This window comes from Populus alba, chromosome 15 (assembly GCF_005239225.2).
Source record: "Populus alba chromosome 15, ASM523922v2, whole genome shotgun sequence".
NCBI lineage: Eukaryota > Viridiplantae > Streptophyta > Magnoliopsida > Malpighiales > Salicaceae > Populus > Populus alba.
In genome coordinates this window covers 8,818,496-8,879,443 of record NC_133298.1, presented here as the reverse complement: position 1 = coordinate 8,879,443, position 60,948 = coordinate 8,818,496, and the positions used below count along the sequence as shown (strand labels likewise).

Sequence of the window (60,948 nt, the reverse complement as noted above, 5' to 3'; positions counted from 1 at the left end):
GGAGCTATTATAATATAAAGCACTAAAGGTATATTTGAGAATATAATGTAAATTATGTTTTTTTAGGTTTTAAAATTTTTTTATTAAATTTTTTTTATATTATTTTGATGTGTTGATCTTAAAAATAAATTTTAAAAAATAAAAAAATATTATTTTAATATATTTTAAACATAAAGTATTTTAAAATGTAATAGTAAGCAGCTATAAAAGACCAGCATGTTGTGGTGGTCATTGCAACTATGCTATTTGACCTTTCAACATGAAAATAAAAAAAAAAGTTATGGTCTCAAACTCTATGACATAAGTTATATCTTATTATAAGCCTTAGCAAGCAACTGTCACTAGGATTACAGTAGTCATAAAAACACATAAACAAGCACTCAGATCCTGGGAGAGAGTGTTAGAAGAAACCCTTTTCTTGCCATGGAGGAGATAACTTTCCTCTCAAACAGCAATTCTAGCCTAACTATATGTATACACAATTACTATTTCCTTGGCAAGAATATATTGCAAGGCTGGATTTTAAATATTCCCAGCAGTGTATCTTGCAGTGAAGGTTGATCCCATACATGCTTTGATTAGAAATTAACTTAATTATAAGTATCCCAAGCACACGATATCCTGAAACCAGAAGCATTGGTATTTGATATTGCACCATTAGTTTTCATCGCTTGACTCCAGTTTTTTTTGAAGGAATGCTCAGAGTCAGATCAAGGTTTATGCCAGACGAACTCTTGTTGCTGGGCTCAGGCTTGCCACCATTGGAATCAGAGACAGCGACGAAGGTCTCCGGATCGTTAGCCTGGCTCTTTGACCTAGCAGCTGATGATATTTCTGCTCTCAATCTGGTGAATCCAATATTGCGATGGGATGATTCCAGCTTCTTCCTTATATGAGAGTTCCAATAGTTCTTCACCTCATTGTCTGTACGTCCGGGTAATCTTCCGGCTATCAAGGACCACCTGAATCAACGATATATGTTTCATCGGCATTATTTAACCTCTCACGACGCTTGGATCATGCAATCAATTGTATAAGTAAATATATAGTATCGAAATGTAATTCTACTTTATGTTACCCTTTAGAAAATATTGTGCTTTTTTTTTTTTTGTGGGATCAAAAGTTATTTTCATTTCATGAAATTATTACAAGTTTTATTTACAAAATACATTACCTTTTATCTTTAATATGAACTATTTATGGAGAGTACATGTTAATAATCTTGAAAGAATCATTTTTTTTCCTTGAGAATTTACTTTCTAAATATTAAAATTCAAAACTTATTAAAAACAAATATAAATATTTTCAAAATCTTAATTAATCTCTCATATTTCTTCTTAAATAAAATTTTTATTTCTAAATAATATTTGGAAACACAAAAATAAATCTTGAACAAAATAAAAAATAAACCATGACCAAAAACACTATTTTTCAAAGAAATTAAATACACTGATAAAAAGGTAAAATCTTGAAAGGAATACTCTCTCTCTCTCTCTCTCTCTATATATATATATATATATATATATATATTATATATATATGAAATACCAAAATTTGTGAAAATAAAATTAATTATCATCATTTATGAAAAAATTGAATAGAGGTATTTTGGATGATCAGTGACATAGCCAGGCATATTTCACTCGAGTGCACGCCAATTAGTTCTCTCATATACTTGTAAAACTTGTATGCATGGGATCTAGATGAGCTGCACAGAAATAGCATACTAATATTTAAAGAGCACATGATTTGATCATTACCGGTTGCCAAGCAGTGCATGGAGCCTGATGATCAAATCCTCTTCATCTTCTCCAAACCCATCTCTTTTCAGGTCAGGCCTCAGATAGTTTCTCCATCTCAGCCGACAACTTTTGCCACAACGAAGCAACCCTAATGAATCAACGAAGGAAAAAAGCCAAAACGAAGAGTCTATTAATCAATATTATTTTCCTTGAAAAAACAATGATAAATAGTCCCCTCTCATGGCATGCACGAGCTTCGGTAAGTTAACAGATTCCTAGTAAGAGAAGGGGAGCAAAACCCACCGGCAGCCTGAGGAAGCGAGCGCCAGCAACCTTCACCGTGCTTCTGTATGTAATCAATGAGTTTCTGGTCCTCCTGCTTGGACCATGCTCCCTTGTTTGTGTGTTGCTTGTCACAGCAAGGCTTCCTCATTGAGCTATGCCCTGGCTAGAACAGCTACAGATATGGATGACAAAATCATGAAATTAGCAGCAGATCAGTAATAAAAAGGGGCAAGGGGAGAGAGCGAAATGGAGTGCAGAGTTGAATAAGTAGTGCTCTCACTATTAGCTTGATCTGGTAGTGAACTAGTTGGACTGGTTGTTTATCCGCATGGTCTGTGTTTGACAAAAACTAGCATAGTTTGGTCAAGTGTGCATGACGTGTGTTAGTTGACACCGCCAACCACCAGCACAGTTCATCAGTTGATTGGATACCCACACAGACAGAGTTGCTTCTTAGTTCCAAAGCACTGTATTGTGTTCTTGTATATATAGAGTTAATCTGTGTATATATATATATATATATATATATATATAGAGAGAGAGAGAGAGATTAAAGTACTTTCATGAAGTCTATTGGTCATTATCAAATTAATCGGTGACAAGTAAGTTTTTTTTTTTAAATTTAAAATCACGGTAAAATAATCAAAATATCTTGAAAGAAAAAAAAAATTAAAATTATCATCAATAGGCATTTTTTATAATATTGTTTTTTGTTATTATCATATTAGTTGAGAGACAATTTAGTATTTGACCAGATGTAAAAAAAAAAAAAAAACACTGTCAAAATACATTCGAAAGTAAAAAAATAAAATAAAATTAAAACTAGCATCAAAGGGAATTTTTTGGCCTTTTCATAACATATTTTTTTATTATCAGGTCAACTGAGGAAATTTAGTATTTGATCAAATATTAAAAAAATTACAAAAAGCATAGTGAAATAACCAAAATACCTTTAAAATCATAAAATTTGAAATTTGTGTTAAGGGGATTTTTTAGTCTTTTCATATTAGTTTTTTTTTCTTTGTTATCAGATCAGCTTAAGAGCAATTTGATCTTTGAATAAATATAAAAAAAAAATATTAGCACTTGCTGCGCATGCACTACTGTCTGATACACACCTATGTCCTTCAGGTAGCACACATGATACCTCCTAGTTGCCACAATCCCCCTTTCACTATGTTATTAGAAGTGCTACTGTGTCCTCTTCCATATGAAATGACATGTTGTCATTGGTAGCATGATTTATTTATTGGCAACACTTTCCCCCTATTTTTCTCTCTCTTCCCCTTGAGATTCACATTGGCCATGTAAAATTTTGGAGTTGTCCCCTGATTTATAAAGATTTCCACTTCGATCTTTATTCTTTTGATTTTTGTTGTTAACTCTTTTGTAAATTCTAATTTGTTTTCAATTTCATCATTTAATCCCAATTTGGGATATCATGTTTTTTTTTTTTTTTAATTTGACCCTTATTCGTTTGATAGTTTTTTTTGGGTTTTTAGTTAAATTGATTTTTCTTTTCAGTTTCACACTTCAATAAAAAAAAATATTTGTATTTTGTTAAATTTTTTCCTCATTCTTTTGGGTTTTTTGGGGTCCTTTTATTAAATTGATTTTCTTTTTTAATTTCACCCTTTTAATAAAAAATAAAATTTATTTTATGTTTTGAATTTGATCTTCATTCTTTTAATTGCTAATTTTTTTCTTGAATCCTTTTGTAAAATTAAAGTTCTTTTATTGTCTTTCTTTGCATATTTCAAAACATTCATTTAATTCCATATAGATACTTGTTCAAACTTAAGAGAAAAGTAAAAAAAAAAACAAGGTTTATATTGAAGCTTCGATATACAAGATCTATATTGTTAAAGAGATCTCAATATTTGTCTCATATTATTTTGAGTCTCAATTGAGAATATGAATCAATTGCGTTCTAAAGGCATGACAATGGTGGGGAAGTGCCTTTGAGTAAGAACTTGTTAATATTCTCTTATCATGTACGACCCATACAAAAAAAAAAATAGCGAAAGGGGGATATTTGTTAGAAATAAAATTCAGACAAGTACATAATTATATGTTATTTAACTGTGATAAACCGATACCTTTTATTAAGTAAATATACTACTTAACATGTTATTTTTTAATAATTTATCTCTTATAATATCATAAACTGATGCATTGTTGAATTTCTCACAGGCAATATCATCAATTTTTACTATCATAAAACTCACAAGTGGCCGAATTCTAAATCTTTCGATTATATGATGAACAATTTTGTAAGTACTGTTTAATTACTCTTTTCTCTTGAGATTCTTAATTTTATTACACATTTCTTGTTAATTGTTCATAGTTATACTTCATGTACCAAGTTTATTCATCAAGAATGCTAGTGTTACTTTATCTTTACTTAGTCTAGTCTTGAAAGAAAGGTAAAATGCTGCAACGACTATTTCCTTAATGGACATGTGTTTTATACTAAAGAATATGAGCAATGTGCAAAGACATAACAATAGGGTTTGTGCTAAGGGATTGAAATTCAAAGGATAGACTCTACAATGTCGAAATTAATCATAGGCTAAATTAACAGTTTAATTTTGTTTAAGAATTAATTTGAATCAAATTAAAGGATTTAATTAAGTGCGAGAACTTAATTATACTTTAAAGGGGTCAAATTGATTTTATTAGGGACTTAATTGGTGAAAAATTAAGTTTGGGAGCCCAATTAGGCATGATTGAGAATATTGGAATTTTAAAAGACCGAACTTAATTTTTATGAAGTCAATTAGCTTAAATCAAGGGTAAAATAGTAAGAAAATCCAAGTTTTAGAGTCAATTAGAGGCTAAACTAAAAAAATTCACAATTAAGGACTTTTTTGAAAAAGATGTCGAACTTTAATGACTCAAATGATTGAAATTATAGGTGCAATTGAAGAACTTTGAAAATTTAAGGGTCAATTTGCATAAATTCAAAACCAATGAACAAAATAATAAAAAAAAACAATTTGGTCAATTAAAGGAGTAATTGAAAGAAAGTAAAAGTCGGAGGACCAAATTGAACTTTAGCCAAATACCTATAAAACGTTCAAAACGGTCCCATTTTGAACATAAAAAAGGTTACTATTCATCATCCTTTTATTTTTTGCTAGAAAAGTTGTTCAGGTGACTACCTTTTAGGAGTATTTAATGCTTCATCTCTTAACCAAACTAGACAAACCAGATACCACCATGATGGCTAGGCATTTGATAACACCCCAATATGATTTTTTCTGACTAATTGACACTATAGTTGTCGCGGTGATGCCTCAAAGAGGCCAACTCATCGCATTTAACTATCATAATTTGATAGGTCATGATGGTCACTTTGAGTTAATGGTTGAGATTGTTTCGAGCTAAATTAAGGGCCAAGATTTGTCTTTTAAAAAAAAAAAAACAAATATTTCTGCTATTCAATGTGCTTGATATATGCTCAAAACCTAATCGAATCCAGTTTATTTTATACTCAATCAACTATATCTGGTCAGTTAAAGCGTATCTCAGCTTATGCGTAGGCTGAAAAATCTATCCCGTTAGCTCGGTCTTTTTAAGATATTGTTAGTTGCAAAATATATATATATATATATATATATATATGTATTAACAACGTACAGCTAGTTACAGGGAAGTAGATTAGTATGAATGCCAGTGAGCTTCTTCTTCTTCTTTTTTTCCCCCTTATTTGAATATGAATTTCAAAAGCTTATAGCATAAAAAAATATTTTGTGCTTCCAAGTTATGCATGGCATTCGATAGTGGTTTCCTATTCCAATGCTGAATACATATTTTTTTTAATCTTTTACATCATTCCTACAATATATTCGGATTTATTCTCATTAACAAAAAAAAAAAAAAACTAAAAGAAATCAATGCTGGGTTGTGTACATAGAGTGATTTTGTTGTGGATTATAATACTGTGGTGATAATTTTAATTAATATAAATGTAATATGATAATTTTAATCAATGTAAATGGAATTGATGGTGATGAATAATTAGCTTAAAAATTATTTACTTTTGATTGTGTCAAAAACAATATATGAATGACGAGAAAGTATGTACAAACACTACTAGATTTAAAAGTTTTATTGATGAGATTTTCTATTGGTATTTACAAGAACAAATAAAAATTAAATGAAATTGATTTAATAATGAGAGAATCTTGAATGTATATGTGTAATTAATATTAAATAAAATAAATATTGGCTTTTGATTCAATATGAGGTATTTAAAATAAATTATCCTATAAGGATATCATGCAACGAATGGAAGCAATTGCGAAATGTTGGGAGGACTCGAGAACCATGTAAACTAGCAAGGGAAATTGATGAAGAAATGCTTGTAAATCTGATGCGGTTAACCAAAGAAATTGGGAAAAATGAACATGAATGAGTGAGTTTAAATCCACCTTAACAATAATGAATATAATTAAATGATGTTGATAATGATGCAATAAATGAGGAATGTAATGCTAGCATGCAATTGTGGAATGTTTACAACAAATCAAAAAGACGATGTTAAACGATATGATAGTAATTGATTCAGCCAGAAGAGGAAATTAATTTGGAAGGAAAATTAGAATGTTGTGATATACAAAAAAAAAAAAAAATTAAAAATGTGATTTGAATAAAAATATCTACAAATTTCAAGAGAGAAAGTTAAAGAGATATTTTAGCAAGCTAAAATATAAGGAATTATAAGAAATATTTTAATGCATATAATTGAGTAGGAGTGAATGAATTAAAATTACGAATGAGAATATAATGTTCGAATATATTAGAAAAAATAGTATGAAGAAACCAATAAAAGATTAACCGAGTGATGAGTAGGTGAAAGCATGTATATGTGCATATATATTCTCTCTATGTTTAGAGAAATGTGTAATGAGGAGACTAAATTATAAACCAATTTAGGGTCTCTTAGAGGAGTAAGAAGATGCTCAATAACCTAAACTAACTTAACAAACTTGTAATTTAGATTATGAAATTGTGACAAGATCATAAAAAGGAAATCGAATAAAATGACAAATCTCAATTCCAAATCAACTTAGAGACCGTTTGTTTACGTGTTAAAAATCACGTTTAATATAAAACGCAGGAGGCAAGTGTTTGGTAAAGAAAAAAACCATTGATTACTGTTTATGGGCCCCATTAATTTTTGTGTTCGGAACGCAGGGTTGAAAGAAGCAGCTGAATGCTGTTTTTTCCTGCACTGTTCACATAATTGCACTGTTCAATGAACAGTGCAATTACATGAACAGTGTGCATCAACACGCTGTTCATTTGCACTGCGTTGATTTTTTTTTTTTTTTTTTTTTTTTATTTTAGTGTGTTAGGTTTTTTTAAAAAAAAAAAATTAGTTTAGAGTGAATTTTATACTTGATAATATTTTATCTAATTTTATTATACACTAAAAAAATTATGAAAACTGTAGTTCTTATCGGATGTATTTTATACGTAATGGAATTGTAGATGGTTTTATAGAATAACAAAAAATATTTTATAGTAAGTATGATTTATTTCATGATGTAATAACAATAGTTAAATCCATAAATTTAAATTAAAAATCATCAATATTAATATATATTTTTTAAAATTATTTTATAACCTCAATTTCAAAAGCATTTTTAACCAAACACATTAAACTACTTTTTGTTCAACCTCAATTTTAACCACAGTTTTAATCAAACACCTATTTTTTCAAACCAACCTCAACTAAAATCACTTTTTATAAAACAACTTTTTTCAAACCACAACCACAACAGCTACCGCAGTACCAAACACACTCATATTGAATGTTGAAAATGACATAAACTAAACTCAAGTAACTCAAGCAAGCCTTCCAAACCCACAATTCGGGTCATGAAATAGAGATTATCTCATATAAGGTAAATTGAAATCAATAACAAAGTCTAATTACCAATAAAACAATTATTTAAGGATAAAATTAAAAAAAAAAAAGTTGGTAAATCACAATAAAAAATTGAGTATCAAAATAAAGTTTGACAAGCCACTTTGGTTTTTTAAGAATGCTAGATGTGAAAATTGAGGTGATGAGAGAGAAAAAAAATGTCTTGTTGGAGTCGATTCAAACGTCATCCATTCACACATGATTTATGTGGTGTAGACTACAATGAGACAATTCAAAATGATATCAAGAAACATCAAAAGAAGACGTTAGAAGTTGTCGCACGCACCGCCAAATCAGACGTCATCCATCCAGCACAAAATAAACTATTTCTTGAAGGCTAAGATGATTGGCATGTATTGTTTGTTATGATCTTGATTTTTTACCTATTTTCTCCTATATTTACCTTTATATATCCGATTTTTACAGTTTAAATTATTAATTTGAACAGTTAATTCATTATTTATTTCTTATTCTTTTATTTTACATGAGATTAAGGAGTCATGAAAAAATTATGATTGATATTTAGTAAGTTAATAACATGAGATTAGAAGAAAATATATATGCCATGAGATCTTCTATAAAGGAAATAAATGACAGGATCTGATAATTTATCCTAAATTCTTACAATTTTATTTAATTTTATGCATTTCATTTCTTTGTTATTCAAAGCACTTATCATTGTTTTCTTCTTGTCTACTTCCAGAAACAAAACAATTCTCATCATTGTGTTAATTTAGTGAAATTGATGGAAATTCTAATTTTTTTCATTGATGGATTAGTTTAAATTAAGTGCATAATGTTTTAATTTAATATATTAGTCTCTTTGCAAAATTTCACAGGATGTTGTGATTTTTTTAAAACCTATAAATTTATTATACATAAACCCCTGTTTCAAGGTTTTTGTTTGGTGAATTAAAAAAAAAATATTGATTAGAGTTGTAAATCCACTTGGTATTTTCTTAGACAGGCTAAAGTCAAGTGTCTAAACTAAGATGCTAATATATATATATATATATATATATATAATTTGTCATTATCTATGATCCTTAAAATATCCATATCCAACTTAAAGGTAACCTTTGATGGGCAGTATTTTACACGTGATAAGTTAAACAATTAATTTTTTTTCTTTTAATTACGTGGAGTTTTAATATTGATATTTCAAATTAATTACAGAGGTTAACGTCTCTTAGTGTTCTTATAATGAACAAAACCTCATATTTTATTTTAAAACTTGTAATTTGGAATAATTAATGGAGTTTTCTCTATTTACTTAAGAATTTATCTTTCTTGTTATCTATTCAATATTAAGTAGAGTCTCAAACTAATATATTGTTTATCATTTTTTGCAGCTACACAATTATTTTTATTTTTATTGTTTATAAGATTATACGAGTCATCCTACTTAATTTTGCATGCTTTTGAATTGTAATTAGAGATCCTGTACCGTCTTTGATGTAATTTGATTTCTTTATTTCTTTGTGGATGAATATCCATAGGTATATTATACTATGAAACTTTACCAACATGGGTAGAAAAACTTTTGCTTTTTTTTTCAAACTAATTATTGCCCATTTGAATTGTGTTCAAATATTGAACTACCTTATGAGGTTTTATTACTAAAAAAGTTGAAAGAACATTGTAATGAGTATTAAGTTTGATTTTTTTTTTTATAAGTCGAGATAAATTAATATTATTCAAGTTTAAGTGAGATAAACTTATAAAGAAAGAAACAAAATGATCTAGTGTGTAAAGCCATTCATAACCCAAGGCTAACATGACAACTAGGAATGAAAACGAATATCACTATTTAGGGTTTTGCAATATCATATTCAAACTAAATTTTTTTTTTCCAAAACCCAACTCCTCCGAGTTTTGAGTATTTATAGAATATTTGTTGGGCATTCCAAACTAGAATTATTTTCTACCAATTCAACAATAAACAAAAACAAAGAATTTTCCACTATAAAAAATCAAAATACATCCAAAACCACATTTTAAATCTAGTCCAATCAATTACACCAAATAACTTATATCAACATTAAAAAAAAAAACAAAGAAAGAATAGGCATGCTAAAGAAAAGAAAGTAAAATTACACTAAATAATTCATCTCAACCTCAAAACAACACAAGATACACTAAAAAAACAAATAAAGATTACCCCTTGCAGACCATTTCCTTACAACGATTTTTTCAACTTTCAAACTCTTAGCTCTTTTAAATAAATCAACTTCTTTCAAAAGATCAAGCTCCTCCCTTTTTTCTTCAACTCCTCGACACAATTAGTCAACGAGCGACCATCTCCTTCTTTCTCTCTAACACTTATCTGAAGGGCATTCAACATCTTTTTTTTATAACTAATAACCATAATAATTCCCAAAGAACACAATAAAGGGATCCATGATCTCTTGCAAGATTCCAATCCTTTAGCTTCAAAAAGGTCATTAGAAGATGAGTTAAAGAGATGAAGCAAAGAAATGAAGTGGAAAAAAAAAGTGAAAAGAGAAGATGTGGCTAGAGATCATGAAAGATGGTCAAATGGGAAACAAACCCTAAATTTTTTAATTTTTATATACTTTGTAAAAATATATAATTTTTTCAAACTCTCAAGATATTTTGTATCAATATGGTTCATGTAAAGTTTCAAGTTACGTAGAATAGTATCCATATCTTACATGGACTTGATCCCTTGATTTTAAAATACAATCTGAATATAAATAAATAAAAATATCTTTTATATATTTAAATTAGATAAGTATTAGGTCTGAGTTCGAGTAAAATTATCATCTTTAATAAAAACATCCAAATACTCCACGCTACTTACAACACACAAGCATGAACTCCGTCCGCACACCTCGCCTTCACCTTTTACCATTTATTAAGGGTTTGTTTGGGATTGTGGTAATGGTGACGGTTCAAAGTGTTTTCGCTTAAAAATACATCAAAATAAAGTTTTTTTTTATTTTAAAAAAATATTTTTGACATCAACAAATCAAGATGATCTGAAAACACAAAGATTTTTTTTTAAAAAAAGTTAAACAAAAATTTAAAATTTTTAAAAACACAATTTACAAAATGTTATTGAATATGCTCTAAATTCTCCTCCATCAATCTTATAAATTTATAACAGTATCCATGTCTGATATCAAGCACCTACAAAACTCACCACCATTGCCAGCACAATCCTTATCTTATTCCCTTATTTCTGCGTTTTAAAAGTGTTTTTGAAAAAAAATTAAATTTTTTTTATTTTTTATTAACTTTAAATTAATATGTTTTTAGTGTTTTCAAATCATTTTGATATGTTAATATAAAAAATAATTTTTAAAAAATAAAAATACATCATTAACATATATTTTAGCACAAAAAATTATTTGAAAAACAATTGCAACCACATTGCCAAACAAAAGCTATAAAGTGAGAAAGGGGGGAGGAAAGAGAGCTAGCAAATAACATCTAGATTAAGATTTATTTATTTATTTATTTATTTTTGTTCTTACAACAAGTTTGAAAAAGCAAAGATCGAATTTCAAAGCATGACTAGAAAATGAAAACGGTCAAAGCGATTTGTCCCGAGCTACTGCCTAATATTATTAATTTCAAATGAGGCGGCAATATGAGGTGACTGTAGCAGAAATTATGCAAAAATAATCTATTCTCTTCAATAAAATAATATGCATATGTTGAAATAGAGAAGAAGATTTTTAAAAGGGATGCTCATAAGCTAATTAGATCACAATTGCAGGAGATGCATTGAAGTTTTTTAAGATATGAAAAATATCTTTTTTCTTTTCTTCTCTCCCTTTTTTTTAGTCACTGACTTAATATCTAATTAATTTTATGATTTATATCATAATTTTTTTTTTCTTTCTGAAAAGGATGTTAGCTCAAATTTTTGCACGGAAAATTATGCCCTTATTGAGGGGTTATTTTTTAAAACTTCTAATCCCTTTATAATAACTTCCTTGTAAAACTTTTTGGATGAACATTAATACATTTAAGAATGATAACATATAAAATAACGATGTCAATATTTTTTTTTAATAATATAAAAATCAATTCAAAATTCAATTTTGATAATTAAAAATGAATTCACAATCTAATAACCAATTATTATTTTAAAAAATGTAATGATACGTCAAAATATTAAATAAATAAAATGAACCAAATTCACAACAATTACATGGTACCCAACTAATTATCTATCTTTTGTTTAATTCAAACTTAATCAATCTATACTAATAAAATTTAATTGTTATCAATTCCATGAAAAATTAATATTCCTAAAATTTACAACATAACAATAAAATTGATAAAATATGATTGTTACTTAACATATAACTCATAATTTTTTTCAGTATAGCACCCTAAGTCAAAAAATAAAAATAAAAATCAATTTTATCAAATTAAAAACAAATTCAAATTTCCCAAACTACAATCAAGCCATAACATATATAAATCAAACTTAAATTCTATATGAAAAGGTTGTAAAACACTTAAATATATAAGTAAACTACACTGCAAATACTGAAAAAATAATATGAATACATTATCTTAAAACATTAATGAGTAGGTTCGCTTACTTGTAGGGAATATTTAGAAACAAATTTTACTAAGACAATAATCCTAACATTGCATAGTGTTGGGTAGTTGAATTTGTAATGATGAGGTCTAGATTTATAGCAAAATAGGTGGGAGGGGTTGCTGTTTTGATTTGAAGTTCAAGAGAAAGATAAAGAAAGAAAAAAATATATATAGTTGATGTGGGTTATAGCACTTTTAAATTTATTGATATTTTTAAAAGAATTTTACAACGGAAAATATCATCGGTCAATCTGTTCTAATGACATGTAATCTTAATGATATAATTATTGAAAGAATATTTCTTCATTTCTTAATTATTTCTATTTTGTTGATGGTTTTTATTAGTAATTACCAACAAAATATTTTATCACTATTATAATCAGACATCGCTAACGGATAATATTTTGTAGGTAATTTTTGTTGCTATTTGACAATTTTTTGGTGGTGCATGTAAAATAATTTTTTTATAAGTTTCACCAAATTGATATAAAAATAAATCTTTCAAATAAAAAAAAAACTCTCTTTATTGATGCATAAATTGATACAAAAATATCCCTTATTTTTATATATGCTTAAATTTAAATAGTATATAGTTAATCAAGTCTAGTCCGTTGGACCAAATTGATCACATAGTGCAAGTTTTATTAAATTAATTATTCATAAGGTTTTTGTTAACATATACTTTTTAAAGCTTAGTAGCCCAATTTATCATTTTGTAATTTTATATAGCAAACCCAATAAGTAGTTAAAATGTAGTCATTTTTATTATATAATAAAACCAGATCCATTTTGAATTTAATAGTAAAAATTTAATGAATGTGACAAAATAGGAAAATATAAAACGACAGAATTCGGTATGATAACAGGCCGTTTTCAAGTTGTGTTGTTTTCACTGAGAAAATAATCAACGTAACGGGATAATTTTATCTCTTTCCCACTTTTACTCAAAACCTTCAAACATGTCATTGTCACTCTGGCATTTCATTTGCTGTCAAGCAACCATTGGTCACTGAATGCCCGTTAAAGGTCAAAAATTAAAAGGAGGCTATGCTGTAGTGCTTTCGGGTCCACTTTAACCATACTGCACCTAACCCCAAAACCACTGTTCTATCATGCTCCTCAACAGAGTGATGCCTTTTCGCTTGCTGATGTACATTTGTAAGGCGGTAACACAATTCAACGGCGGTGATTAAACCACTTGTTAGACAAAGAAACAAAAATGGTGGTGGTTTTGTTTCAGAGGTCTGCTATCCATGTGGCAGTCTCTGCTTCTATTAACTTTATGTTGCCCTATGCATGGCTAGTAGGTCACACTAATCCACGAGGCCAATTCACCTGTTACGCTTCTATATAAGCTAGGCACTGGAAACTCTTTGAGTCACACAGCAAACCATCTTAGGAGGGTTTCTCTCCTCTTGTTCTTACTCTTCTCTTGCTGTTGTTCTTTAGCTTCGATCTTGCTTTTGTTTTCCATGGCCGCCTCTGTTGATCCTCTTGTTGTTGGTCGTGTGATTGGCGATGTGGTTGATATGTTTGTCCCTGCTGTAAAAATGTCTGTTTATTATGGATCAAAGCATGTTAGCAATGGGTGCGATATTAAGCCTTCTTTGTCCGTGGACCCTCCCAAAGTGACCATTTCTGGCCACTCTGACGAGCTTTACACTCTGGTTAGATTTTTAGCTGCTTGTGTGTTTTTTATGTTCTTGCATGCAGGTGTCTTTTATGATAAAATAATATGTACTGTGTTATTTTACTCATTGTTTGTGCATGTCGATCTGCTGGGATGCTGTGTTCGATTCCTGCAGATGATTATACATATATCTAACAAGTTGATGATATGGTTCTTGCAGGTGATGACTGATCCTGATGCACCCAGCCCTAGTGAACCCAGAATGCGAGAGTGGGTTCATTGGTATGTACTTTTGCAGGGGGAAAAAAACACGTTGGATGATTCTTGTGATCTATATAGTTAAGAAAAAACATAAAACTTAACGTTTTGCTTCTTATTGTAGGATCGTTGCGGACATTCCTGGGGGCACAAACCCTACTCGAGGTGAAAATATATGAAACCTTACCTCTCTCTCTCTCTCTGTTTTGTTTTTTCGAAAAAATCATTTGTTTCTTTAGAAACTAATTTCGATCCTTTTATGATCTCTTTAATTTTCTCTGGTTTAACTTGTTCAAGATAAGAAAGAAAAACTTGAAATCTCTTTTCATCACCATATGCAAGTTGCATGCACGCAGAATCTTTGAGCTTATCTTCTACATTTTTCTTCGTTGTTGTTCATGTTACAAATTAATCTCAAGAAGAAATTTATTGTATTTGTTTTTTTAATTAGTAGAAGGAAGATCATCGTATTCGTAGAAAGCCAAAAGTTCTTATATCATTGCAAGAATTATTGCTAGAAAATCAGTGGTCATGAATGGTAGGTAGTCAGTAGAAGCAGCACTGACAAAACCTACTGTGTCTCCTCCCTGCTTCCATAGCTAGTCATGCCTCTTCACTGCCTAAACTTCCACTTCTTTGTTTTTCTTTAAAACGACATAGTTTATAGTATTTGAAACAAAATCTAGGCAGCAGGAAACACCATCCCCACAGCTTCATTTATGAGAATTAACATCTGTGTGAGTGAAAGAAGGCAGGAATATTTTTCATTTTTTCCTCACTGGCAGACATGACCCCAGGGTGGCATATTGGCAGTAATTTCTCTTCTCTTGCCACGTGTGCATTTGGTAACGTATGCATTTTTTCCCGGCTCCCCGTCATTGCATGCACACTCCTATTGACAAGTGGTTGTCTGCATTGGCTACAAGTATCACCCCCAACGTTGCCACTGGAGTTACACGTCTCATGCCACCTGTCACTTCCACCTCTAAAGCCTGGTGGAAGCTAATTTCTTACTGATACGTGGCATATTATAAGCTATCCACGTGGCAAGCATGTGCTACTGCCGAAAATTGTGTCAATGCAGCTAGTGCATTCTCTTATATAAATAATTTGCATGTGTTAATTATCATTAGCTAGTGAAACATAGATTTTTGAAAATTTATTTCTTATTAATATCAGAGAAAGAAAGAGATAATCTTTTAGTTAGATCACCAATCCTCTCAGAGTATATCTAGCTATACGCGAATTCAAAAAAAATACGAATATCACTTTTTATACTGTGTAAATGTTGCAAATAAGCTTTGATATCTATACATGTTGGACGAGCATTAAACTTGGACAATTCAATACGAATTCAGAGAGCACAAGTACTGTGAGGTAAATGGTATAACTAATGCTTGCAGGGAAAGAGATCCTTTCCTATGTTGGGCCTCGTCCGCCGGTGGGGATTCATCGCTACATACTGGTGCTTTTCCAGCAGAAGATGCCGCTGGGGAGCATGGTGGAACCACCGCAGAACCGCTCTCATTTCAACACTCGACTCTATGCTGCGCATTTGGACCTGGGCCTGCCTGTCGCCACCGTCTACTTCAATGCTCAGAAGGAGCCAGCCAATAAGAGGCGCTAAGTTATTAAATACTCTGTGCTTAATCGTTCGGGGGCTAATATAATAGCTATAGTATGCAATGGGGTCTAGAAAAATAATGAAACTTGTTTCATTCGTCTTTTTATATGTTTTTATTTACAAGGATATTAATTAGTCTTCGGTTTTCAAGCTTGTGAGTTTAGCTGTGTCGTGCTTTCTCTAAGGGTATTGCGGTCGGTGGATCCATTTTTCTCGTTATTTTCATACATTTGATAATGTGAAAAGAGGACCTGACTTCCATGTAAAATAAGTGAAGAAAGTGCATTTAATTCAAGGGTGCTCGTTTATTTTCTGTTTCCTTAAAAAATCCTATTTTTCCCAGATATATAATATGGATTAACTTGCTCATGTAAGCTTATTTTAACATGTAAACACAGCAAAAAATCAACAATCAGGATTAATTAGAGGCCATCAACCAAAAAAAGAAAAAACAAAGCCTAGGAATGAGCTCTAGTTATCCATAGTCCTAAAAGCCCTTAAACATCTTTTAAGCCTATAAATATTATTTTCTTTTATAACCAAGAGCAAAGTCTCATGAAAAAAACCTTTCTAATCAAAAGAAAATAATTTGGGTTGGTAAGCAATGGTCTCTAGTGTAAAATGAGATCTTCAACCAATTATGATTATGCTTTATTATTTATATAAATAAAATGAATGCTTGATAAATTTTCTTTTCTCTGAATCTCTTGAGTTGAAATTCAAGCTTTTTAAACGACAGATCATATAAATAGAAGTTCATCTTATATTTTTATGAAGGGAAAAACCTGCACCAAAATCTAAAATTCAACCTTTATAAGCCCCTATCCATGGGAATTGTTTGAATCTAAAATGGTTTTTGTGTTTGGAAATAGTTTTAAAATTCCAAAGATTTTTCTATGATATTGCTCTCTTATAAGAACCAAACATCTTATGTATAACATCATCCTTAATAAAACCCAAGTAAAGAAAACAAAATAAAGTACTTGGGGCATAATTAGAATAAGGACAATTTAAGAAACCAACATCATTGGCTACATAACTCCTTTTCTAAGAAGATTAAAAATGAAAAGCAAGTTGTTTGAACCCTCTAATGTTTTTTGTAGAATGTAAGATATAACTAGAAAAGCTATCATAAAGAAGGTATACTGAATATTGATTGGTGATCATAATACCTAGCAATGGTAATCATAATTACAGTGATAAACATAAGAGCTTTGAAAGTTCATAATTGATGAGAAAAAAGTTCTCAGATAACAAGATAGGGAAAGATCATCTTACCTCATCAAATGACAATGAGCATCCCTTTTTTTTTTTCCAAAGATCAATTGCACAAGTTGTTGCTTGAGTAGTTCAAAGTAGAGGTGCCATGAAAAATTGCTACATAGATTGAAGCTTCGAGAGATATGGTCTATAAAGAAAAGGGACCTATATTTCTCATGTAATAATACATACATATTAACCCCAAAACATTGCATTTTGATCCTTGATGGATTCATATTTTTTCCAATCAAAGAAGATCCATTGAAGGTTCGATTCCTTCTAATATCATAGTTTGCTAGACCTTCTATGTCAAGTATGTGAACCTTCATACTAAGGTCCTTTTTTAAAGTATATCCTCATGTTTTTCTTCTTCTTTTTCCCTTTTGATTTATAGAGGCATTTATAGGGGGTTTTCTAGATTTTTTTTGTGGATTCCCTCAAAGATTGATCAAAGCACAGTCTTTTAATCAAAATGAAAGAGCTTTGGACAAATGTTAATAGTTGGAACCTTTATCCTTCAATGGTCTTTGAGGATAGTGGTTTTGCCTTGGTGGTTCTCTTTTTTAGAGACAAATGCATGCATTTCTCACATTTTGATCTCAAATCAAAGATTTATGGCCCTTTATAAAAATCTTCTAGGGGTTCTTAAGTGTGAACACAGATTACGTGGTTTTGCAAAACTAGGTATCTCAGTCAAGGTTGCCTGACGTGACCACTTTCAAAGCTTCATTGGAGAAACTCTGATCTAACCGTCATTAAAGACCATTTGAACTTGGTAGAGAAAATGGACACCTTTTGTTTGGATCCAATTTTTCTCCATTTAAAGTTTTGTAGCTCCACATTCATTTACTTGAAGGTGTCAACTCGATCAGCCAAGAATGCGAAAATGCAGTTATGGTTGATCAGAGACAAGATGATAAAGATTTCTATAGAAAAATTGAAAGAATTGGGATCTAAACATCCAATTCATAGAAAAGGAGATGTAGAAGGGATGTTCTTCCATTTGCAAAACACCTCGTGTCATTTACAAGTATAAAACTCCACAATGAGATCTTGGAAGGTGTCAACCCAATCATCTAAAATTATCAATGAAAAAGATGAACAGTGGGTGAATGATGTGTCATCTAAGTTAAAACCCTAGAAATTAGAGTTTTTAATTTGAGAACTAACAGATTTCATTTTAGTCCATATCCTACCAATTGCTTTTAATTTCATTTGCAATTGCCTCTCAAACTCTTAATTTCATTTAATTTCACTCTTGCCATCCTCAATCATCAGTCTCAAAGTTTAGCGTAATTTTCATCTTGGTCCCTTAGTTTTTTTTTTTTTTTTTGTGCACTTGGACCTTTAATTATCTATCAAACTTTTAATTTTCTTCAGTTTAGCCCTTGATGTGGTCAATTTCAGCTTTAAAGTCTCACACCTTTTACAATTTGGTTTTTGGTTCTGAATTTTTTCAACAATCAAGCCCCTGATTGACTATCAAACTTTAATTTTTTTCACAACTAAGCCACTAATTTAACCAATTTTTAACTTTTCAAAGTCCAATTTTAGTCTCCAAACTTCAATTTCTTCCAATTAACATCCAAATTGACTCCAAAAAACTTATTTTCCTTCAAAATTAAGTCCTCAATAAAATTAATTAAGCCTTACAAAATACTCATTGAGTCCTTACTCATCCATTTGTATTTCTTTACCCCAAATAAAAATATTTTCAATGAATGGATCTTTTGTCAATCCAAATTAGGATGAATCTTCAATGAAAAATTTTATTGGGATGAATCTGACAACGCTATTTGATGCGAACCTCGTGATCACGTGGTCACGCAACCCAAACGCAAAGACACCAATTCCAGAAAAACCAAGTAAATCAGGTTTGATAGGAGTGTGACATAAAGATAACTTGTATCTAGGCACCAGCACTATTGGAAACGGAGACCCCCACCCAACGAATATTGATTCGCGAACAAGAAGTATAAGAATGACATCATGAAGACAGTTGTTCCTCGATAAGTCATTTTTTAGTTTTTTAGAGAACCATGGAAGGGAGATTATCTCACCAACACACACATAAAGTGTGGCAAACAAGAAGTTTTATTAATCTCAATTGTCTCCCTTACATCTCTGATCATGCCCTTATTTATAGTGACTCCAAACTAAAGTAAATCCTAATGGACCCCTTATGTGGACTTATATGATGCCCACTTACAATTAAACCCAAATAATATAAATAAACCAAAAACTAAGAAGAAAATAATAATAAAATAAATAAATCCGAATTTAAAATCCTAAATATGATAGGATCAGATTTATTGCCCTTTAGAAGTCCCATATAAGCTAGGAGAATCAAATCTGAAGGTGGAATTAATTCTAAAATCTTCTTTCTTTTTTTGTAGGTAGAATGAATAAGGAATCCTTGTAAGAAAAGGATTCTGAAACACTTATGAATCCTTGCCACACTTGGAAACTATGTTGCAGCCCATTAAAAATCTTTGTATAATTAGAAGATTCCCAAAATAAGCTGCTACATCCCTTTAGAAAAAAAATCCTAGCCAAAGAGGAAGTCCACAAGTCAAAAGGAAATAAATAACAAAACTCGTACAGCCTATGTTGACCCGTGTTTGGATGCCTTGCCAAACTCCGATTGTCATGATATTTTAACCCAAGGTAGGAAAACATGTCAGGAGACTCCACGTAAAATTTCAGCCCGATCCAATGGTAGGATTGAGAATTATAAACTATTTGCCGTAAACTGGGTAGTTGCACATTTTACGTCAAAATCCGAAGTTTAACCTTGCTTAAATCGTATCACTATTGTTAAAAGGGTGTTGGAGAATCAAAATGTCATTAGGTAAGATTGAATTAAAAACGTTCTCTTTTTTTTATGTTTAAACTTTATTTTTCATTATTTAGCCGATAATTTATTTCTACCTACCAAGTTGCATGATTTCTAGTACAAGACGTAGAAAAAATCAAAGAAATATGTAAAAGAAAGAGGTCTTCCAGGCTGGGAAGACGTGGCCGAGTGGAGGGATTTCAAACCTCCACACGTTTTAGAGGCTATATAGGAAGCTTATATTCAGCACATGATGTTTGAGCATTTCATCTGATGCAGAGAGCCGGAATAAGGAAATTTATAGTTCAATTATAACTCACATCGGCGAATCTATTTTGTTTGTTTTGCATGCAAAGCGGATAGGGGTGATCATTTTCGGTTCGGTTCGGTTTTTCCCCAAAAAAAGCAACCAAACCGAGAAAAAAAAAAGACACCCGAAACCGAACCGAACCGGCCCAAATCGGTCGATTCCGGTTCGGTTCCGGTCTGGTTTTTAAGCCAAAAAACCGGACAAACCTATATGTATTTTTTAGGCTTTTTTTTGGGCTTTAACCAAGGATGGCTTGCAACTAGTTACTGGAATGATTCATAACATCAAATTGCGTAGGGGAGGAATTATGTACAGATTAATGTATCATTTTTTCTAGGTTTAAACCACAGTTTTATACTAGTATGGAACAGTTGAATTCTTAATATCTAGATATTTTCAAGATATTCTCATCGAAAATGACAGCATTGATATGCCATTTTAGATGGTTATGTACCTAACAGCGGAGTTCTTACTGTGGATGAAAGGCTTTTCCTTCCCTTTATCAGTCTAGCTTTTCAAAGTTTTGCCCCCTTCTTGAGGTTTGTTTGTGTAAAAAGGTTGATGTTAATTCTTCTCTTCTGTAGCAGTTTGTCGGTGTCGGTGAGAAGTGAGAGTGAGAGTCTGAGAGCTGAGACTGAGAGGAGAGAAAAAGAATCGAGACTCCGAGAGATTGAAAGTTTATTGTTCACTGTTTAGGGTTAGAATTAGCGGAGAGAAGAGAGCCAGAGCAGAGAGGGGCGCGGCGTGAACAAAATTTTCTATTTATAGCACGGCGGAGTGGATTCCTTTTTTTTAAACCGATCCGGTCCGGTCCGGTTACCCGGTTTTTTCACTGCAAAACCAAAAACCGAACCGAACCAGGGTTTTTTCTATATAATCTAATCAGTTTACTCGGTTTTATTATTCGGTTCGGTTTTTTCGATTAATTTTTTGTCGGTTTTATCGGTTTACTCGGTTTTTTCAGTTTTTTTGCACACCCCTAAAAGCGGATGGTAAGATTTTTTGTTTTATGACTATATTTTTTAATTGTTGTTTATATGAAAAATGTTTAAACTAACAGTAACTTTCTTTTACAAGCTATGGTTTGTGGACGTGATCCAAGACCGATGAAGCTTTTTATTGAAACTCACATGTGAAATGAGAACCGTCGGAAAAGGGTGCAATAACTTATGAATAGACAAGCTCAGAAGCTCGTGGTAAGTTGGATTTCAACAATTTTTTTTCTTAAGTTGTTATTTTTTAAAATTTGCTAATTTTGTTTCCAGGAAACATATAACACCCAATTGTATGAGAGATACAGGGATGGTCCTTCAACCCATCTGGAACTCGATCTGGATTTATTATTGGTGGTTAGATCATCTGGTGAACTCAATAAAGATCGAGTTTACAGTATCTCAAACTCTATGGCCGAGAATATGTGGATAGGCCATAGTATATCGATCGTTGCTTCCTCGCAATCAGGTTCAAGCTTCCAATCTCTAGTCATCTAAGGTGATTGTACGAGAACAAATTAAAGCTCAGATGGCCTGTGGTTTTATGGTGCTAAGATAACCCAACTTAGGTCCAAGATGGGCGAACTTAGGTGATTGTACAAGGATCTATTGTCAAACCTTACTGGTACATATGGTATACCTTGTCACCCATCTAATCTCAATGAAGATCCGCCTCCTCCTCCTCCTTTAACTTTTATTCACTAGATAAATTGTATTTAATAATATTTTTTTTAAGTTGATAATAAAATTTTGGTTTTTATTTTAGTTTTATTCTTTTTAAATTTTTTTTCTTGTTTTTGTTTATTTAACTTTTTTAATATAATACAATACTACATGAATTACTGACAGAATTTGAATCATAATGGAATGAGATTGATGGACTAAGTCCTCAAAGAGTTCCAAGAAGTGGAAAAATATTATAAGAACCTTACCACTGAAAATTACAAATGAAATTACTGATAAACTAAGTTTTCGAAAGTTCCGGAGAGTTTAAAAAAATTAAGGACTTGCCACTGATAATATGTTATTCTTCATTGGTAATATGAATTCGATCACCGAAGAAATGATGTCGGTAATTTTTTTTTATTTGACATTCTTCTTTATCTATAAATTCATTGGTGATTTTTATTACAAACAAATAAAAATCACCAACGATATGTTTTGACTATCAATTACCATCCATAATTTTTTTTTCTTATAGAATCAGTATTTAAATACCAACAAAATATTTCTTCAGTATTATACAATATCTTCTCTACGCCAATTAAATTAACCTCACGCCAATCAAGTTTTAGATATTATGTATCCATGACCATAGAACATTCTACCGAGTTTAAGATTTCAGAGAGCATTTTACTGTCTTTTTTTCCTGTAAAAACATGATCATTAGTAAATTGATTCCATGTTTAAAATTAAGCTCATTTGCTTCTCATAAATAAAGAAATAAGTTCATTCTTCGATAAGAAGCTATCAATTTTGGTGCATTTGTATTGATCTACAGCGATGCCTTTCAATTAATTTTTAGCAATTCAATATGAAAAACGTGATTTTCTATATGTAAAATTTCAAAAACCTAACTATATTTACCTTTTCCTCTCAAAACCCAATGATTACAATTAGAGACAATAACTAACACAAATTCCATAGATTTTTTGAGTGATCAAGGTCTGATTTTCTTAAATTTGCAAACACTGAAAATTAAAAAGAAAAAAGAAACACTTATTTTTGAGTTATAAATAAAATAAATTATGTTGTTTTAGTTGTGTATAATTACATATAGTCTATAGACATTTTAAATATCAAACACCCCACAACAAGAAGCAGACACCATATCAAACACCAACGCCCGGACTGGTTTGTTGATTTTCTCCCTAGACCTCCTCCGTCCATAGTTTTTTATTTCATATCCAGGTGGCTGTCATTTCCCCATCATTGATCTTCTGCATTGATGAACCAACGAAGACAAGAGACCATTGCTGTGAGATGTTGACTCTGCATAAATTTCTCGTGAAGAACTCAGGCGTCCCAAAATAATTCCACCAGACAAGTGAAGATGAACCACAAAATGTCTCCTCAGCTTAAAGCATAAGTTAAGGGCACATGTGAATGCTGGGGGCCTTCGGAGGAGACCCACTCTGCAATTATACCATAATCCATGGATGTTCAATTAAGAGGTTGATTCCAACAGTGTTTTTAATTAAATTAAATAAGATATTAACTTGAAAAAATTCTTTGAAATTGGCTAAATTAATCTGGTATCCCATGAGTTGACCTGATAATCTTGATGATCTAGACTCTTTTCTATATCAGTCGGATAATGATTATTGTAAAATAAAACAAAGAAAGATTGGTTTTTACTGTAATAATTAGTATGGAGCTAGACTCAGCCCCACTAGGGACCGCTACAGTGACGTTGGGTTTAGCCCCTCTTTTTCATTACTGCATTTCAATCACTATTTTTATTTTTTTTATTAATTTAGTTATCTTATATTATGTTTCAGATTTTAACTATGGTGATTTATCTGGTTTCACATGAAACATTGTATTCGTGGTGTAAAATAATTACCTATCATTTGAATTGCTAGTGAATTTTTCAAAATAGGGTTCGATTTTCGTGGATATGAAAAAAATAAAAAGGGATTGACATTGAAACAAGAAACAAAATGTAACCCTTTTTTGTTGAGGCACGAAAAACTACAATCTGGTCCCTATAGGTTTTAGTTTTTCTTTTTAGTTCCTATTATTTTTTTAGTTTCATATTTCAATACAAAACTTTATTGGTTTTATGTTTAAGTCCTAAAATTTGAAGGAAAAAAAAACAGAGAGAGAATCACAGGAAAATGAAGGAAAAAGAAAGTGATTGATCGACCACATCCTAATCACAAAAAAATACTGATTTTGATGTCTTTGGATTCCTCTAAACGAAAAGAGTGTCATGAAGATATTTTTTAGCTTCTATCTCACCAAAAATATGTAAATTAGGGTTTGAGAATAATGTTTTTTTCTGATTTGATTGTGTATTTTTTTTTTTTTTTAACCGATTTAAAAGTGTTTTGAGCTTATGGTGTTTATTAGGTGCTTATGTGAAAAGAGATTCAAAACCAGGTTCTAACCATAACAACCGACTCAAAGGTTGGTGGCAGCAGGCAAGCAACTACCTAGTAATAAACTAGGTTAGCTATGTCCAAACACGGCTCCTTTCTGTCAACAAACCAAGAAAGTGGAAAGAATGATGATAACGCTACTCCCCAAAAATCACAAGCAACAAGACAGCGCTTAAGGGCATTGCATAACACAAAAACAGCAGAGATCAACACATCATACCATGTCCCAGCTACAGATTCACTAAGCTGAAGAACCTATGCAGTTCTGTCTAAAAAATGGCGGATGGTACAAGGTGTAGAAGACTTAACAAGCAAATTACAGCAATGGTTACGTAGATGGGAGCTTGATGGGAGATTGACAAAGAATTGTTGGAGATTTCAGAAGAATCAACGGCTAGAGGCATTCCATCACTGTTAAGGGTGCACGACCTTGGATCAGAACCGTCTGTGCTCATCATCATAGCTCGTAAGACTGCAGTAACTGTGTGGATGTAAGCCGAGCGATTCTTCGCAAGTAGCCATGTGAGACCCATCAGCTGGCAATCCTTGTTGTGCATTTTTGTGGTCCTATCCTCTGATTTGCTTGAATTTAAAGCCTTCTTGTTGTTAAGCTGCACCAAATGATTATCAATTAGATAAGGCAAATAAGAAATTACTTACGATTTGAGAAGTACATGTTTTGATGCTTGAAGTTTAAACTACTTATTATTTGGTGCAACTTCTAACCAAAATCTACTGTAAGCTACACTCCTGTCTTCTGTCATCAGCAACCTTCCAAACGATGTAAGAGAATCCAACCAACATACAATAAGGAAAGTAAACCAAATAAAAAAGAGGGAAAAAAACACTTTCAAGAGTAATTGTGGGGAAAATTCTAAGATTGAATCAAGCATTGCTAAAGAAAGTTTCATAGAAAAATAGAGAGAAAATCACTGATACTTGAATGTCTTCCATCTATCTGCGTATTACCATTGTGAGTATACATTTGAGAAAAAAACAAATTTCTTATATCAAACAACACCAGTTCTGTGCTAGCAACACTCAACAGCAAAGAAAACAGTGAAACTTACAGGAAACTGCCTAATGAATGAACTCTTTAACACTTACTCCAGCCAGTGAAAGAGAGGACTCCTTTGTCAACAATTGTCTCAAATCTTCACCAACAGAAACTTTCTAAGCCCTCCAATGGCTCGCAATGCTAATTTTTACATATATATATTATCCTCTTAGATTTCTCACTGACAGCAACTTTCACTTGCTTCTTTGTTACCATATAATACTTACATTAGAGTCTAAGAGGGGGGGGAAACAATACGGAGAGTAAACCAAATAAAAAAGAGGGAAAAAAAAACTTTCAAAAGAGTAATTGTGGGGGAAATTCTAAGAGGGAATCAAGTGCTAAAGAATGTTTCATAGAAAAATAGAGAGAAAATCACTGATATTTGAATGTCTTCCATCTAATTGCATATTACCATAGTGAGTATACGTTGAGAAAAAAACAAATTTCTAATATCAAACAACACCAATTCTGTGCTTGCAACACTCAATAGCAACGAAAACGGTGAGACTTACAGGAAACTGCCTAATGAATGAACTCTTTAACACTTACTCGCACTCCAGCCAGTGAAAGAGACTACTCCTTTGTCAACAATTGTCTCAAATCTTCACCAACAGAAACTTTCTAAGCCCTCCAATGGCTCGCAATGTTTATTTTTTATATATATATTCTCCTCTTAGATTTCTCACTGACAGCAAGTTTCACTTGCTTCTTTGGGGGCGTTACCTTATAAAACTTACATTAGAGTCTAAAGTCAGAGTCCATTAATGTAGATAAAAGTAAACAAAAAATGAACACAGAGACAATCCCCATCAACTTCTTGATCTTCATTCTTTGACAACAACCATTTAAGGACAAACCAGAGAATTCAAGAAACAAGAAAAACATAATAATAATAATAATTAACAAAGGAACGAGTTTTTTTTAACTTACCAAATAAAGACTGTTTAAGCACTTAGAGCAGCCACCGAGACCAGGAAATCCATTCACATTATTGCTATTACTCAAGCAATTTCTTTCTAATTTCTCAACTCTCTTGTCACCAACAAGCTTTCCCTTTCGGTTCAAAGAAAAAGCTTCAGGACAACTCAAAGGATGCAGTCTGATACCACAATAACAATACACAACATCACAAGTCTCATTAGGCTTAACCAATTCTATGCCTTTCTCTTTCAACCCTTTTGAGAGCCCATCAACACAGGTCTCAGAATCATCAGGAAGCAACGGCATGTCATACGATGGTGAACGACCTGTATCTGTAGCTGGGATTACTTTGTTAGCTCTGCCGAGCGCGGTGGCAGAGTAAGCAGAGTAAAGCCAAGCAGCAAGAACAGGACAGCAGCGAGTCCGGTGGAGGTGCCCAGTTGCAGAGGAGCCACTGCCACAGGCTGAATTAATGCCATGAAAGAGCTCATTGGGAAGGTCCAATGGGCAACCAGCAAGGTTGGATTGTTCAGGGGATGCAGGGATTGTTGCTGGTGGTGATGGGTTCGGTTTAAATGGTTGAATTGTCGCCGCGTCCGGGTTGGGCAGACCCGGAAGGGGAAGAGGAAAGAGAGCGAGCAACAAGAGGAAAGTTATGTTGTTTAGGGACATTGGTGTTGGAAAGAAAAGATGGTGTGGAGTAGAGGGTGCTCTGCGCCTGCCTCTTTTAGAGGGTGTGGAAGAGTGTGTGATGAATAAAGGGTAAAGCTACTTCTCGGGGTTAGAGAAAAAAAAGCAAGAAAAAGAATGGTGGGGCTGTGGAAACCTTAGAGATCTGGCTGTATGCTAGCTAGGAGGATATTATATCCAATCCCACCATCCTATTTATGCAGAATGGCCCCTCCTCAATAATCACTCCTACCACTGCCATTCAATCCGATATCAAGATCATTAGCTAAAAATCTTGTTAAAAATCCGATATCAGCACCTCTTGACATTATTTTCACATGTACAGAATAAAAATACAATATTTATTCATCAAATATGCAATCATCCTGCTAGAAAATTGGTGTTTGAAGAATGATTTACGAGGCATCGCTAGTTTCTGTGCTCTGATATATCTATCTGTTAGCTTGCTGCTAGATTTGGTGATCTCGAGGAGGCTGGATATTGTAATCTTGTTTTGTTGTCTTATCTATTATGTAGGCCTAGAGATTAGTCCTAAACCCAGCTGTGGTCCACGATAAGTTTGTCATGGTAGTGATGAGCACTTCTTTCTTGATGATCAGAACCAAAGTATGATCTTCCCTGTAGTTTCTTTGCATCTTTAAATTTACCAAGCACGAGCTCCAGCTCAGAATGGCTTGTTTCTTTTCTTTTTTAACCAATCTGTTTGTGCTTTCTTTTGGTGGATTTTGTAATAGAATAAAAATGAAAAAAAAATATATAAATATTCTACGTGGAAAAGAAACACTTAAAAGATACTTATCCTGTGTTAAAAATAAATATTCTCTTTTAAATATTTATAAATATGGGTTTTTATTATAGAGTAAATTAACTTGAAGTCATGGTGAATTCGCCCATCTAGTAGGTTTTTCTAAGATTATTATATGATATTTATAATATTAAAAGATGATACTTGATATCTCAATAAAATTAATTTTTTTAATTAATTTTTTAATTTTTTCAATTAATTTTGATATTTATTATTATCGTAAAAATACTAAATAACAGCTATTTGTTTAATTTAAAATATAATTATTTCATGAATAGTTATATAGTTTCATTAACAATCATAATATTAAAAGACATATCACTACAAAGAAAACATATATATAATTAAAATATATTTTCTTTCCTCTATCTTTTTTTTTTAGAGGCTTAAAGAGCTTAATTATATTCTAGAGGTGTTGTCTTTATATAGGATAAATAAACACCTTAAAAAGATATTTACCCTACATTAAAAATAAACATTTTATTTTAAGTATTTATAAATGTAGGTTTTTATTATGTAGTAAAAATTAAGTGAAAGTCATGGTAAAGTGGCTTACCTAGTAGGCTTTCTAATGCTATTATATGATATTTATAATATCAAAAGATGATACTTGACCGTTGATATCTCAATAAGATTAATTTATTTTTTAATTAATTTTTTTTGATTTTTGTTATTAATTTTGATATTTATAATTTTTGTGAAAAAAACTGAATAGTAGCTATTTAAACTGAATAGCTCAAAAGCCAAAAGAAAAAAAAACAAGCTCTCCGCTCGCCCTGTTTTTTTCATTTTGGATAATGGGGAATCTTCCCCGCTCATTCTAGTATTATTTTTTTTCTAAATAAAAGAATGAAAATATATAAATTCCATGAGTTTAACTATTAATATACATACATATTGGATTATATATTATGATAATAATTAGCTAGCTAAAGTCGTTACTTTCTCCTTCGGTCTTTGTTGCAATCAATTTCATCCCACGGTTGTAATAGTATTCGAGTTAATTACTTGGGTACAAGAAACTCCTTCCCGGTTTATTATTAAAAAAAAAAGCTAAATAATATGGAAAAATTATTGTATTTTTTTATTATATAAAAATATTATGAATTGCTTTTGTAATTTTTTTATATTATTTTTTTTCCTTTTTTTTTCTCCCTCGTTAGTTTCTTTCTTTTCTTTGATTTTCAAGTTTGACCATTTAAAATTTCAAAACAATCCTTTAATTGTTTCCCTTTGGATTTGGTCTTTGTTTTTTAATTATTATTTATTTTATATGAAATTATTTATAAAATTGGGAGTTTGTTTCAATTTCATTCTCCTTTTAATTTTTTAATATGTCAAATTTGGTTTTTATTTTTTTTAATTGATATTTATTTTATTTTGAATTTTTTCTTAATTAAATTTATTTTTTAATTCAATCCCTTAATATTTAGTTTTATTTTATTTTTATGTCAAATTTAGTTCTTATTCTTTTGATTGCTATTTGTTTTATTTTGTCAAAAAATTTAAATTTAAATATATTTTTTAATTTAATCATTCAATATTAAATTGGTTATGAAATAAGTATCTTGGTTGAACCCAAGACTAAGATTTTAACAGATTACAAGTTTGGAAGATCAACTCAGATTTAGAAGATTTCGTTCGAGGTTGCTTTGTTTTTTTTTTCTTTTTTTTTTAAGCTTAAGCATTTTTAGTTTCATCTTTCAATATTTTTTTAATTCGAGATTAAGCCTTGTTACTTTTTTATGGTTTGCTTTCCAGGTCATTTCTCTGACGATGTGTGTGGTCTCTTTTAGTATCAGAATGCAGTTTTTTGTAGTGATATTAAAATTGTCTCAGTGTTTTTTTTTTTTTTTTCTAGTTATAGGGTGGTGTCCATGGTGGAACAACAATAAATCTCCAACAATTTTTTATTTATTTTGGTAATTTATATTTTGTAGTTAATTATTGCCATTTGTTTTTACATTATTTACTATCTATTTTTTTTTAATCATATTATTAAATTAATTAAATTTAATTGAGTAAATAAGTCGTGTTTTAATTATTTTTAAAATATTGGTGTTATCTAAATATTGTTTTATATTTAAAAAGTTCACTTTGACCGTGATGCATAGCTGACACTAACCTAGTGAAGGTACTAATTATATAGTTTTGTTTTTTTTTACTTTCCAAGGAGTGACAAACAGCTAGCCCAATTGTATCTTTTCCTTTTTGCTTTGGTTACGAGAAGAATTCTTGCAATTTTTTTTTTTTTTTCACTCTTTATTTTCCCTTGGAGCTAACGAATCCGGTTCATCCTTTTAGAATTGTTTCCATTTTGTGTGTGTTTATATATATATATATATATATGAGTCCGTACGGTTCACCCTTTCACTTTCCATCTGTAATGAACCGCTAATTTAATATGAGTCCGTACGGTTCATCTTTCGCTTGCTTTTTCTCCTCCACCTCCTCTTCATGAACATGAAATAAAATTACTAATAAACCATCAAAAAAGGGAGAAAAAATAAAATAAAAACCCTAATGCGCGGGACAATAACATGTGAAAAGTGTCCGTTGAGTGGGGATTTAAAAATGAAAAGGACTTTCTCTTATTATATAATAATCCAAGATTGTTTTTTCTTGAACTCAAAAATAAAATTTTCATGTCTTATTTATAAAAGAACAACAATTTCTATGACGTCTAATATATCATGTTCAATGCCAACCAAGCAGAGGCGGAATTATGGTGGCTGGCAAGGGCAAGAGCCCTGCAATCAAAGTTTTTTATTTTCAGTTTTTTTCTGAAATAAATTAGATTTGTAGTGTAAGGCTTAATATGATAAAATTAGTATATTATAGGGATGAAAATAGAATTGAATCGTTTTGACCCTGATTTTACAGCTCAACCAGCTTTTTAAAATGTTTTTCAAATAGTTTTTTATTTAAAAAAAAACATCAAATTAATATTTTATATATGTTTTTTTAATAATTTTAATGTATTTTTATATGCTTTACCTCGGTTATGGAGCCTCAAACGCCATGGACTATGGAAGCTGCAGCATTTAAAGAATCTTCACCTTCATTCCATGATCGTCGACGGTGTTTCATGTGATATCATTAAGTCTTCAAGAATGTGTTAAATGTCTTAGGGCCTTTCCTATTAATTTTCCCAGCACAGTACAAAAAATGCAGAACCGTTCACGAGAGGAGGATGAGTGTAGTAAAAACTGTGTGTATTTTTATTGACGTTAATATCCAGACCAGCTTGTGTGCATATTGATTAATTTTACGGATTCTAAAATTAACAATTATATAAACTTTCAATACCTATCATATAAGCAACTAAAAAGTTCCAACTACCATCCAAAAAAAGTAAATTTTTTAATCTCACACTTTCACTACTAGATTACTTTTTAGATGGTTTGATACTTGATTTGCTTTAGCCAAGAAATTAATATAAAGCTAGCATCGATATAAAGTTCTAGCCTGAATCTTCTTACATTAAAACAAGAAAAGAACATGCTTTCAGAAAAGCTACGGCCATGGGAAGAGGAATATGTAGAAGGTCAACAGTAGAGATTATACCTCAAAAAACAAGGAAAAATATAAATATTTTCTTTTTGGTTCTACGGGTGGCCAGATGTATTGTATTCCTAACAGGCAGCAATCAATTAAAGTGAAAAAAAGATATATTTTCAAGGACAGTCGCTCTTGAGTCTTGATACCACCACCTTGAAGAAGCTTTTAAATTTCTTTTTCACTTGCACACATTTGTTCTTCCTTTTCAACTTAGCTATCATAACACTTTTAGAGCTTACTTACCACAGATCTTTGAAACATTTTGGTGATCTTGCAAGATGCTATCATTATAATTGGAATCACCATGAGACATTCCCGTGAATCTCAACCTCTCAAGTTTCAGTTATAAAAAGCATAAATACTTCGACTCGTTATGGTTAGATTAGCGAGGCTAATCATGAAGCTATTGATCATTTGCTAAAGGGATATCAAGATCTTGGGATTTAGATTCTATAAACATAGAAATTGTTATCAAGTCATCACTATGAAAATAATGGCCGTGGTTAACTCATTTTAACACGAGAAGCTTCCAAGCCCATGATTATTAGAGAGACATTCATCCCCTAATAAGTATCTACAGTCTTTGTTTCTGGGTCCTCCTCGTCAACTAGCAAGTTGCTATTTATTGCCCCAAAAAAATATCCCCTAAGAGGATCGTATTGAATGGGCTTGTGAGGGGATGAGACTAATACCAAATGCTACCTCAATGCATAAGCCATAGTTGGTCTTCTGCATATTAATTTTGTTGTCTGTTTATCCAATTCTTATTGTTGAATGTTCATGTCAGTAAACTGGGATTTTTTAATGTTGTGTGTGTGTGTGTGTGTTGTTGCGCACAGTTTAGTATTTTTCCCAAAAAAAGAGCATACATTATCAAGCAATCAAAGGAAAATAATGTAATGAAACGAAAAGCTTGCCGGATAATCTCTGGCCTCACTGGATTACTTTGCCTCGCCCAAAAACCACAAATTTGTACCAAGCTGTACTACGATTATCAGCACACAAAACTTCATTATACTTCTCCACTTGCCTATTCACAAGTGTTAGAATTATGAGATTTTGCCTTTAGAAAGATAGAATTAAGATCAGTTTTTCATATTTGAATTCTGTAACAGTTTATCTCCTTCAGGATTTGCAGCAGAAACATTCTGCTTAGTCTAGGATTTCAATTCCAATAATCTCTCAAGTTTGTTGAGAGTTCTAATGCATTTCAAGTTCTATGTAAGCCTATATATAGGCATTTGAAGTTAATGAAATATATTAATCTTTCTACTCAACTCTGCCATCTTAAATCTGTTTCCTTTTTCTTTACGTAAACTGTATTGTTTAAGTTTAATTCATTTCCATCAGTGGTATCAGAGCAAATAGATCCTACGGGCTGTGGGGCAAACAAATTTTTCTTTCTTTTGAGTGATAACAATAAGAGAAGGTGAGGCAAACACAGAGAGGGTGAGCGAAACACTTGAGAGTTATTTTCTTTCTGTTTTTTGTCAATGTCTTCTTCAAACAATATTGTATCTGCAATTCCAATTTTTAGTGGATAACTCTATCATATTTGGGCTGTCAAAATGAGATTTTATCTAAGATCTCATGGCTTATGGAATGTTGTGGCAACCGATTCTGATCCTCCACCATTGAATGCAAATCCTACAATTGCTCAAATGAAAGCACATGAAGAAGAAAAACTCAAGAAGGACAAAGCCATTACCTGTCTTCATTCTGGTCTTGCAGATCATATTTTCACAAAAATTATGAATATGGAAACACCAAAACAGGTATGGGATAAGCTTCAAGTTGAATTTGAAGGCAGCAGCAGAGTCAAAGCAGTTAAACTTCTTGCATTTAAGAAGGAATTTGAGTTGATGAAGATGAAAGACAATGAATCTGTCAAAGATTATTCTGGCAGATTAATGGATGTTGTAAATCAAATGAGGCTTCTTGGAAACACATTTGAAGATCATAAGGTAGTAGAAAAACTTATGATGTCTGTTCCTCAAAAGTTTGAAGCTAAAATCTCAGCAATAGAAGAATCTTGCGATCTGCAAAGTCTGACTATTGCTGAGTTAATTAGCAAACTTCATATTCAGAAGCAAAGAGTTCATATGAGAGATGATGAGCCAGTTGAAGGGGCTTTCCAAGCAAACAACAGGGAAAGGAGTGCTGGTAATCTACCAAGAAACAAACCTGTCAAGTATGCTAAAAGGAAATCAAGTATACCTTCAAAAAGACAGACTTTCTCACCATGTTCTTATTGCAGAAGAACTAACCATACTGAGAAAGATTGCTGGTTTAAGGGGAAAGCTTCTCTTCAATGTTTATTCTGTAATAATCTCGGTCACAGTGAGAAATATTGCAAAATCAAGAAGAAGCAACCTCAGCAACAAATACAACAACAAGCAAATGTTTCTGAAGAAAGCAAAGATGAGGAGGAGCATTTGTTTGTTGCAACACAAGCTAGCAATACCTCTGAACAGAATACATGGCTTATAGACAGTGGCTGCACAAGTCACATGTCCAAATTTCTGTCAATTTTCTCCTCTATTGACAGATTAGTTCAACCGAAGATTAAGCTGGGAAATGGAGATATTGTGCAAGCTAAGGGGAAAGGAACTATTGCAGTCAGCACAAATAGAGGTATTAAAACCATCACAAATGTTCTTTACATTCCTGAACTAGATCAGAATCTCCTTAGTGTTGCACAAATGCTTAAGAATGGTTATGAAGTCTCTTTTAAAGAGAAATTTTGTTTTATCACTAATACACATAATTCAGAGATAGCAAAAATCAAGATGGATGGTAATAGCTTCTATTTGAAGCTTGATGCTGTTAATGGACATGTGTTTAGTGCAAAGATTGATGAAAGCATTCTTTGGCACAAAAGATTCGGTCATTACAATCTTAATTCATTAAAGTTGTTGTATGATACTGGAATGGTAGAAAACATGTCTGCAATACATGTTACTGCTCATACATGTGGAAGTTGTGAACTGGGAAAGCAGCATCGACAACCATTTCCTAAAGGTATATCCAAAAGGGCAACACACATGTTGGAGCTGGTTCACTCAGACATATGTGGACCTATGAGCACAGCTTCTTTGAATAATAATGTGTATTTTATATTATTCATTGATGACTATAGCAGAATGACTTGGGTTTATTTTCTGGAAAACAAGTCACAAGCTTTATCTATGTTCAAAAACTTCAAAAGCATGGCTGAAACTCAAAGTGGTCAGAAGATCAAAGTGTTGAGAACTGATAATGGTGGAGAGTATATTTCGAAGGAGTTTAATGCCTTTTGTTCAGAAGCTGGAATTGTGCACCAGCTGACGACTCCTTACTCTCCACAGCAGAATGGAGTTTCTGAAATGAAGAATAGAACAATGATGGAGATGTCCAGATGTATATTGTTTGAAAAGAAGTTGTCAAGGTTTCTATGGGCTGAAGCAGTAAATACTTCAGTATACCTGCTTAATAGACTTCCAACCAAGTCTGTTCAAAACAAAACACCATTGAAGGCATGGTCTGGAGTCCGGCCTACTGCCAAACATTTAAAAGTGTTTGGATCATTGTGCTATTTTCATGTTCCATCTGCCAAAAGAGGAAAACTGGATGCTAGAGCAGAAAAAGGGATTCTTGTGGGATATGCAACAGAATCAAAAGGTTACAGAGTTTTCAATCTGAATTCAGCCAAAATTCAGGTCAGCAGAGATGTGCAATTTGATGAAAATGCCTGCTGGAATTGGGACTTAAAAGAAGTTCAACAGACTATCACAGCTGCCTTTGAATCACCAGTACAAAGTATTGATGATGAAGATCAACAAGCCATTGAAGCAACTTCAGATACAACAGTACTTAAGGTTAGACAACTGTCTGATGTGTATGAAAGATGTAACCTTGTACATGCTGAGCCTACAAATTACTCTGAAGCTGCAGGAGATCCAGCTTGGATTGAAGCAATGAAATCAGAAATTGATTCCATTGAAAGAAATGGGACTTGGAGATTGACTGAAATTCCTGGAGATAAAAAGGCAATTGGAGTGAAGTGGGTTTTCAGAACCAAATTCAATCCAGATGGTTCAATCTTCAAACACAAGGCTAGATTGGTTGTTAAAGGTTTTGCTCAAGTTGCTGGAGTGGATTATGGAGATACTTTTGCACCAGTAGCTAGGCATGACACTATAAGACTCCTACTTGCTCTTGCGGGACAAAAAGGATGGAAAGTTTATCATTTAGATGTGAAGTCTGCTTTTCTAAATGGTATACTACTTGAGGAAATTTATGTTCAGCAACCAGAAGGCTTTGTTGTTGCTGGTGATGAACACAAAGTTTACAAACTACACAAAGCTCTTTATGGTTTGAAACAAGCACCAAGGGCTTGGTACAGCAGGATTGATACTCATTTGATTCAACTAGGATTCAAAAGAAGTGAAAATGAAGCTACCCTACATCTGAAACAAGATGAAGATGGTTTGCAGCTGGTGATATCACTCTATGTAGATGACATGCTAGTTACTGGAAGCAATGCAAAGTTGCTGGAAGAGTTCAAAACTGAAATGCAAGATGTTTTTGAAATGTCTGATCTTGGCATTATAAACTACTTTCTTGGAATGGAAATACAACAATGTAGTTCGGGTATTTTTGTTTCACAAAGGAAGTATGCTGTTGATTTACTCAAGAAGTTCAAGCTTGAGTCATGCAAAGAAGTAGCAACTCCTTTAGCACAAAATGAGAAAGTTTCAAAGAATGATGGTGAGAAACTTGAAGATCCCTCTGGATTTAGAAGCCTAGTGGGCAGTTTGCTATACTTGACAGCAACTAGACCTGACTTAATGTTTCCAGCTGGTTTGCTGTCAAGGTTTATGAACTCACCTAGCAACATTCACATGGGAATTGCTAAAAGAGTGTTGAAGTACATCAGAGGAACAATTGATCTTGGCATCTGGTATTTGAAGACAGGAGGAGTAAATCTGATTGGTTATACAGACAGTGACTGGGCAGGGAGTGTAGATGACATGAAGAGCACCTCTGGATATGTTTTTAATATTGGTTCAGGTGCAATCTATTGGAATGCAAAGAAGCAAGAGGTGGTGGCACAATCAACAGCTGAAGCAGAGTATATCTCCATGGCAGCTGCTGCAAATCAAGCAATTTGGTTGAACAAATTGCTTGCTGATTTGGGTCAAGAACAAAGCTCACAAACTGAGCTTCATTGTGACAATAAATCTGCCATTGCTATTGCTCTAAATCCGGTTCAACATGGCAGAACCAAGCACATCAATGTGAAGTTTCATTCTATAAGAGAAGCTGAGAAGAACAAGCTTATAAAGCTACACTACTGTCCAACAGATGTTCAACTTGCTGATATAATGACTAAAGCTCTTCCTAGATCAAGACTGGAATTTCTAAGGATGAAACTTGGTTTGTCTAAGGCAAGTCTCAAGGAGGAGTGTTAGAATTATGAGATTTTGCCTTTAGAAAGATAGAATTAAGATCAGTTTTTCATATTTGAATTCTGTAACAGTTTATCTCCTTCAGGATTTGCAGCAGAAACATTCTGCTTAGTCTAGGATTTCAATTCCAATAATCTCTCAAGTTTGTTGAGAGTTCTAATGCATTTCAAGTTCTATGTAAGCCTATATATAGGCATTTGAAGTTAATGAAATATATTGATCTTTCTACTCAACTCTGCCATCTTAAATCTGTTTCCTTTTTCTTTACGTAAATTGTATTGTTTAAGTTTAATTCATTTCCATCAACAAGCATCACTAACATATGTAACATACAAAACTACTTGAACTACTTGACTACTTGATGCACTCGTAAAAATTTAAGGAAAAAAACATGTAAAAGTAATTAAGTACATTAAATGCAGCGAGGCATTGACTAGTAGCTTAAGAAGAGGATTAATTAGCAGGAGGGGAGATCTTGAGGGGGGGGAAGCATGCTTTGAGATGGTCCCTGGCCATTTTGGACAATAAAGCCAGTTGCTAGACCCCATGAAGTATGTGGCTCAAGGTGACAATGTATGAACCAAACTCCTGGATTATCTGCCTTGATCCTAATAGCAGCCCATCCCCCACTTGGAACTGCCACTGTATTCCTTTCTGGAGGATCGACAAGATTGTATCTTGTCGGATCCTCGGCTTCGTTGAAGTTTCCAAATCCACTCCCAACAATGAAGAAGTTGTGGCCATGGACATGAATTGGATGGTTCTCCAAATTAACAAAACTTGTGTCTTGCAACACAATTTCTATGTTTGTGCCATAAGGCACTACTATAAGTTTCGTCCCGAATTTCGTGTTCATGTTTTGAGTCAATGGATCCCCACCAGTATAATCAAAATTATTTGGTGGTTTTTCTGGGAAATCAGAGGAGAAACTACTGGTGGTGAGGTTCTTGTAATAGCTTTCTAATATCGAGATGGAAGGGCGAACGAATGATTGGTTGTTCATTGAAGCGAACAAACTCTTGCCCTTGTAGCCCAAGCAGGTTTTGTTTTCTGGACAGTCTTGAATGTTAAGACTTATAGTTGTTATCACTCGTTTGTCAATTGTCTTAGGCACATTACATGGGTACTGAGGGGATGCAAGACTCTTAATCTTGTCCGAAAAATTTGTTGCAAATGCAGTGTCTTCCATTTCTGGAAGGTTGTGAAGTTTAAGGCTGCTCGGATCAACCGGGGATTTTCCTTTCCAGGTCCTTGCATTGTTGTACCTCAAGAAGCCGATTGTGGTGGAGTTGTTGAAGGGGAACACAGAGGTAAGATAAGGCCTTGCTGCCATGACAAACATGCCTGTGAAGTCTGGAACTTGGTTTGCAGTCATTAAAACAGTAGTGGTCTGTCCAGGAGCAATCATAATGGAAGTGGTCGAGAAGGGTTTAGTGTAGACTGCATCGACCTCCACCACCGTCAACGTATGTTTCGCTATCGCGAAGAAGAGCTCATCCGCTAGAGCTGCATTGATGATCCTAAGCATGTAGGTCTTGCCATATTCCACCGTCTGAATAAAAGTATCTGCAGAATAAAATTAGCAAATTAACCATTTCAGGTCATCTTCAATATTGTTTATAGTGCTAAGAAATGTAAAGAGGAACAGTGTGGTCTTACAATTACCTTGGTTAGAGCAGGGATAGAGAGGTCCTGGCAATCCATTAATGGTGTAGGCATTGGAACTGTCTGGCCCTGCTCCTGTCAGCATCATTCTGTTTTCAACTTCATCTGGATCCCCATTCCACCATTCTCCTGCATTTTATTACACATAAAACACGTCAAGAATTAACTAACAACATTAGACACTCGTCTGTGTCTCTCTATCTTCTTTATGAAAAGAGTAAACATATAATTATTACCAAAAATGATGGGGATTTCAGCTTGAATTGGGTGTGAGAATGGATATGGGATGCGAGGGTAGATGATGAAAGCACCGTAAACAGATGCTCTTTGCCAAGCATAGTGAGCATGCCATAGCAGTGTCCCTCTCTGGCCAGTAACAGTGAACCTGTAGGTGTAGGACTGGCCTCCTCTAATGGGGCATTGGGTGACGTAAGCTGGTCCATCAGCCCATCCTGTTCTTAGCTGCCTTACACCATGCCTGTTACGCTCAAATTTCGAACACAAACATGTCAGATAAACTCCAATACATGTACTGCATAAGAAAATGTCGGCTTTCATACCATATGGATATACGTTTCAGCTTTTTCTGGTCAAAAGATGGTAGTTTTTTTTTATTATTATAAAATAATATAAATTACATTTTAGAATCTCACCTAATAATTTATAAGTTTTTACTATGCTTATACTAGCTAGGATGTATCCAAACTCACCAATGAAGAGTAGTATTTTGAGCAATCCGATTTTTGACGTTAATCTCAACATTATCACCTTCATGAACAGCTATAGCTGGGCCTGGATACTGCCCATTCACCATTAGAAGCTGCTTCGTTGTGCACAAACGTGTCACCTGCTTCCACTCAACCTGAAAAAGTACACAAATTTGTATTAAATTGTGTGTTTATATATATATATAATATATATATATATATATATATATATATCATTCCTGTAAGTCTACATATTGGTTGAAAAGGCTACTAAGAGAGATTTAATATCTCTAAGATGTGCGTATGGCTTACATTAAATTGAAACCTTCTGGTTGTTTGTGAAGAACAGCACGGTAAAGCCGCGGCGATTATAGCTAGTGATGCTAGCAAAATACCATAATGTTTGCGCACACCCTCCATTGCTGCCACTCCTAGATTGTCTATGAACTAGAGCACAGTAGTATTACAAGTTACAAAAAACATTCATGCACCCAGGAGATATATATATAGGTAGAAAGTTTGCGATTCTCTAATATTTTAAAACTTAATTATATCATATATATTATATATATATATAGCAACTTTAATTATTCGATACAGGGACAGAATTGTATGATGCTGGATGATGGGGTGGGTGAATAGTGCCCATCGCCCAACGACAATTCTAGCAGAGCATAATTGAAATTCCACCAAAAAAGTGTTCGATGGGCTAGCATTGGCAGCTAAAATAAGATAATAATATAAACAGAGGTTGAACTTTTGTATGGCAATAAAAGATCACTGTCAGCTTCAAACCCAACACTAACTATTATTTTCTTATCTTCATTCCTACTCTCTTGTCACTTAGCACACTAATTGGACTCTTAATAAAGATCTGAAGTTAGGTGGGTTGGTGTGGGTTCGAATCGAGCCAGGAGCGGACTAGTCCAGTATCTTTTGGTTTGCCACGACAGCACAAATTCGTTGTAGTTTCCTTCAAGATTGGTGATGATGTAGGATGGTCAAAGTAAGTAGGGGAAACAGTTACCAGTCAGAGGAGGAGAATATTGAGTTGATGGCGACTCAGATTTGAGAAACGTGTGTGTAGACTAATCCAGACACCCACGATTATAAAAAATTAAAAAAAAAAAATCTACTTACATATCAAGATTTGAGCTCTAGTGCTTAAATAAAAAAACAAATAATTGAATTTTAGCGATTACTGATAGCATTTCTCAAACAATTGCTTCTAACATGCATGTTTTTTGGTAGAATTTATTTATTTATTTATATAGACTTTAGTGTGATTGTGATGAATCTTAATTAATTTACATTGGATCAAGTGAATAACAATTGTGGAATGTTATCGTGAATAGGATTTTTATACTATGACTTTTAAGAAAATGCCGCTCAAAGTCAATTTCGCATCAAAGTTTTTTGTTATATAAAAATGAAAAAAATATTAAAAAAGCTATCAACATCCTAATGACAAGACATGTTTAACGATTATATTACTACTTGGTTGATTCTTTGATTAAAAAAAAAACAAAGAAAAATCTTCTAGTAATATTGTTTTATATATATATATATATATAAAAAGAAAAAACTTCTTGAAGATCTCACATAAAATTACCATTACACCTCTTGCAACTCATTATCCTAAACCTCATTACAGGGTATTAATTCCAACATTATCATACTAAAAAATAAATTCATGGCGACTTTATCTCTTGAGGGTTGACACACGCAAACCATATCCCTTCCGATATTTTGCAATACACACACAAAATTCAATAATAACTTGATACAAATTACACGAAATAAAAAAAAATCAAAAAATTATTTAAAAAAAATATATCAAAATAATATTTATTTTTAAATTTTTAAAAAATTTATTTTTAACATCAGCATATCAAAACAGATTAAAAATATTAAAAAATTATTTAAAATTAAAAATAATAATAAATTTTTAAAATATTTATATTTTTAAAATACAAAAACAAACTTCATCTTCGAATGTCAGCTGTAACCCGTTAAATATCTTTGGTTTTTCCATCAATTTCTATTGTTTAGGGGTAAATTCAAAAGAAAAATGAAGGATTAGTTCGTTACAGGGGAAAAATGTTTTCATAGACTAGGGGGTGGTGGGGCGGGGTTCTTGAAAACTTGGCCACTAAATTAACATTATAAAATACTATCAAAGGCGGGGGAAAGTACTTTTACTTTTCCACGTCTTTCATTTTTAATATATTATATTAATATAATTATTATTATCATTATTATTATAGAACTATATTTTTTTAATGAATATTTTTTATTTGATTTATTTTGTTAATATTAGATTTTTTTTATTTAGTTATCAGATTTTCATGATACAGATCCCAGATTTGATAGGTTAACTTGATTTGACGAGTTAACCTGAATTTTTTTTCTTTTTAATTAATTTTTTTTGTTTAGTTTAGTTTGTTAATGTTAAATTTCTTTCTACTTAATTATCAAATTTTCATGACATATATTCCGGGCTTGACGTGTTAACTTGGTTTGATGGGTTAATCCAATTAATTCTGGGTAAACCTGTTAACTTTTTTTTTCTATTTAGTTATTAAACTTTCATGACGTGAATCCCAGGTTTTACGAGTTAACCTGATTTGAAGGGTTAACCCAATTAATTTAGATTTTTTTTCTTTTTCTTCATTAATTTTTTTATTCCTGTTGGTTTTTTTTTCTTTATTTTTTTCTTTTTAATTAATCTATTTAACTATCATACTTTTATGACACGACCTTATAGCCAGACTCACATTCAATATTCTTGGGTCGGGTGTTGCAGTCAGGTTCACTTAAACTTGGATTATGCAAGTTTAATATTATTATTAATATTATAAATATTACTCTTATGTCAGGTGTTGTAGCCAAATCTAAGACTCTTGGGTATAGCTTTGCAGAAAAAAATTAACACTTTTAAATCTTTTTTTACATATATATTTTTTTATGTAAAAAAAAATAATAATAATAACGCGGATGATGTAACTAATTTACTCTTATATGCCGTCTTCCAAGAGCTCTTCTTCCTTTTGCTTTGTCTCAATATGGCGCCCATAATTCCATATCGTTGCCTGTTAAAAAAAAAAATCACGGTGTAGATGTCATCTTCATCTTGAAAGATTTCTAAAAAGGGCTTTGAAATTAAATAGTTTTGCTCTCCTTAGAATGTAATTATATAAAATAAAAAAAAAAACACTATAAACAAACTGTAATTTAGTTAGTTCGTTATCTAGTCAGATTAAAAAAAATTAACATAAAAAATAATATACCATGATTTATTTTATCTTACCCTTTCCTATATAATAAGACAAAATCATGTTGAATCGACTTGAGTTAATGATTCAAACCCACAACCTTAATGATGCTTATCAATTTATGACATTAACGAATCCAATTGAGATGCTGATAAAGCTCATTACAAGTTAAAGAACTGAATTGGTTCAATGTTTTCTACCATCTAGTTTTATGATATTAAGTATAGCTCAATATCTGACCATTGGATTGGGTGAAAATTTAACCAAATGATTTCAAAGGTGTTTTTTCTATGTTAGGGTAAAATTTTTTTAATATGAGTACAGAGCCAAAAATTACTATATAAAAATTACATTTATTTTTTTTTAAAAAATTAGTTTGACATTATCTTTTCTTATGATTTTTGGATTCTATATCAAACAAGAATTTTTTATTTTATTTGGAGATATTCATGGCAACATATTACTTATATAATTTTGCAAGGGTTATATGTTCGTTAATAAATATAAAATTAGTAAGGATTTCAAAGTTCTAACAAGAAAAAGGTCAATATCAATTCTTATTCTACAAGAGTAATTTAGCTCCAGACAAGGAAATTTCTTAGTGTTTTAAGGATAAATAAGATCAAAAATCTAGTATTTTTCTAAATGAAGAGTGACTTACGTAAATGTTAGCACCAATTTTAAACATTGGTGTAATTCCTGGCCAGCCCTCCTCCGGATTACGATTATTTTTTTTTTATCTCCTCGCAAACGGAAAAATTAAGGCATATGATTCCAAAAACAAAAAATAAAAGCACACGACTTTTTCTCCCTAACACATCATGCGAGGCAATGAAGTTGCCTACATATTTGCATAAATATTTTAATAAATTAATTTAAATTCCGAGCACATCCCCCAAAAAGAAAGAAGGGATGATAAGGATAAACAAAATGATGGCTAAATTGTGAAACACATGGGTTAAAATGAGAGGCCATGTTCTATACTAATTGATTGGTCAAAACAAGAAGGAAGAATATGTGATGTCCATATATATATATATATATATATATATATATATATATATAGCTAACAACCCATTGAAGAGGAAAATTCCCATATTGTCAAGTGGATTGGTGGCAATCTCTTTCGTTCTATAACTTTGTTATGATTATTTTTTAATATATTTTTTATTTAAAAATATATTAAAATAATATTTTTTTTTATTTTTAAAAATTAATTTTAATATCAACGCATTAAAATAATTTAAAAATATATATTAATTTAAAAAAACAATAAAAAAATAAATTATTTTAAAATCTTTTTTGAAACATAAAAAAAAAAAAAAAAGACCCAGTTTTTCCACAAGCTAAAAGACGCACTTGCCAAATATAGAGGTCCTTTTCAATTTCTAACATGACAGGTTGCACGACGGGAGTCAAAGGTAACAAGTACATAAACATTTATCACATGTCAAAGTATTAATAGGAAAATAAAGTAGAAAAACATTTCCTTTAGAAAGGTGTAATCATGCATAATAGAAAATTTTAAAAAATAAATAAGAAAAGTATATATTCTTCTTAAAAAAAAAAAAAAAAAACTCTTGCAAGGCGTCACAAGCTTGATTCCAAAGATCTCTTGTCTTTTGCTGCTTTATTCGATTAGATCCCTTCTCGCCTACCTTTCTTTTTAATGTATATACTTGAATATTATATTATGTTAAATACCAAAATTTTCTTTCTAGGAAATATTGGTTTTCATTTTATTTCTTTCATTTTATTTTTTCTCTTACAAATATTATAAAATACTTTAAAAAACATGAGAAAAATACTATAGTTTCCCCTACGTCTTTTATGCATAAGTTATTGATAGGCTTTTTTTTTTTTTCACCGTGCACTGAAACTCTTAATTGTTTTTTTTTTTTAATGAGTTTTTTTGTTTAATTTAATTTGTTAATGTGAAAAAAAAAAATTATTTAGTTCTCAGACTTTCATGACACGGATCTCAAATTTGCTGGATTAACCTGGTTTGACGAGTTAACCCAAATTTTTTTTTGTTTGCTTTTTTCCTTTTTAATCAATTTTTTTCGTTTAGTTTAGTTTGTTAATTTTTTTTCATTTAACCCATTGATTTTTTTTTTTTGTATTTAGTTATTAAAATTTTTATTACGCGAATCTCAGGTTTGATGGGTTAATTCAGTTGATTTAGATTTTTTTTTCTTTTTCCTCATTAGTAACAGGCTTATTTCTTTTGTTTGTTTTTGTTTTTTTATCTTTTTAATTAATTTTTTTCGTTTAATTTAGGTTGTTAATGTTTAATTTTTTAATATTTAGTTATCAAACTTTCATGACATGGATTCCAGGTTTGACAGGTTAGCCCAGTTAATTCTGGATTAACCGTCAATTTTTTTATTTATTTAGTTATCAAACTTTCACAATACAAATCCAAGGTTTGACGGGTTAACCTGGTTTAACGGGTTAACCCAATTAATACAGATTTTTTTTCCTTTTTTTCATTAGTTTTTTTTTCCTATTGGTATTTTTTCTTTTTAATTAATTTATTTAATTATCATATTTTTATGACACAATCTTGTAGCCAGACCCGCATCCAAGGATATTGGCTCTGGTATTGCAGCTAGACCTACTATTAATATTATAAATATTATTTTTAGGTCAGGTATTACAGTCAAACCCAAGATTCTTGGATATAGTTTTACAAAAAAGATATAACACTTTTAAATCTTAATTTTTTTTTTTAGTATTTTTTTATACAAAAAAAAAAAAAAAAATAACCCACAATATCCCGTGTATCATGTATCATGTAACTAGTTGAATACAAGGAGTTGTAAAAAGGCATGTTCTTTTCACTTATTTAATTTTATGTGTCAAATTAAATTCAAAACCTTCATTCCAGCTTTGAACTATCACACAGCCGTCATTAAATCACCATAATTCCACCCAAATCACCCCTTTACTCGCCATCACCACCACCACCACCACCAAAACCACCACCTCTCCTCCACTGTAAGCCGTAGCATCCTCTCAAACATACCTCTATCACAACCTTCTCCTCCTCCAGTGAACCCAAACCAACCACTGAGAACCTCCATAGCCTTTACAGACCACAACCACCATCTACCAAATATTTACCTTCACTCATTGCCTTCTCCAGCCTCCATCTCCATACAAGATCCGATCATCATAACCACCAAAACAAGTTAACCATCTTCATCTTCACTCCTAGCACCACTGCAGAACTCATCTCCAATTCACCATACACGAACCACAACAACCTTTCTCCCTTCATACAGTCCATAATCATTATTCAGAACAGTCAAAACCTCTCATAAACCCACCAAATAAGACCAACCCATTTTTCCAACCATAGCCACTATTAGTCACGCTGCTGCTTTCATCACTGTCCTCCAACAACCCACCTCCATGGTTATCCACTCTCTGACGTCAATTGACTCATCAACAGTCTGCATCCGATCTTTCTCCAACCCAAAAACACAGAAAATCCAGCACTTTTCTCACTAAAATCCATCTAAAAACCCGACAGAAACTCCCTAAAAAATAATTCATCAAAACCAACCAATCAAACCCATATGTCCTCTCATACGCCGCCACCAACCACCATCACAGACCCTTTCCCCACCAAAGCTCATCTTTTTTTCCCCTACACGAAACCAAGTCACTCTGCCTCTTCCCAAAACCAATAACAACCATCATCGATCATCTTTCACCGATCCAGCAACCATAACTCACCCAAAACACCTCTCCATAGTGAGTCAACACATTAGTACAGTTTAGACAGAAACGAGTAGCCCTCTCTCAATCCAAAATCATAGTCTCCAAAACCCAAAATCCACCCAAACCCTTCCATACAAGGAAAATTATAATAAATCTTTAGCCTCTCTCTCTCGTTCTATACAAGGGAATTTTTAACAAATTGACCTTCGGCTTTATTCAAGGGGCAAATGAGCTGCATGAGCGTGTCCATTCCAAGAAGCAAATTATCTGACGCGTGTTACACACGCGCCACATCGCCCAGTCTAAATATTCAAGCCATTTTCTGACTTTCCACTGGGGGTATTATAAAAATAGGATATCCATAATGTATTATTTGAATTGGTTTAATTTGTTAAAATTAGATAATATGAATATTATGAATTATAATAGATAAAAAAAATCTAATAAATAAATATTATGAGTCAAGTGAATTATAATAGATAAAAAAAAAATATTACAAATTAATATTATTTAAAATTTTTAAAACGCGACTCAATCCGACAAAGCACGTAAGCCTTTATAACTTAAAACGCTTGGAACCTTTCCTCTTTCCCTGGTTTTCTTACCATTAAACCATCAGTTAGCCTCAGAATGCTCTGTTTTCAAAAGAGAGGAAGAAAATACATAAATGCTGGTCCAAAAAAGCTACTAATTAAATTATACAACGAGAGGTGATGAGTAATAATGAAAGAGTGGAGTATAATATATAGTTCAGCGGTAGTTTGATTTTATGGGTGAACTTGCTATCGCAAGAACATAAAGAAACTGGGGACTGACAATGTAGGATGTGGAGTGAGGATGTAGCAAAGAATAATTGTAGCAACATCTTCGTTTGTCATTTAACTTAATATCTACAAAAAATACATATAATATCTACAAAAAATTTAACTTAATCTAATATATTCAACTCGTTTGTCTGAAAAAATAAAAATAAAAAAAGAATATTCAACTTGATAATTATAGACCCAAAACTAACCCGATTTATATCAATGAGCACATCTATTTTCCACCACGGAGACCAATTTCAACCCCAGAAATAAATGCTTTTGTTATTTGTTCATTGAATCACATGTATGTCAATATTTTTTTATTTTTTTTTATTTACGTGGGTGTCCGGACCAGCTTGCGCGCACCACAACTAATCTCACGGCTCACTGAATATCCTGCAAACCCAATAAACATGTAAGGCACCGCGGGGGTGACAGGAGTGCACGGTGAGGTTTGAACTCACGATGCAGAGAAAGAAAACAAGTCTCTTTAACTGCTGGACCAAGATCTCAAGTGCCACATGTATGTTAATATTTATTGTGAGCAAAGGTGATTTAAATTTGTGCTGTGGATTTAAACATTATTAATAACAGTATTATCATGTAATAGCAATAGTAATAGTAATAAATAAATATGATGGATTAGTGTAAATTTATTTATTTATGTTGTGAAATGGTTTTTTATATAATAATTCCGGTTGGGTCAACATAATATCATTAAAGAGGCCATTACTTCGGTATATTTTAGGAATAAAATTAGTCATGTTATTGTGAAGTAGCAGACCATGGAAGAAGAAGCCCCATCTTCTTGCCGACAACCTTCTCTTGCTCATAGTATATTATAAATAGCTAAAAAAAATCAGTGTTTTATTATAGACTGTATTGTGTAGTCCACAGTAAAATACTGATCCATGTTGTTTTAACGTTGTTGTTTTTTTTTTTTTAAGTTGTTTTTTATGCCTTTTGGAAAATTATTTTGTGCTTCTTTCTTTGTTTTTTTTTCTTTTAACATTTTTTTTAATTTAGTTTATTAATGTTTTATTAATGTTAAATTTTTTTATTTAGTTATCAGACTTTCATGAAACGTTTTCTGAATTTAACGGGTTAACCTGATTTGACAAGTTAACCTAGAATTTTTTTTTTCTTTTTATTCTTTTTAATTAATTTTTTTAGTTTAGTTTAGTTGTTAATATTAAATTTCTTTCTATTTAGTTATTAGACTTTCATGACATATATCCCGAGTTTCACGGGTTAACCTGGTTTCACGGGAGAACCCAGTTAATTCTGGGTTGACCCGTCAATTTTTTTATTTATTTTTATTTTTCATAAATTTTTTTTGTTTAATTTAGTTTGTTAATGTTAAATTTTTTTTTATTTAGTTATCAGACTTTTCATGACACAGATCTGGATTTAACGGGTTAACATGGTTTGGACAAGTTAACCCGGATTTGTTTTTTGATTTTTTCTTTTTAATTAATTTTTTTCATTTAGTTTAGTTTGTTAATGTTCACTTTTTTTTTATTTAGTTACCAGACATTCATGACACCGATCCGTGGTTTAACGGGTTAACTTGGTTTGACGAGTTAACTTAAATTTTTTTTTTTTTGCTTTTTTTTTTCTTTTAAATTAATTTTTTTCTTTTAATTTAAATTGTTGATGTTAAATTTTTTTCTATTTAGTTATTAAAATTTTCATGACACGGATTCCGGGTTTGACAGGTTAACCTGGTTTAACGAGTTAGCTCAGTTAATTCTGGGTTAACCCATTAATTTTTTTTTTTTATTTTTAATTATCAAACTTTCACGATGCGAATTCAAGGTATGATGGGTTAACCTAGTTTAAGGGGTTAACCCAATTAATTCATATTTTTTTTCTTTTTCTTCATTAGTTTTTTTCTTCTTGTTGGTTTTTTTTCTCTGTTTTTTTCTTTTTAACTAATCTATTTAATTATCACACTTTTATGACACGACCTTGCAGTTAAACTAACGTCCAATGTTATTGGGTCTGGTATTGCAGTTTAGACACTTTTATGCTAAGGGTTAACCCAAATTTAATGTTATTGTTAATATTATAAATATTACTCTTGGATCAGGCGTTACAACCAAACCTAAGACTCTTGGGTATAACTTTGCAATAAAAACCTAACATTTTTAGATCTTAACTATTTTTTAAATACAAAAAATAATTGACCCGCGGCATCGCACAGGGCATATAATTAGTAGGGCTATAACTGAGCATAATGCTCGGTAAAGAAAAAAAATATGGCTATTATAGTCATTCATTCAACAATCATAAAATATTCAAACACATTAACAAGCAGGATAAGCATTGATGCACAACTAAAGTAAAAAGAAGATTTTGTTAAAGAAAAAGAAAGAGATGGTAAAGAGAAGTTGTAGGGTTTAAAAAGATAAGTATTTTTTAAATAATATTTTTTATTTGAAATTATTATAGCTAACCAGATAATTTCTTTTTTAATTTGCTTTTATAAATTTTTTTCCGAACACAAGAATTGATTTAGTATTTATAATTGAATTCAATTCTAAAAATTCATCACAACTCTTAAATATTCCATACTCGACCTTGGTCCCACTCTTTATAGTGTGTTTGGCAGCGTAGTAGTGGTTACTTTTCAAATAACTTTTCGTGCTGAAATGCATGCCAATGATGTTTTTTTATTTTTAAAAAATTATTTTTGACATCAGCATATCAAAACGATTCAAAACATACAAATCATATTAAATTTTAGCAAAAAAAAAAATGAATTTTGTGTTTGTCTTAAATTTAGTGTTGAAAATTCAAGATATACTTCGATAGCTCAAACACAATCTCATCACAAACTTGTAACTTGACCCTTTAACACCCTAAACCCAATCTTTGATTAACCCCCCTTCATGGATCTCGATTTCGAGCATGTTTAGAAATGTAGTAACAGTTGTGGTTTAATATGTTTTTTTTCAGAAATGTATTAAAATAATATTTTTTTAATTTTAAAAAATTATTTTTCATATAAACACATTAAATAATTTAAAAAATAATTTTAATCATATTTTCACACATATCCTTAAATATAAATCCCCTCGCTAGCTCTAGGGTCGAGTCCATATGCCCTGCACCAGTCTTTACCGCACCCGACAATCAAGCCCGGAACTTAGTTTCGGCTTGAACTACGAAGAATAGAGTCTCCAACATGACTTGGCTCCCACATTGGAGGCTAACAGTGTAAAAACCAACCTTTGATAAAAACAAACAAGTCTTTTTTATTACAATACTGGCTATGCTTTAAAAAAAAATCAAAAAATAAAAATTCATAAAGTTAATTATAACTTAGTCCTTATCGTTCCGGAAAAGTAATTAATTAACCTAAAGTTCTCAAAAACTACATATCTAATTCACTATTTTATGTTCTTTTCCAATTTATTTTGATATTTTATTTTAAGAAATAGAAAAAGGGAAGAAAATAGGTAGATGGTATATTAAGATTGATGACAAAAATAAGTATTTTTTGGATCAAAATACTACTAAATTAATCATAGTTAATGGTAGTCAAGAGATTATTTAATTATTTTTATACTATAGGACTAATTAATTTATTTTAATAACCTAAGGTGAATAGGTTTAGATTCCCAAAATAACAAGCAATTCAACAGTAAACTGCTAAACAATAAATTTAGGAAATTAGTTACAAGGCCCTGGAAGAAGCATTACCCGAGAGTGTCTAATTGGTATTTGAAAGCATGGTTGCAGTTATTTTTTAAAATATTTTTACTCGGTAAAAATATCAAAATAATATTTTTTTATTGTTTAAAAATAATTTTTAACATCAACATATCAAAATGATCAAAAAATATATATAAAAAATATTAATTTAAAGCAAATAAAAAAAGTAAATTTTTCAAAAACAATTTTAATACGCAAAAATAATACTTTTTATTTTTTTAAAAATAATTTTTGACATTAGCGTATCAAAATAATCAAAAAATACTAAAACAATTTAATTTAAAATAAAAAAAATAAAAAATAATTTTAAAACGTAAAAACAAACCCTAACACTAAAGATGATTTTCAGGCTTGGGCTAGCAGGAAAGCCGATAAAATGCATGACCGTACTAACGCACAAGCAATGATTAATGAAGAAAACAGGTTTCCTGGCCTCGTCGTCAGAGTTAAAAATACATGCTCAAAAACTGTAGAAGGAAAACATGTAAATAGGTTTAGATTTCTAAAAGAATATTTACCAATTCACTGCCCATAATTTTGCATCTTTTTTTTTTTCCTGATTTCATGTCCTTGAATTTTCGCTCAGCCTCCCAGCTAGCATGGTGGGCTGTTGCCCAGGTCAATTTTTTGTCTATTTTTTTGTACAGTGCACACAACTAAGTTAGCTCAAGAAAAACATGCTTTCTCCATAAAACCACCACCCTTTTCTTTATTAAAATCTCTCTTCCTGAGCTGAGAAAGTCAAAGTCTAAATCATATCTCATTGAAGAACTCTAAAACGTGTGGGATGTTTAGCCACTTTTTTTTTTTTTTTTTTAGCTTTTGTTTTTTATTTTTGTAGCAGTTTTTTTACTTTAGCAGGTTTTTTTTCACTGTAGCAGTTTTTTTTTTCCGCTTTTGTTTCTTCTTCTTTTTTTACATGTTTTTTTCCTTTTTTTTTTACCCAAAATTGACTTCTTTTTTTTTTCTTTTTTTTCTTTTTTTTTTTCAAAATTATCTTTACTAATTTTTTAAAATATTGAGCTGGTTGAAAATTTAACTATATAGTTTTTTTCTTTAAAACATTGTGGATTGCTATAATATTCTCATACATTTTTTTTTTCTTTATATGATTTATTTATTCTTTTTTTCAAAATGATCTTTGTAGATTTTTATTTTTTTTTATATTAAGTTGGTTGCGAATTTAGCTTTGTAGTTTTTTTTTTTTAAAAAAAAAAAAAACAATATGGATTGCTACAGTGTTTCCCCTACATAGTTTTTGTTTTGCTGCAGTGTTTCCCCACATATTTTTTTTAAAAAATTATCTTTATCGAATTTATTTTTTTTAATATTAAGCTAACTGATAATCTAGCTTTAGCTTTCTCCACATGTTTTTTTTTATTTTTTATATGTTTTTCTTTTTTTTCCAAAATTGTCATTTTTTACATATTTTCTTTTTTTTTTTGTTTTTTTTTTCAGAATTATTTTTGTTGATTTTATTTTTTTACTATTAAGCTGGTTGAAATTTTAGTTTTTTTGTTTATTTTTTTAAAACATTGTAGCTTTCCCCACGTGTTTATTTTTTTTCGCTTTTGTTTTCTTTTTTTTACATGTTTTTTTTTCATTTATTTTACCCAAAATTTACTTCTTCTTTTTAAAAAAAAAAAATAGTCTTTGTCGGTTTTTTTTTATATTGATCTGGTTTGAGAACTTAATTTTGTAGCTTAAAAAAAAAAAAAAACACTATGGATTACTACAATATTAGCTTTTTTTTTCTTTTTAATTTTTTTAATGAATTTTTTTTTTTGATTTGGTTTGTTAATGTTAAAGTTTTTTTTATTTAGTTATCAGATTTTCATGATACGAATCTCGAGTTTGATAGGTTAACCTGATTTGACGAGTTATTTTTTTCATTTAGTTTAGTTTATTAAAGTTAATTTTCTTTCTATTTAATTATCAGACTTTCATACTGTCATGACACGTGTTCTGGGCTTGACGGTTTAACTTGGTTTGGTGGGTTAACCTAGTTAATTCTTGGTAAACCTGTCATTTTTTTTCTATTTAGTTATCAAACTTTCATGACGCGAATCCAAGGTTTTATGGGATAACCTGGTTTAAAGGGTTAACCCAATTAATTTATTTATTTTTCTTTTTCTTCATTAGTTTTTCCCTTGTTGATTTTTTTCTCTGTTTTTTTTAATTAATCTATTTAATTATAACACGACCTTATAGCCAGACCCACATTCAATATTCTTGGGACCGGTGTTGTAGTTAGGCTCACTTAAACTTGGGTCATGCAAGTTTAATTTTATTATTAATATTATAAATATTACTTTTAGGTCAACCGTTACAGCCAAACCCAAGATTCTTGGGTATAATTTTTCAAAAAAACCCAAAATTTTTAGATTTTTGCTTTTTTTAATATTTTTTTATACAAAAAAAAAAAACTCGCGACATTACGCAAATCATTGTTGTTTCCCAGCATGTTCTGCTTATAAAATTTAACAAAATTAACACTTTTACTTCTTCTATTTATTGCATGGTACTATCAAGTACACAAATTCAATCAAATATTGTCTTTACTAATAAAATATTATTTCAAACAAGAAATTATTAAAAATATTAATTCATATTTAATTATGAATATTTTTTTTCCACAAAACATTAAAGGGTGCAACTTCAACAATTAATTGGGTTTGTGAACCTGCATTGGTCTAGATTGGTTTTTAAAATTATGATAATAACTATTTTTATACTTACATTGATCTGGGTAAACAATCAACTTCACTCGTGACCTAGACCTTACCTCGACTCAAATTTTAGATTCGATTTAAAATTATGATAATAATCATTTTATTTTTATGCTAACTTAGATAAACTTAGGTTAACTTGACCCGTGACTCAAGCCTCGACTAATGACGTAAGTTTTTTTATGGATTGATCATTGAGTTGAGTTTTAAAACGATGATAATAATTATTTTTATCTTTATATGTTGTAATTGAACAATTTTGAAATTGAGATTTTCTTACAATAATATTTTAAAAATAAAAAATATTGTTTATTAGGACATGTTTTTTTTTGTAATTTCTATTTTAAAAATACAAAATTTCACTTTAAAATTATTTCAGAAACATTTATTTTTATATCTCTCTTTTGTCTCTCAATAAAATATATTTTTTATCTCCGTTATCTATGTAATTTATATCATAAGACAGTAATCAAACGCTATCCCAACAACTAACTAGTGTACTTGCGTTAGTTTCTAAATTTCGAGAGAGATGGGTGGCTTAAATTAGCTGGTGAGAAGACTTCACTGGAAAACCAACAAGTAGAAACTCATTAATTTTAAGCAAGAAGCAGTTTCTGAAGCTTCAAGCAACAGCAATAAATTGCCTGCCTTCCAAACATCTGACGAGTTGTTCTGCTCGCAGCTTGGAGCTTTGACGTTTGCCCTACATAATTTGACTTTGGAATTCATTATCCGGCGAAGAACTCCTGAATGAGATTCACAAACTGTGAAATTATCACGAACCATTCGTGAAAGCTAAAAACTCATTATGAAATCAAGCCCTAGCAAAATACCAAGAAGTGTTTGAATTGCAGTTTGTCGTGCAGTTTCTCTGGCTCTATCCTGCTTCTTGCTACTTCCATGAAAAAACAATTTAGAGACACAGACTGGTCACATGTCTTCTGCTTCAGTGGTCGTATACTTGAGAAATCCCAGGTCCTTCTTCATGCAAATTCTTGCAAAATAGACTTGCAACGTCTTGGATCCTAGAATGCAATGTAAATTGAGATGGTGAGCTTCAATCTCTTGTCAAAAGATGTTCAATTAAGAAAATCAGAAGATGTCAACAATGTGTAATGCAATCAAAGCAATCCATGCACTGCTAGAAGCCAACAAAGTAGCAGATAACAAAATTCTTCTTCAAGTTCAAAGCATAATAACCTGGGAATTCACACACCTTGTAAATAGTGGGAAGAGTCTTCAACTTTCAGCTTTTCTTTTATGCACTCAAGAGCAAATTTTTCAGCATCCTGCTCGGCTTCTTCTCGATGAGAAAATGTTAGCCTAGATGCATATGTTGTTTCATAAACCAGCACAATTGACCTAAACTTTGTTGCGTGATGGAATCCTTCATTGGTGGTATGGTAAACTGGTAATGACAAGTCTAATATCTTGCAGGTTGTTCTTATACATCAGAAGCTCTGGTACATTCAACATGTGGAACATCCAAAGAGTTAGTAATGCAATTTCAAAGAAGAAAATCAGAACCATAACTTTAACTCCCATGCCCTACAAAATACTAGCAAACATGTTTAGCAATTGGGGTTTTTTTTTTTTGGCTGAAATGTTTCCAAGAAAAAATAATTTCTTCGAAAAAACCTGTAAATTATAAGGATCAAAACTCTATACATGATAATTAACAGAATGGTTTGAATTGCCTTCACCTTTCGACTAGGCTTTCATTATATAGGAAAAGTTGTGTTGTACATGGTAATTACAAAGAGGAAATCTAGGAAGCTAAATAAGGTAAATTTCCTATTTCCTATTCAATCATTTATATTCCTATTCAAGCATACAGCTGTAATAGCTGTATGCTTGACTTAAGTCTTTCTATTGACATCCCCCCTCAAATTGATGTGGGCTTGTCCATAAGCATCAATTTGGTTGTAAGAAAATGATGACGTTGTCGTGTGAGAGTCTTGGTAAAAACATCAGCCACCTGAAGATTGCTGGACACATGTGAAAGTGATATAATCTGAGTTGCAAATGCGTCATGAATGAAGTGGCAATCCACCTCAATATGCTTCGTGTGCTCATGGAAGATAGGATTGGCGGTAAGATGAATAGCACTGGTATTATCAGCAAAAAGAGGAGTAGGAGTGGACTGCTGAAAACCCAGCTTAGCAAGGAGCCCGTGGAGCCAGATGATTTCGGAACAAGCTTGGGACATAGCCCTGTATTCAGACTCAGTAGAAGACTTGGAAACACGATCTTGTTTCTTGCTTTTCCAGGAAATAAGTGCAGGACCAAGGAACATACACCAACCAGTAGTTGAACGTCGAGTGTCGGAACACCCAGCATAATCAGCATCACTATAAGCAATAAGATCAAGAGAAGTACCAGCCGGATAGCAAAGACCACTCTGAATTGTGCCATGAATATAACGAATTATTCTGTGAACAGCAGCCATATGGAGGTGCCTTGGAGAAGCCATAAACTGACTAACCTGTTGTACTGCATAAGAAATATCAGGTCTAGTGTTTGTAAGATAAAGTAAGCTGCCCACAAGTGTACGATATGCTGCCGGGTCTGATAATAAATCACCCTCATCTTTGCGTAGCTTGAGATTAATTTCCATCGGAGTATCAAGGGGTGGCAAATTCTGGAGACCAGCAGCTGCCACCAAGTCCATGGCATACTTGTGTTGGGATAAAAAAATGCCATTTGAACCAGCATGAATCTCTAGACCAAGAAAATATGTTAGAGGACCTAGATCCTTCATGTGAAAGGATTTCTGCAGATGCTGCTTTAGTTGATCAATCAGAGCAAAATCAGTACCGGTTATGACTATATCATCAACATACAGCAATAGAAACACAACTCCATGTGCAGTCTTACGTAGAAACAAAGAGGCATCATATTTACTTTTGAGGAAATCAAATTGAAGAAGGACAGAAGTAAATCTCTCATACCAAGCACGAGGAGCCTGTTTGAGACCATACAAGGAGCGGCTTAATTTACACACAGCAGAGGTAGGAGTGGAAAATAAGCCGGCTGGTGGTCGCATATATATATCTTCAGTGAGATCACCATGAAGAAAGGCATTCTTCACATCCAATTGGTGCAAACACCAATGTTTAGATGCTGCGATGGCCAGAATTGTTCGAATAGTACCCATTTTAGCCACTGGAGCAAAGGTCTCCTCATAATGTTCTCCATATTTTTGATGGTTTCCAAGAGCCACCAATCGTGCTTTATATCTGTCCAAGCTGCCATCAGCCTTTATTTTAACAGAATAGACCCATCGACACCCAAGAGGAGTCACACCATAAGGACAATCAACAATGTCCCAAGTCTGATTAGCTTCTAGAGCAGTTAACTCTTCCTGCATAGCCTGCTGCCAGCATGGTTCTTTAGCTGCCTGTGAATAACCAGTAGGGATAGCAATAGAGGATAAAGTGACAGAGAGAGCAGCAGTAGAATGATGTGCCACATATGAGTTAAATCCATACTTAGCAGGTGGTACAGATACTCTAGAGGAGCGGCGTAAAGGAGCCAAAACAGTTACCTCAGAAGCCACAAAAGGGTGCAAAGGAGGAGCAGATGACAGGACAGAAGCTGAAGGGGGCAGCACAGGAAGTCTTCTTTTGTACACCAAATATGGCTTGAACCTGTCAACTGGAACACTTTGTGAAGGAGAAGAGTCATCAAAAGAGGGTAAATAGGCAAGAGAAGTGGCTGAGGATGAAGACAAAGGAAAGAAACACTGATTTTCAAAGAAAATAACATTTCTGGAAACATGAACTCGATTAGTGTGTGGATCAAAACATAGATAACCTTTTTGAGTAATACTATATCCAAGAAAGGCACACCTAATTGACTGAGCAGAAAGTTTATTTCTATGAGGTGGAGGAAGATGCATGAAGCACACACACCCAAATGTGTGAAGATTGGTGTATATAGGATGGCAATGATGAAGCCGAAAATATGGAGACTCTAGACCTAAGACTTGGGAAGGAAGTCTATTGATGAGATAAGTGGCTGTAATGAGTGCTTCTACCCAAAACTTAGGAGGAACAAAGGTTTCAATGAGCAAGGTACGAACCATATCCAAAAGATGACGATTCTTGCGTTCCGCTACTCCATTTTGTTGAGGAGTATAGGAATATGATCGTTGAGAAATGATACCATTAGATTGTAAGAATGATTGAAAAGCATGAGACATATATTCCCCTCCCGAATCTGATCTAAGTGTCTTAACAGTGGCAGAAAATTAAGTGTTAACCAGTGCCAAGAACAATTTGAACATAGAGAAAACTTCTGATTTGTTCCGCAAGAAATAAACCCATGTATAACGGCTATAGTCATCGATAAAAGTGACAAAATATTTATAATTTGCATGAGAAATGACAGGACTAATTCCCCAGACATCACTATGAATTATCTCAAAAGGGTTTGTGGCTCTACTGCCTGCAGAAGGAAAGGGTAAAATTTTACTTTTGCCAAGCTTACATGTAGCACAATCAAGGAACACAGTTGAAGCTGAATGCTCTTTATTACTTATTAACCCAGATTTCAACAAATGAGAGAAGATTCTAGGATTTGGATGACCTAGATGTTTATGCCAAACTTCATTGGACACTTTAGGTGCAGTACAAAAGAAAGCTAAAACAGAGGAAGGAAGCAAGGTGCGTGGAATAGGAAGTTGGAGAGAAAATAAACGTTCGTGCTTAGGCCCCTTCGCTATCAGCTGTCCTGACATCTGATCCTGTACAATACAGCCACGATTAGAGAAGTTTACATCACAGTTAGTGTCCACAAGTTGACCTACAGAAGCTAAGTTTATAGCAAGCTTGGGTGAGACAAAAATATCCTTTAAAAGGGGAGGTACATCACCAACAGCCATGATGGGAAGAGTACTACCATTGGCTGTTTGAATATGTGAGGATCCACAATATTTACGGATATTACTTAACCCATGCAAAGAGTTTGTCATATGATTGGAAGCACCTGAGTCTAAGATCCAAGAAGGGGCTGAAGAACCAGTACCTTGAAGGCCAAGTGTGGAGAAAGCACTCACAATCATTTCTTGCACCATCTCTCGGGTTAGTGAATTTGCTGGAGGCTAAGTCTGTGAAAAAGGGGAACCAGCAGCGGAACCAGCAGCAGTAACAGCAGCGTGATAAGCTTTGTTGGGGCGTGGAGGAGGACGAATAGGACACTCCTTAATGATGTGTCCTGGCTGCTTGCAGTAGTTGCAAACTTTATGAGGACAATGAGGAGCAATATGTCCATACTTCTTACAACTATAGCATTGTGTCTTGCTCATATCGCGATTCTTCCCCTTGCTGTAAGCAGCATAAGCAACTGAGACAGTGGTAGAGGCAACTCTTGCTTGCTCCATAATGGTTTGAGTATGGAGACGCTGCTCTTCACGCAATAGTTCTCCAAAGCAAGCATCCAAGGATGGAACAGGATCCCGATTGACTAGAGAGGCACGAACTGGTTCATATTCTGGTCGCAATTTCATCAGAAATTGGTCTCGTTGGCTGATTTTATGGACTTGCTGCACTGTCAGCACACCTTCGGCAGAAACCTTGGCTGTAACAAGATCAGAATAATCACTCCATAAAGCCAGAAAACCAGAATAGTAATCTTGAATAGAAAGATCTCCTTGGGTATGGTTGGCAATAGCCAACTCAAGCTGAAAACGCCTAGCATTGTTGTCTTGGTTATAAACTTGTGTGAGATGATCCCACATGGCCTTTGCAGATCTATAAGGACGCAAAGAAAGGATCAGATGTGGCTCCACAGAACTGAGAATCCAGGACATGATTTGTGCATCTTTGGCAGCCCATGCTGCCTTAACAACCACAGATCCTTCAGCAACCAAGTCTTTGTCATTGTCATCTATATGGCCCCATAACTCCTTTCCCTTGAGAAAGATCTCTAACTGGAATGTCCAAGCAGCATAATTTTTGCCAGTAAATCTGACACAAACATTATCTGACTTCTCCATAAAACTATGACTAAGAAAGAGAACGAAAAATCTTAAAAATTCTGTGAGAAAACACCAAGCTCTAATACCATAACAGAATGGTTTGAATTGCCTTCACCTTTCGACTAGGCTTTCATTATATAGGAAAAGTTGTGCTATACATGGTAATTACAAAGAGGAAATCTAGGAAGCTAAATAAGGTAAATTTCCTATTTCCTATTCAATCATTTATATTCCTATTCAAGCATACAGCTGTAATAGCTGTATGCTTGACTTAAGTCTTTCTATTGACAATAATCACATGAAAGTAAAAACAGAGGTTTAGGGAAATAATACTAGAGCAGAAAGAAAGTAAGGAGGAACATTACCTTTCTCCATTTTTTCTGCACAGGCTTTAGTCCCTTTCTGTTTAGGATCTACTCTTGTGGCATTTTTGTCTATTTATAAACAAGAAAATGGATGGTCTTGATTGATGAAAAAAACTCCATTGCAGGGTAAATGTTGCTCGATGCTTCGGTAAAAATGTTATCCCCTTTCTTTTGTGCAAACCCACATGATTTTGATTTGTCAACAAGTTAAGCTGCATGCCTGGGAATGTACACTACCACATGAACCAGAGTATGACAAGTTCTTTAGCTTTTTTCTGATAAAAATAAAAACCCTGTGATATTTATTTTCCTTTTCATTTTAAATAAAAAAAGGTGAAATATTTATAATATAATTGAAAAGCCAACAATAACATAACAAGTACTTTGAAGCAATAGACGTTTATTGCTAAATTCCACTAAGAGATGTTGCATGCAAGCTGTTTCCCTTCGGGGCACTTTTGCCTGACTGGTGCTTATTTCTACTCCATAAACAACAGAAGGCAAAATCCCAGTGAACTAATCAGTCTTTCAAGTCAAGGTTTTAGCTTAAATAAATCCCTTTGCGTCACCGTACCAAGCTCAAATTCCACTAATTCTCGGGGACGATGCATCACAGCTAAACCAGCTTCCTTTACATGTTTCATTTCTTCAAGATAACTTTAAAAGAGCAACGTTGATGTCAATAACATTATATGAGCATACCACAGATATCATAGGGCCACGTCTTCTTCAGACCAAAACCCCTTTTCCTATCAAATCACACTAAGACATAGAATAAAGGTACTTTTTTTTTGTTTATCAAAAGATGAACGGAGTTACATTAACAAGAGATCACATCTCTTCTCTGCAATCTAGAGGGGTAACTATAACAATGTAGTCCCATTGTAGTTAGCTTCTACCTGGTCTTCCGTGTAGGTCATTG

At 32.2% G+C, this 60,948-nt stretch overlaps 5 protein-coding genes across 5 annotated transcripts in view; 1 reads left to right on the top strand and 4 right to left on the bottom strand.

Moving 5' to 3' along the window:
• Positions 1-296: 296 nt before the first annotated feature.
• LOC118050976 (myb-related protein 308) lies at positions 297-2,323 on the bottom strand. The gene is made up of 3 exons (XM_035061467.2): positions 2,046-2,323; positions 1,761-1,890; positions 297-962 (listed from the first exon to the last, which is right to left on the bottom strand). Exons 1-3 carry the CDS (start codon positions 2,173-2,175, stop codon positions 665-667), a joined length of 558 nt encoding a protein of 185 aa, XP_034917358.1. The 5' UTR covers positions 2,176-2,323; the 3' UTR covers positions 297-664.
• An 11,695-nt stretch (positions 2,324-14,018) lies between these two features.
• LOC118050975 (protein MOTHER of FT and TFL1) lies at positions 14,019-16,064 on the top strand. Its single transcript, XM_035061466.2, has 4 exons — positions 14,019-14,216; positions 14,400-14,461; positions 14,562-14,602; positions 15,841-16,064. The coding sequence occupies exons 1-4, from the start codon at positions 14,022-14,024 to the stop codon at positions 16,062-16,064; spliced, it is 522 nt and encodes a 173-aa protein (XP_034917357.1). The 5' UTR covers positions 14,019-14,021.
• An 8,650-nt stretch (positions 16,065-24,714) lies between these two features.
• LOC118050974 (uncharacterized GPI-anchored protein At4g28100) lies at positions 24,715-27,689 on the bottom strand. The gene is made up of 2 exons (XM_035061464.2): positions 26,554-27,689; positions 24,715-25,174 (listed from the first exon to the last, which is right to left on the bottom strand). Exons 1-2 carry the CDS (start codon positions 27,214-27,216, stop codon positions 24,833-24,835), a joined length of 1,005 nt encoding a protein of 334 aa, XP_034917355.1. The 5' UTR covers positions 27,217-27,689; the 3' UTR covers positions 24,715-24,832.
• Positions 27,690-37,050: 9,361 nt separating this feature from the next.
• Positions 37,051-39,925, bottom strand: LOC118050973 (laccase-1). Its single transcript, XM_035061463.2, has 5 exons — positions 39,735-39,925; positions 39,426-39,577; positions 38,952-39,193; positions 38,716-38,844; positions 37,051-38,616 (listed from the first exon to the last, which is right to left on the bottom strand). The coding sequence occupies exons 1-5, from the start codon at positions 39,840-39,842 to the stop codon at positions 37,508-37,510; spliced, it is 1,740 nt and encodes a 579-aa protein (XP_034917354.1). The 5' UTR covers positions 39,843-39,925; the 3' UTR covers positions 37,051-37,507.
• A 20,711-nt stretch (positions 39,926-60,636) lies between these two features.
• LOC118050971 (mitogen-activated protein kinase 9) overlaps positions 60,637-60,948 on the bottom strand; it is a 7,998-nt gene continuing 7,686 nt past the window's right edge. Inside the window, exon 11 of the mRNA XM_035061462.2 lies at positions 60,637-60,948. This exon is cut by the window's right edge and continues 132 nt beyond it. The gene's annotated coding sequence lies outside the window, so the exon portion shown is untranslated.

What these genes read in the sequence shown, in the direction of transcription:
- LOC118050975 (XM_035061466.2), top strand. Translation starts at nt 14,022, where the DNA reads ATGGCCGCCTCTGTTGATCCTCTTGTTGTTGGTCGTGTGATTGGCGAT. An exon ending in ATGCGAGAGTGGGTTCATTG is followed by an intron (nt 14,462 to 14,561) that starts GTATGTACTTTT and finishes TTCTTATTGTAG; the next exon opens with GATCGTTGCGGACATTCCTG. An exon ending in GGGCACAAACCCTACTCGAG is followed by an intron (nt 14,603 to 15,840) that starts GTGAAAATATAT and finishes TAATGCTTGCAG; the next exon opens with GGAAAGAGATCCTTTCCTAT.
- LOC118050974 (XM_035061464.2), bottom strand. Translation starts at nt 27,216, where the DNA reads ATGTCCCTAAACAACATAACTTTCCTCTTGTTGCTCGCTCTCTTTCCT. An exon ending in GCTTAAACAGTCTTTATTTG is followed by an intron (nt 25,175 to 26,553) that starts GTAAGTTAAAAA and finishes CATTTGGTGCAG; the next exon opens with CTTAACAACAAGAAGGCTTT.
- LOC118050976 (XM_035061467.2), bottom strand. Translation starts at nt 2,175, where the DNA reads ATGAGGAAGCCTTGCTGTGACAAGCAACACACAAACAAGGGAGCATGG. An exon ending in CTCGCTTCCTCAGGCTGCCG is followed by an intron (nt 1,891 to 2,045) that starts GTGGGTTTTGCT and finishes TTGATTCATTAG; the next exon opens with GGTTGCTTCGTTGTGGCAAA. An exon ending in CATGCACTGCTTGGCAACCG is followed by an intron (nt 963 to 1,760) that starts GTAATGATCAAA and finishes TCGTTGATTCAG; the next exon opens with GTGGTCCTTGATAGCCGGAA.
- LOC118050973 (XM_035061463.2), bottom strand. Translation starts at nt 39,842, where the DNA reads ATGGAGGGTGTGCGCAAACATTATGGTATTTTGCTAGCATCACTAGCT. An exon ending in TGAAATCCCCATCATTTTTG is followed by an intron (nt 38,845 to 38,951) that starts GTAATAATTATA and finishes AATAAAATGCAG; the next exon opens with GAGAATGGTGGAATGGGGAT. An exon ending in CTATCCCTGCTCTAACCAAG is followed by an intron (nt 38,617 to 38,715) that starts GTAATTGTAAGA and finishes TTTATTCTGCAG; the next exon opens with ATACTTTTATTCAGACGGTG.